Raw genomic sequence first — 72,089 nt, forward strand, 5'->3', positions numbered from 1 at the left:
CCATCAAAATATGTCTGTTTAAGCTGGAGATACTGTATCTGTTTTTTAGGTGGAAGGTGGCCAAGCTACAGCTGGGTTTGTCAGACCAGGAGACATTCAGAAAATCAGTCTTCTCACGAAAAGGTCTGTAGCATCGAGCAGTTTGGGCTACACACTAATATGACCCCACTCAGATGAGACTCTCACGAACACGATTGTCTTCTCCGTTTTGCTCTACGACCCCCCACAAGTGTCACGGGACTCGTCTGATGGTAACCCGAAAAATGAACGGAAGTGAATAGGGCATTTCCACGTGAAAGGGCAGACACTTCAAAACATACTTCCTTTTGATTACAATCTGATCTGTTTTTTCATGTATGAATCTGTTATTCTATGCGTTTCTCTGGGCTAATAGGCCAAATTCAATGTTATCAAATATTTCATTTGTATTTATATTTTATACCTACAGGGGTCCTACAATTCTAAATCAAATAGCTAAATGATCCTTGGTATGACCATCTTAAAACAATTCCATATGCTAGCTTAGTAGAAACTCATCCCCAGGCCCTTAGACTCTAGGAGAATACAATATACATTTCTTTAGTCAAAAGACGGGTGCTGCTGATAATACTGCAATTGTCATCGAGGCAGAGGATGTACTGTATGTGTAGCCCATGTATTTGATGCTGTCTGGCCAAAAATATTATGGCATGTCATACTCTTTTTGGCCAGACGGCATCAGATACATGGGCTACATATAGTAAGACAGAGGGGCGCTGTTTCGCTCACTCGGATGCTTTCTCCGGTGACATGGTTTCAGCCACTTGCGAATTGAAGGAAGGTTGGCGAGTGCACAGCGCACTGTTCAGATACTGGAATTATTTTGGATGAACATGTGAAGGTAACCTACTTTTTGAAGTGATTTGTGACTGGTTGTATTCATGGCACTTTAAAAGGTAATACATTTTTACAGTAGTGCTGAGCGACTAACCGAAATGTTGGTTATTTTTCGTTTTTTAAACAATTAATTGCCAATGTAATTCTTTATCTTTGAGCTCAATGTGCACATTGTGCTGCAGTTTCTCTAGAGATAAATCAGATCATGCCCGAACTGTGCGATGTAGTAGGGAGTTGTAGTTTCCAACAGGTCAATGTTCTACATAGTTTAGCGCAGAAAAAGTGATAAGTAACTACAATGACCATTATCCATTGCGTGTCTATGTGTCCCGTCTGTTTCGTAAGAGACAGAAGAATGCGCAATCAAGAGGCATCAGTTGCTTCGCAAGGTATTTTTACCTGAAAATACATGATCTATGTGACTGATACCTAAAACCCTCACAAACTTTTACAGATGCACAATTGAGAGCATCCTGTCGGGCTGTATCACCCTCCTGGTACGGCAACTGCACCGCCCGCAACCGCAGGGCTCTCCAGAGGGTGGTGCGGTCTGCCGAACGCATTACCGGGGTCAAACTACCCACCCTCCAAGACACCTACAGCACCCGATGTCACAGGAAGGCCAAAAATATAATCAAGGACATCAACCACCCGAGCCACTGCCTGTTCACCCCGCTATCATCCAGAAGGCGAGGTCAGTACAGGTGCATCAAAGCTGGGACCAAGAGAATGAAAAACAGCTTCTATCTCAAGGCCATCAGACTGTTAAATAGCCATCACTAGCACATTAGAGGCTGCTGCTGCCTATTGAATCAGTGGCCACTTTAAGAAATTGAACACTAGTCACTTTAATAATGTTTACATATCTTGCACTACTCATCTCATATGTACAGTGGGGGAAAAAGTATTTAGTCAGCCACCAATTGTGCAAGTTCTCCCACTTAAAAGGATGAGAGAGGCCTGTAATTTTCATCATAGGTACACGTCAACTATGACAGACAAATTGAGAAAAAAAATCCATAAAATCAGATTGTAGGATTTTTAATGAATTTATTTGCAAATTATGGTGGAAAATAAGTACTTGGTCACCTACAAACAAGCAAGATTTCTGGCTCTCACAGACCTGTAACTTCTTCTTTAAGAGGCTCCTCTGTCCTCCACTCATTACCTGTATTAATGGCACCTGTTTGAACTTGTTATCAGTATAAAAGATACCTGTCCACAACCTCAAACAGTCAAACTCTAAACTCCACTATGGCCAAGACCAAAGAGCTGTCAAAGGACACCAGAAACAAAATTGTAGACCTGCACCAGGCTGGGAAGACTGAATCTGCAATAGGTAAGCAGCTTGGTTTGAAGAAATCAACTGTGGGAGCAATTATTAGGAAATGGAAGACATACAAGACCACTGATAATCTCCCTCGATCTGGGGCTCCACGCAAGACCTCACCCCGTGGGGTCAAAATTATCACAAGAACGGTGAGCAAAAATCCCAGAACCACACGGGGGGACCTAGTGAATTACCTGCAGAGAGCTGGGACCAAAGTAACAAAGCCTACCATCAGTAACACACTACGCCGCCAGGGACTCAAATCCTGCAGTGCCAGAAGTGTCCCCCTGCTTAAGCCAGTACATGTCCAGGCCCGTCTGAAGTTTGCTAGAGTGCATTTGGATGATCCAGAAGAGGATTGGGAGAATGTCATATGGTCAAATGAAACCAAAATAGAACTTTTTGGTACAAACTCAACTCGTCGTGTTTGGAGGACAAAGAATGCTGAGTTGCATCCAAAGAACACCATACCTACTGTGAAGCATGGGGGTGGAAACATCATGCTTTGGGGCTGTTTTTCTGCAAAGGGACCAGGACGACTGATCCGTGTAAAGGAAAGAATGAATGGGGCCATGTATCGTGAGATTTTGAGTGAAAACCTCCTTCCATCAGCAAGGGCATTGAAGATGAAACGTGGCTGGGTCTTTCAGCATGACAATGATCCCAAACACACCGCCCGGGCAACGAAGGAGTGGCTTCATAAGAAGCATTTCAAGGTCCTGGAGTGGCCTAGCCAGTCTCCAGATCTCAACCCCATAGAAAATCTTTGGAGGGAGTTGAAAGTCCGTGTTGCCCAGCGACAGCCCCAAAACATCACTGCTCTAGAGGAGATCTGCATGGAGGAATGGGCCAAAATACCAGCAACAGTGTGTGAAAACCTTGTGAAGACTTACAGAAAACGTTTGACCTGTGTCATTGCCAACAAAGGGTATATAACAAAGTATTGAGAAACTTTTGTTATTGACCAAATACTTATTTTCCACCATCATTTGCAAATAAATTCATTAAAAATCCTACAATGTGATTATCTGGAATTTTTTTCCTCATTTTGTCTGGCATAGTTGACGTGTACCTATGATGAAAATTACAGGCCTCTCTCATATTTTTAAGTGGGAGAACTTTCACAATTGGTGGCTGACTAAATACTTTTTCCCCCCACTGTATATACTGTATTCTATTCTATAATATTCTACTGTATCTTAGTCCATGCCGCTCTGTCATTGCTTGTCCATATATGAATATATTCTTAAATTCCATTCCTTACTAGATTTGTGTGTATTGGGTATATGTTGTGAAATTGTTAGATAGTACATGTTAGATATTACTGCACTGTCGGAGCTAGAAGCACAAGCATTTCGCTACACCCGCAATAACATCTGCTAAACACGTGTATGTGACAAATAAAATTTGATTTGAGTGGCTACTTTGAAGAATCTTAAATATATTTTGACTTGTTTAACACTTTTTTGGTTACTACACGATTTCATATGTGTTATTTCATAGTTTTGATGTCTTCACTATTATTTTACAATGTAGAAAATAGTAAAAATAAAGAAAAACCCTTGAATGAGTAGGTGTGTCCAAACCTTTGACTGGTACTGTATATGCACACCAATAAAGAGCATAGCCATACATCTTGTTGTTATTTCTACCCCATCATGGCTTCACAGTTTGTACCAAAAGCCTACAATCTGCATTACAGCTTTAGAGATGGCTAACACAGATCGACAGGCAAATGCTTTGGCCCTGTTACTCTGCCCTCAAAAGGGTCTGCCTTTCTCCCTGAGAATGGCCAAGGAAACAGTGGAAGGGAGTTAATAGTGACAGCTGGTTGGCTGCATCCCTTCCGGCAGATTCCATCATCTTCTCCCTGGGCCCAGAGTAAATGAGTGATCCCAGAGGTCAAAGGTAGCGCTCCCTTTCCCAGGAGTCCACCCAGCCAGAACAACATTCCCTTGAAACAGGAAGGGAGGGCATTGTCCATATGTTGTCTTCACTCACAGGGATCCCAACAGTGCTTCAGCAGCTCAGTGACAAGGCGGGCCCACTGTTTGGAACAGGACTGTGAAACTATCCCAGAGGCCAGAGAAACTGTAATGAGCTGTAAAATGAAGACTGCCCGCCCACCCCCAACGCAGCAACACAGACACTCAGGGGAGAGAACAGGGTTTACATCAAAGTCTAGCTTATTACAGAAGGTCACCCCTCCCTCCCATGTTGTGGAGGAACAGGTGTTGGAAATGGGAGGTGGTCACTTACTCACTTCAGGGGTGGTATGTATGTCACAGGCAGGACAGCACATCTAGGTGTTGTGTATTGCTTATACCGACACTAAAAACAATTCCCATTTCAAATAAAAAAATTATTTGTCACACGTGTCGAATACAACAGGTGTAGACCTTACAGTGAAATGCTTACTTACAAGCCCTTTAACCAACAACACAGTTCAAGAAATAGAGTTAAGAAAATATTTACTAAATAAAATAAAACCATTTTTTAAAGTAACACAATAAAATAACAATAACGAGGCTATATACAATGGGTACCGGTAACGAGTCAATGTGTGGGGGTACAGGTTAGTCGAGGTAATTTGTACATGTAGGTAGGGGTAAAGTGACTATGCAGGGGTGTAAATAGTCAGTGTGGCCATTTGATTAATTGTTCAGCAGTCTTATGGCTTGGGGGTAGAAGCTATTAAGGAGCCTTTTGGTCCTAGACTTGGCGCTCCGGTACCGCTTGCCATGCGGTAGCAGAGAGAACAGTCTATGACTTGAGTGACTGGAGTCTTTGACCATTTTTTGGGCCTTCCTCTGACACCACCTAGAATTTAGAGTTGAAGTCGGAAGTTTACATACACTTAGGTTGGAGTCATTAAAACTCGTTTTTCAACCACTCCACAAATTTCTTGTTAACAAACTATAGTTTGGGCAAGTCGGGTAGGACATCTACTTTGTGCATGACACAAGTAATTTTTCCAACAATTGTTTACAGATCATTTCACTTATAATTCACTGTATCACAATTCCAGTGGGTCAGAAGTTTACATACACTAAGTTGACTGTGCCTTTAAACAGCTTGGAAAATTCCAGAAAATGATGTCATGGCTTTAGAAGCTTCTGATAGGCTAATTGACATCATTTGAGTCAATTGGAGGTGTACCTGTGGATGTATTTCAAGGCCTACCTTCAAACTCAGTGCCTCTTTGCTTGACATCATGGGAAAATGAAAAGAAATCAGCCAAGACCTCAGAAAAAAAATTATAGACCTCCACAAGTCTGGTTCATCCTTGGGAGCAATTTCCAAACGCCTGAAGGTACCACGTTCATCTGTACAAACAATAGTACGCAAGTATAAACACCATGCGACCACGCAGCCGTCATACCGCTCAGGAAGGAGACGCGTTCTGTCTCCCACGTACTTTGGTGCACAAAGTGCAAATCAATCCCAGAACAACAGCAAAGGACCTTGTGAAGATGCTGGAGGAAACAGGTACAATAGTATCTATATCCACAGTAAAACGAGTCCTATATCGACATAACCTGAAAGGCCGCTTAGCAAGGAAGAAGCCACTGCTCCAAAACCACCATAAAAAAGCCAGACTACGGTTTGCATCTGCACATGGGGACAAAGATTGTACTTTTTGGAGAAAAGTCCTCTGGTATGATGAAACAAAAACAACTGTTTGGCATTAATGACCATCGTTATGTTTGGAGTAAAAAGGGGGTTGCTTGCAAGCCGAAGAACACCATCCCAACCGTGAAGCACGGGGGAGGCAGCATCATACTGTGGGGGTGCTTTGCTGCAGGAGGGACTGGTGCACTTCACAAAATAGATGGCATCATGAGGAAGGAAAATTATGTGGATATATTGAAGCAACATCTCAAGACATCAGTCAGGAAGTTAAAGCTTGGTCGCAAATGGACAATGACCCCAAGCATACTTCCAAAGTTGTGGCAAAATGGCTTAAGGACAACAAAGTCAAGGTATTGGAGTGGCCATCACAAAGCCCTGACCTCAATCCTATAGAACATTTGTGGGCAGAACTGAAAAAGCATGTGCGAGCAAGGAGGCCTACAAACCTGACTCAGTTACACCAGCTCTGTCAGGAGGAATGGGCCAAAATTCACCCAACTTATTGTGGGAAGCTTGTGGAAGGCTACCCAAAACGTTTGACCCAAATTAAACAATTTAAAGGCAATGCTACCAAATACTAATTGAGTGTTTGTAAACGTCTGACCCACTGGGAATGTGATGAAATAAATAAAAGCTGAAATAAATAAATCTCTCTACTATTATTCTGACATTTCACACTCTTAAAATAAAGTGGTGATCCTAACTGACCTAAGACAGGGAATTTTTACTAGGATTAAATGTCAGGAATTGTGAAAACTGAGTTTAAATGTATTTGGCTAAGGTGTATGTAAACTTCCAACTTCAACTGTAGGTCCTGGATGGCAGGAAGCTTGGCCCCAGTGATGTACTGGGCCGTACACACTACCCTCTGTAGCGCCTTATGGTCAGATGCCGAGTAGTTGCCATTCCAGGCGGTGATGTAACTGGTCAGGATGCTCTCAATGGTGCAGCTGTATAACTTTTTGAGGATCTGGGGACTCATGCTAAATCTTTTCAGTCTCCTGGGTGGGGGAAAAGGTGTTGTCGTGCCCTCTTCACGACTGTCTTGGTGTGTTTGGACCATGATAGTTAGTTGGTGATGTGGACACCAAGGAACTTTAAACTCTCAACCCGCTCCACTACAGCCCTGTTAATGTTAATGGGGCCTGTTCGGCCCTCCTTTTCCTGTAGTCCACGATCAGCTCCTTTGTCTTGCTCACATTGAGGTTGTTGTCCTGGCACCACACTGCCAGGTCTCTGACCTCCTCCCTATAGTATGTATCATTGTTGTCGATGATCAGGTCTACCACTGTTGTGTCGTCAGCAAACTTAATGATGGTGTTGGAGTCGTGTTTGGCCAAGCAGTCGTGGGTGAACAGTGAGTACAGGAGGGGACTAAGCACGCACCCCTGAGGGGCCCCAGTGTTGACGATCAGCGTGGCAGATGTGTTGATGCCTACTCTTACCACCTGGGGGCGGCCCGTCAGGAAGTCCAGGATCCAGTTGCAGAGGGAGGGGTTTAGTCCCAGGGTTCTTAGCTTAGTGATGAGCTTTGTGGGCACTATGGTGTTGAACGCTGAGCTGTACAGCTGCCCCAAAATTAATACGCATTCATAACACCTTGAGGAATATTGTGTGTACAAAAAAAATGTTTTATCATACAGCCGAGTTCATTACAGTATACAGTACCAGTCAAACGCTTGGACACACCTACTCATTTTTCCCCTCTAGTTGCACATGTGACATGCTGGTAGAAAATAGGTCAAACGGATGTCCGTTTTTCTGCATTAAAGTCCCAGGCCAATAGGAGCGCCACCTCTGGATGAGCATTTTCTTGTTTGCTTATGGCCTTATACAGCTCGATGAGTGCGGTCTTAGTGCCAGCATTGGTTTGTGGTGGTAAATAGACAGCTACGAAGAATATACAGTACCAGTGAAAAGTTTGGACACACCTACTCATTCAAGCGTTTTTCTTTATTTGTACTATTTTCTACATTGTAGAATAATAGTGAAGACATCAAAACTATGAAATAACACATATGGAATCATGTATTAAGCAAAAAAGTGTTAAACAAATCAAAATATATTTTATATTGAGATTCTTCAAATAGCCACGCTTTGCCTTGATGACAGCTTTGCACACTCTTGACATTCTCTCAACCAGCTTCACATGGAATGCTTTTCCAACACTCTTTAAGGAATTCCCACATATGCTGAGCACTTGTTGGCTGCTTTTCCTTCACTCTGCGGTCCAACTCATCCCAAACCATCTCAATTGGGTTGAGGTCGGGGGATTGTGTAGGCCAGGTCATCTGATGCAGCACTCCATCACTCTCCTTCTTGGTAAAATAGCCCTTACACAGCCTGGAGGTCACAAAGACACGGCGGTTGGAACAAAAAATCTCAAATTTGGACTCCAGACCAAAGCACACATTTCCACCGGTCTAATGTCCATTGCTCATGTTTCTTGGCCCAAGCAAGTCTCTTATTTTTATTGGTGTCCTTTAGTAGTGGTTTCTTTGCAGCAATCTGACCATGAAGGCCTGATTCAGGCAGTCTCCTCTGAACAGTTGATGTTGAGATGTGTCTGTTACTTGAACTCTGTGAAGCATTTATTTGGGCTGCAATTTCTGAGGCTGGTAACTCTAATGAACTTATCCTCTGCAGCAGAGGTAAGACTGTGTCTTCCATTCCTGTGGCGGTCCTCATGAGAGCCAGTTTCATCATAGCGCTTGATGGTTTTAGCGACTGCACTTGAAGAAACCTTCAAAGTTCTTGGAATTTTCCGTATTGACTGACCTTCGTGTCTTAAAGTAATGATAGACTGTCGTTTCTCTTTGCTTATTTGAGCTGTTCTTGCCATAATATGGACTTGGTCTTTTACCAAATAGGGCTATCTTCTGCATACCCCCGCTACCTTGTCACAACACAACTGATTGGCTCAAATGCATTAAGAAGGAAAGAAATTCCACAAATTAACTTTTAAGAAGGCACACCTGTTAATTGAAATGCATTCCAGGTGACTATCTCATGAAGCTGGTTGAGAGAATGCCAAGAGCGTGCAAAGCTGTCATCAATGCAAAGGGTAGCTATTTGAAGAATCTCAAATATAAAATATATTTTGATTTGTTTAACACCTTTTTGATTACTACATGATTCCATATGTGTTATTTCATAGTTTTGATGTCTTCACTATTATTCTACAATGTAAATTTTTTTTACAAATAAAGAAAAACCCTTGAATGAGTAGGTGTTCAAACTTTTGACTGGTAGTGTATGTGATATTCAGTTACATGAGGTTACTGCTGAAGTCCAGCATTCAGGCCATAAGGCCTAAAACTGACACCTGAGTTAATTACACATTATCTGATACAGGCTGCAGGACTGAAGGGGTGAAGTGGCCACCAGTGCAGAACAAAACCTCTGCAGTCTTCTCTGCTGAGGGGGACCATGTGCGAAGCTTCTTTGTAAGTGTTGGCTGTGCAGCTGAAGGGTTACTGGACTCAGTCGTGCATCTGCCTGTGCAGCCGGTCACTTAACTCACTCAAGCATGTGGTGCAACTGGAGAGCAGCTGCAGCCAGCTGTTGGTCTGAAGCAGTGAGTGGTGAAAACTGGAGAACCCCTTTCTAGGTCCTATGTGGCCCTCACAATAACATACACAATCACACTAGTTAGCTGACTGCTACTCAGACTAGATTACAGAGATCAGGACGTTGTCAATACAGATTAATGTCCTAAAGGTCCTGTAAAAACTGTTCATCAACCAGAGTGCACTGTACCCGGGAAGGAGGGCTGTTCACCAGGCTTCTAGATTTGCTTTATTGTGAAAATAATATTGATAAGTGTATCTACATTCACACAACATTGAACCGGCTTGATTGATCATGATTGAACCAGACAGACTCAGGTCAGTTGTGGCACTGTCACACCAGGGCCAGTTCCAGGCACAATCGACATAAGTGATCGCTTAGGGCCCCCGACCCCAAAAAAATAAAAGATACACGTTTTTTAGGAACTCAGTCGGTATCTCAATTTACTGTTAAGAGTTAGAATAGTAGATTGTACATTCAAAATTTGGTTGTGCAGTTTTTCTCTTGTTTTGTCAGTCACTGACAGTCAGCCATGACAGTTAGCCATGTCAGCTAGCAGTTAAAAAATTGGCAAGTTAGTCTAGATAGTTAAACTTGTAGTAATCATGGCCGCATACCGACCGGGCACGCAGGGCACGTGCCCAGGGGCCCTGACCTACAGGCGGCCCCATTGATTTTGTTAGTCACTCTCACTCAGATATCATTAACATGGCATACATCATGGCAATGTGTAGAATCACAATCTCGCTTAGGGGCCCCAAAAGGCTAGTGCCGGCCCTGTAACACACAAAACCTTTAACACAGCAGAGAGAGATGGAAATTAGCAACCTACACCCACACAGACACATCCCAGTCAACACCAAAGACATCAAAGGTAGATCCACCAACGCTTCAAACACCTCAATTATTAACTCTGTGGTTTATCATCAGTTTAGGCCTTATTCTGGTGGTACGATATACCTGGCTAAAGATACCTCACTGGAACAAAACCAGTAAACGCCTTCCATTCATACACTCCCTTCTTTACCTCCCTCAAATGACACCCCTCCATTAACTGCTCCATTCCAGCCTGGTGAGACGGAACGGCGGTGAAAGGTGCCTACTGCATGACCAGTCTCCACTTAAGCAGCTTGTCCACCGGGGCGAGGGCACTCTCCTTATGGAGGGGCAACAGGTGTGAGGCAGGTGCCCCGGCTTAAAGCCTTCTCTAGTCAAATATGCATGAGGAAGGTCCCATAACCATGCTGCTGTCTGCACTCAGCCTGGTTTAACAGCCTGGCAACAAGAGAGGATCATTACACCCTGAGCCTATACCCACTGCAAGTCAAAACAGCAGAGGGGCCATTTAATTTAAAAGCCCTAATGAGTTTGTATTTTCCATGAGCTTGCCTGATTAATAATTGATATATAATAACAAGTGATCCAGTGTTTGTTTTGACTAGGGTTGCAAAATTCTATAAATTCCCTGGTTTTCCCGAAATCCCGGTTGGAGGTTACCTGGAATGAGGTGGTAATAAGCAGGAAATACAGAATCCTCCAACCAGGATTTCTGGAAAACCGGGGAAAGTTCTTGGAATTTTGCAACCCTAGTTTTGACCCAAGGGAGAGAAGCAAGCCAGCGGAGGGATGTATGTGAGCCTAGCAGTTGCGTGTATTCATGGATGCCAAGGGAAGCCAGGTTTCCCCAGAAACAATTATGTATCTTTGGTCTCTCTGTGTTTCATAATTTTCCTTCCATTCGCAAGAGGCTGAATGTATCTCACCGAAGAAAGCATCCAAACGAGCGAAACAGCGCCCGTCTGTCTCAGTATGTGTTGCCCATCTACAGTGGGGAAAAAAAGTATTTAGTCAGCCACCAATTGTGCAAGTTCTCCCACTTAAAAAGATGAGAGGCCTGTAATTTTCATCATAGGTACACGTCAACTATGACAGACAAAATGAGGAAAAAAAATCCAGAAAATCACATTGTAGGATTTTTTATGAATTTATTTGCAAATTATGGTGGAAAATAAGTATTTGGTCAATAACAAAAGTTTCTCAATACTTTGTTATATACCCTTTGTTGGCAATGACACAGGTCAAACGTTTTCTGTAAGTCTTCACAAGGTTTTCACACACTGTTGCTGGTATTTTGGCCCATTCCTCCATGCAGATCTCCTCTAGAGCAGTGATGTTTTGGGGCTGTCGCTGGGCAACACAGACTTTCAACTCCCTCCAAAGATTTTCTATGGGGTTGAGATCTGGAGACTGGCTAGGCCACTCCAGGACCTTGAAATGCTTCTTACGAAGCCACTTCTTCGTTGCCCGGGCGGTGTGTTTGGGATCATTGTCATGCTGAAAGACCCAGCCACGTTTAATCTTCAATGCCCTTGCTGATGGAAGGAGGTTTTCACTCAAAATCTCACGATACATGGCCCCATTCATTCTTTCCTTTACACGGATCAGTCGTCCTGGTCCCTTTGCAGAAAAACAGCCCCAAAGCATGATGTTTCCACCCCCATGCTTCACAGTAGGTATGGTGTTCTTTGGATGCAACTCAGCATTCTTTGTCCTCCAAACACGACGAGTTGAGTTTGTACCAAAAAGTTATATTTTGGTTTCATCTGACCATATGACATTCTCCCAATCCTCTTCTGGATCATCCAAATGCACTCTAGCAAACTTCAGACGGGCCTGGACATGTACTGGCTTAAGCAGGGGGACACGTCTGGCACTACAGGATTTGAGTCCCTGGCGGCGTAGTGTGTTACTGATGGTAGGCTTTGTTACTTTGGTCCCAGCTCTCAGCAGGTCATTCACTAGGTCCCCCCGTGTGGTTCTGGGATTTTTGCTCACTGTTCTTGTGATCAGTTTGACCCCACAGGGTGAGATCTTGCGTGGAGCCCCAGATCGAGGGAGATTATCAGTGGTCTTGTATGTCTTCCATTTCCTAATAATTGCTCCCACAGTTGATTTCTTCAAACCAAGCTGTTTACCTATTGCAGATTCAGTCTTCCCAGCCTGGTGCAGGTCTACAATTTTGTTTATGGTGTCCTTTGACATCTCTTTGGTCTTGGCCATAGTGGAGTTTGGAGTGTGACTGTTTGAGGTTGTGGACAGGTGTCTTTTATACTGATAACAAGTTCAAACAGGTGCCATTAATACAGGTAACGAGTGGAGGACAGAGGAGCCTCTTAAAGAAGAAGTTACAGGTCTGTGAGAGCCAGAAATCTTGCTTGTTTGTAGGTGACCAAATACTTATTTTCCACCATAATTTGCAAATAAATTCATTAAAAATCCTACAATGTGATTTTCTGGATTTTTTCCCCTCATTTTGTCTGTCATAGTTGACGTGTACCTATGATGAAAATTACAGGCCTCTCTCATCTTTTTAAGTGGGAGAACTTGCACAATTGGTGGCTGACTAAATACTTTTTTTCCCCACTGTATCTTATGCTGTCTGGTCAAAAATAATATGATATTGTTGACGCCTATAGCATTTAATGCAACGGAAGTCAGCGAGCATTTGGCCTCCCTTGATATTTTTAAAAATACAATAATAGCCCATTAGCGTTGAGCTAAACTGAGTGAGCTCAACTGTGAATGGTCCTGGCGCACCAATTCGTTTTTTGGAATTGTTGCCTTTCCTAAATTAGCCATGGATGGAGATAGGGATTTGGACTTGTGGTTTTACTTTAATTCTCCGTACTCGCCAATGATTATAACGGCAATTCTGATCCAACCATAAATTCATACATTGTGCCCCTGGCCTGAGAGGATGGAAGTTCAGTATGTAGCTTTGTAGTAGGCTAATGTTAACTAGCTGGCTCATCATTACCCATGAAAGGAAGTTAGGCTAGCGAGCAAGCATTTTAGTCAGGTAGCCTAGGACAACAAAAACTAAAAGCGTGTACTGTATGACAGAGTCATAGACCGTTTCGTCAACATGAAAGAGAGAATGGCATTGCCGTTTCTCTACAAGTAGGGTGAGTCAACATGTTTTTCTACTTATGGACACACACACACACACAGATAAATAAATCAATACCATGGACAGCCACATGATATTTAGCTTACATTGATTGGAATTAATAGTTTTTGAAATATTTTAGATGAAATGGTGCTGGAATAGCAGTGGCAGCTCCTGTTTTCTTTGTGACTTGCTGTAACTCTCCAGTGTTCTAAATCAATAGTTGTTTAGTAGTCCGAAAATGTCGGAAACATTAACTTGATTGACCATGCTGTAGGTCATGTAACTGTTTGTTATATGCAATATGTTTTGTGGACTCCACCGGACAGATGTTGCTCTCCGGTTTTGTGATGAAACAAATGTGTGGTTGAAAATATTCTGCCACTGTGTCTTCTTATTGTCTCTGCCTTAGGCCTATATACACAGTATATCACGGTCGCAAGGCATATGAACTAACAGGTTATAGAGCAAACAACGCAATTATCACAACACATAGGTTGTAATATGGCATTTCTTTCCTGGCTTGGCTTCCCCAGTGATTGTCCCCATGCACCGATACTGGAGCAGAGGACACAGGAACAAGCAGAGTGGACGTTCCCAGAACAAGCAGAGTGGACGTTCCCAGAACAAGCAGAGTGGACGTTCCCAGAACAAGCAGAGTGGACGTTCCCAGAACAAGCAGAGTGGACGTTCCCAGAACAAGCAGAGTGGACGTTCCCAGAACAAGCAGAGTGGACGTTCCCAGAACAAGCAGAGTGGACGTTCCCAGAACAAGCAGAGTGGACGTTCCCAGAACAAGCAGAGTGGACGTTCCCAGAACAAGCAGAGTGGACGTTCCCAGAACAAGCGAGGGTCAGACACAGCCACCGGCTGTCATCTCTCTGAGAACTGCTGCTGGCTTTATGATAGGATCTGTTAATGTTTTATTTAATGACAAATTGTCTTTTAACACATAAAAGTCTTGCAATCCATCAAAAAAAGTGTGTTCCAGAATCTGAACATAAATCCTGGTCCTCAAGACTCCTGGTGATAAAGACGTCCTTATCTCAGTGCGCCAATGGGACTCCAGGGCAAAACAGTTTGGCAGATTGCAATAAAATAAATTCTCAGAGTTTGACATGTTATGCAGCAAATCATAAACTCAAGAGACGCTTTGACATCTTCTCTACTCTACAGCATTTTCATTCCAACTAGGGATGTTGTTTATTTTACTTCTGCTCTTTTTTTCTCAACACTTTTTTGTTGTTGTTTTATTTTACTTTTTTATTAAAAATAAATGCACTGTTGGTTAAGGGCTGTAAGTAAGCATTTCACTGTAATGTCTGCACCTGTTGTATTCGGCGCATGTGGCCAATAAAATTTGATTTGATTTGATTGAAGGACAGCAAAGGTGGCTCAACAATAGCTCTTGGCTTCCATCTAGTGGTAATTTAGGATAAAGCACAGCAACCTTTTATTGCTCCCTTTAGACATTTACATTTACGTCATTTAGCAGACGCTCTTATCCAGAGCGACTTACAGTTAGTGAATACCCCGTGGAAATCGAACCCACAACCCTGGCGTTGCAAACGCCATGCTCTATCAACTGAGCTACATCCCTGCCGGCCATTCCCTCCCCTACCCTGGATGACGCTGGGCCAATTGTGCGCCGCCCATGAGTCTCCCGGTCGCGGCCGGCTGCGACAGAGCCTGGATTAGAACCAGGATCTCTAGTGGCACAGCTAGCACTGCCTTAGACCACTGCGCCACTCAGGAGACCCTAGACCAGTATGCATAAAACCGCATACTGCACATTTCCAGTATTCCTCTACTAGCCCCTATGATAAAAAGTATTTAATTTAAACTAATGACTGATATACATTGTAAATAAGAGGGCAATTTACACAAGCTCATTGTTCAACAGACCAAGCCAGGCTTCAGTTGTTGAACGCTGATATGTTGACTGACTGGGCTCCTCAAAATAAACACCGGCTGTTGAGTGGAACACTGGCCTTTCTATGCCAAGCGGCGAGCGTTCACATGCGTATTATTACAACGTGGCTCGCTGCTGTACCAAACTGCCCATTGTACTCCACACCCTCACCTATCAGATGACAGGGACATGCATGCGTCTGTCACTTAGTGTAGTCTACCTGGTCGCCACGTGGCAGCTGCTATATGACTTCACAGCATCACCTGGGCCCAAAGTGACAGTAAGAGGCAAACTGATCCCCTTTGACTCTCACCTGGACAAAGCTGGTCAGATGCTACACAGGGCCATGCCCTCCAGGTGACAAATTGGTTGCACTTAAGCGAGTCCTTGTCAAATACACATGAGAACTATTGTGGTGCCTGCTGTATGTCTGGTTCTATTGACTGTGGCCTTAGAAACTTCACATAACATGTGGTGGTTGATTTAGCATTCTAATGTAACTGTCACCTGAGAGGAATAGGCTGTAAATAAAGAATATTTGCCGTCAGCACTTTGATGAGCACTTATTGGGGGACACTGGCAGGAAGGGAATTTTAGGGACATAATCTGTGCTTTAATGAAACATCAGGGCAGTCATGGGTTATTAAAAAAAGCTTTTACTGGCAAAAATCTTTACTTCAATGGCAATTACATTTCAAATCCAATTGAGGCAAAGCAAATCCATATATACAGGATTACCAAACTTAATCTTAACAATCAAAAGTACAAAAACTATCAAAAACTATCTTTAGAATTGAGGATTAGCTTGTTGATTTGATCATTGTCTGTAATCACATTCTATTATTGTGCAGATTTTGACTTCTTGGGTGTTTTTATTCCTCCTTTTTTCTTGGGCGTTGAGAACTCCTTGTTGCAACACTCACAAACCCAGCAACCTGAGGAGAAAAAAACAATGTTGTTACATATCACAGTACATCCACATGAAACCAAAGGCTAAAAAATAGACTGCATTGTGGGATCCTTCAGACTAAAAGGCATCTAGACAAAAACCAGCTATTTATAACATTTGATTTCAACACTTATAAATCACTTTGACCACATTCCAAACATGAACTTTGATGTTTAATGTGCAGCTACACTAATTATAGCAAATTGAGGTAACAAACAACCCTCCTTGACTGCACAGTCTTGGAAAACTCTAAAAACAGATTTCCAATTTAGCATTATTCACCACAAGCCGACAAGTAGCTCAGTTGGCTAAGCAAATTAATACTGCTGTTTTCACATAAACCCAGCTAAATTCAATCACCTCAAAACTCCATATGAGACTACATTAGATAAAATGAGAGAGCGAGAGTGCAACAGCAAGACAGATATATATATTTTTTAAACACACCCACCCTTCCTTCCATGAAGTAAACACTGATCTAACACACATATTGATAGGAGTAAGCAATGATTCCATCACAAAGATTTCACCAAGGAAAGAAGGAATGATGCATCCTTAAAGTATTTACAAAAGCCCCAGAGAGAGAGCTCACCTAGAGGGATAGAGTCCAGGCCCACGCAAAAGGTGTGAAAGCCCCGGTCACACTTGTCACAGAACATCATCTCCTCCTCGTGGTGGGGCTGCTCACACACCGTGCATGTCTTACACTCCATGCACTGCCACGGGTAGGTCTTAATCAGGCCCATCAGCTCCTCACTCATATCCAGGCACGATGGGTGACCTGGGACACACACACACACACACAGAGCATCAATCGCACCACAGCACTACTCCAAATCACACCGCATAATCCCAATTTGTGATCACGACTAGGCTAATCAAACAAAGTTCTGCTGCTCATATTTTAGAAGCTTTATGTTCATTATGAACAATGCTATGTTGTAAATGCAAGCTAGTGTGATTTGTTTCAGTTTTAATTAAAAAACAAACAGAAGTTCCACTTACCACTGTTCTTGCACTGTGAGCAGTGAATGAGAGCTTCTGGCTTTCCTTTCTTGTTGGACTCCTTACCCTTCTGGCAAATGCCACATATAGCATTGGGTATGACCTTAGGCTGCAAGGGCAGAACAATGCTATAATTTTTAGCAACAAGGCCTAGTGCACCATGTGACAAAGGGCTTCTGAGCAACACACATTATACTGTACAATGTGTAAAAGCCTAAAAGGCCTGATAGGATGTATATATTCATTTATTTCACTCGCAATTGATCCAATCTTGTTAAGTGCTTCTTATTTCACACCCCCAAATAAGAATGACTAGAAATAGCCTATTGTCTAATTTTGAGAAGCTCCCACATAAAAAATGACCAGAAATTTGCTTGTAGACATCACTTATATATAGTCGTGGGGACTGGGAGACTACGATAATTGGATCTCAAGAACTCCAAAGGCAAAACCCAAGAGGTCAAGTTGATTTAAGATTAATTTGGATGTGCCACGCTGTCCCCCATTGCCGCTCATAGCAGGTTAAACACTTGAATGTCCCTCCTGAGGAGACCGAGGTGTTTCCACCCATTGTTTTCCCACATTTATAAAAGGCAGTTAGCCAAAGTCATTTCTGACAGGAGGAAAACTCCTCTTTCCCTGCAGATATTTCATTACAGGATTGCTGCTAACACAATCAAAACATCTCTGTACAGTCTATTTGTTTGAAATCTTTATTTCAATGGTTAACTGTGTCTAAATACTGACATATCAAACGTTTTCCTACATAAAAAGTATTGTATTAGATAAGAGCAGTTAAAGCCTTTCTAAGAAACAAACAACGAAACGTGGAAGGGCGAACCGGAGGTTTGAGACACACAGTTAAGTTAATAAAGGATACAGCTAATTGAATATAAGATGTCATCACAGAAAGAGGGGTGCCAGCTAAACTAGGAGAACAAAGATTTAGCCAAAGGAAGGTATGACAATCAAAGGGACAACTTTAAGCCATTGCACTCAAATCAAACACGTAAGACACATGAAATTCTAAGAGAGAGACGTATACAAGTCAGGAACAAATTGAGCTTTGAAGGATCAACATAAACTGTACCTACTTAGGTGCACAGTCTGCACAAATATTGGGAATGTGTGCAAGCAATTGGGAGAATACAGCCAATGAGTATGAAGTAGGCTGTGTGTTCATGGAAATATCTATTTTTAAAATGTCAACCTGTTTGGTGTTGCCATCCTGAAATGTTTCATTTGACTGGTGCAAAACAAGAAGAAAGAAAGGGTTACATATTTTCTGTTAGACTTCAGATGGCTACCCCTGCAGTGTAGTGCCAACACAAGCAATTTATACCATTATGATTCTGAAAATAATCAATTTCTTGTACAGTTCCTGAACTCTACCTTACATTAAAATTATAATAAAGTAAACTTTAAGGCCATGTTCTCTATGGCGACAATAATAGGTTGGGTAAATTATTCTGCAAGTATTGTATCTGTATCGGCTTCAGTCTTAAATTCAATGAGCACCGATATTGGAAAGTTATAGTTACATTCTGAACACATCTATGATGCATTACATACCTAAAATTAAATGGAGGGTAAGTAGATAAAAGTTTTACAAAGTTTGGTTTAAAAGTGTGGTGTGCACTCAAAATAAATAATTCTAATTCCCTTCGGAAACATGCTGATTGGAAACGTAACAGACAACTCCATCCCTGTGGAAAGTTATGAGCTCTCCACATCCATCAATGACCAATGATCAAATCCTGATGTATGATATGGTGTTTGTGGTGTAGTAATACTAGTCATACCATGACAAGCTATGTATATTTGTGCTTACTGCTCTTGCTGTCGTTTTTGGCAAACTAAATTGTATTAATCTGCCATGTTGCCCTTGCAGTAAAACAGATGAGAGTAAATTGCCAGATTGACAGAAAGTAAATCATGTTGATCCCGGAAATGCCACTAATCAATAATTTAAACTTAACACAACAATACATTTCAGAGGCAACCGAAAGTAAAAAAGCCAACATATAGAATGTGTATTAACAGGCCTCTGGCACACTGACATTGTGTTCTCCAGTCTCATAATAAACAAAGAACAGTCTGTAAGGTAATATCAAACAACCGTTATAGAATAACGGCACAAGAATACTGGTTTAAAAGCATACTAATATACACAGATATAACTTGAATTATAAAACTTTCAAACACTCAAGTATTAACGTAATTTTAGTGCTACTACTAAATAAAATGTATGCATCTTATAAAGTCTGTATCATAAGAAATATGTTGTTTAAAAACAATGAATCTAGCAGCCAAATATACTGTAACTGCTCTCGTCTTAATTAGCCTGTTGCTAAGTACACAGAAAAGAGGTATATTAAGACATTCAAAGAATAGGGTAAAAAATGTATAAGTCTTTAAGACCAATCAAAAGTGCAGTGAAGAACAAGTCCCAGATGTGACAGAACTACTCCAAAATGTTATTGCTCATAAAGTCTGATATGGAACCATCAGTTTTTTAACCATATGGTTGATATGGCACCATCAGTGTATTAACCATACGGTTGGTATGGAACCATCACTGTTTTAAAGAGACTTTCCGGAAGATTTGCACTTTTTAGCCAGTAGTTCTGAAAGTAACGCTCAAGAGCCAGAGCGGGTCCCCTAAAACTGCTTACATGTGCAGTACGTCATTGCTCTCTCTCTCTCTCTCTCTCTCTCTCTGCTGTGTCACTGAGCCGTTGGGCCCATCCTGCAACCTCATTGGATAACGCTGGGCTGGGCTAGGACAGCCTTCTTCTTTCACTGTGCAACTCGTCAATGTGCATCTTACTAGCTGTCACTCAAAATGGCAAGGGGCTGAAGCAGATTGGCTGGAACTCTAATTGCTAGGGGGCTGACCCACGTGGGTCAAGCCTGCAGTGCTCAAAATGGCAAAACAGCTTCCAGAAAACAGTTGCTTTCAAACTAGGGATTTTGTGGCCAATTGAGGTAAGACAGTAATTTTTCTCATAGATTATGCATGTATGAACTACACATTGACACATCCAGCCCAAAGCGGGAGGTTTAAAAAATACTTAAGTAGTCGCCAAAGATCCGGAATGTCTCTTTAACCATAGGGTCGGTTCACAACCAAACTGGACCAATTGGAAAGGGAAGGCAGAGTGCTGCCACAAGAGAGAATTATTGCCAACTGGTGGAGTGTTAATGTGTCTGTTAGGAGTGACAGGGCCAGAAATCGGGGTGGGGACAAAGGAGGGTCTCTCTACTGAAAGTGCTGAAGAAGCTGGAAGAGGTGGCAGAGTAGGGGAAAGGGAAGAGAAGTGCTGTTGGAGAAAGTCAGGGGCTTTTTTCTTCTACCTTGTACCCAGGGACAGATTTGTGTTGGTTGGGGCGTGGGGTGGCATCTTTAGCCGGGGTGGCAGTCCTGTCCTTGGCCTTGCCCTTTGACTGCACTCCACTGTGCTGACTGTCCCCATCTGAAGTGTTTCCAGATGAGCTGTCCTGTAAACACAATTCAGTTCTTACTATTCAAGCAAGCTGCCATGGAGTTTACATAGAAGTCAACTTACAAAGCATCTCTAGGCATTTCATTGTCATTGCATCTCTAGCTCTGAAATCAAGTGAAGTGTGTAAAAACATTTCCAGAATCCAGTTCCTTACTGAATTTTTCTTGCCCTCTTCACCCTTGTTTTCATCTGCGTCATCCGAATCCCCATCGCTGTCCAGGGCAGGCAGCTCCGGGTCCAGTGGGGGCTCGAACAGGGCTGTGTTCAGGGGCAAGTAGCGCAGTTCGTTGGGAGAGTACCTGTATCAAACACAGGAACATCAATTTATCAGCTATTCAAACATCTTTAGAGGTCAGGACCTCATTCATGAAGACTAGTTTTTTGGTTAGTGAACCGTACCTTTTGTAATAGTCCTGGAACTGCCCAGGGATGAGGGCCACTGGATAGGGTCCAGTCTTGGTTCTCTCTGGGGGAAGGACTTTATACCTCCCTTGGGGTACTTGGATAATCTGTTAGAAAGTTAGTTGAAACTTACTTCAATTACACGTTCATATCCACATAAATAAGTAATACAGTTTATCAATGTACTGATATACTGTATCTCCTCAAACATGAACAAGTGTGAGTTCTTATAAACACATACAAAATATGTATGACTACTAAGCCTATATGTGTATATTTAAGGTATTAACGTACATGTGTCTGAAGGTCAAAATATGCCCTTCTCTCTTCCATCCTTTCCCTGTTGAAGTTACTGTTGAACTCAGCAGCTTTCTTGGCAGCTTTCTTTATGTACTCTGGCACTTTACTGGCTTCAACCTTCTGATGGTTTTGTTGCTGCATTTTCTAGGAGATATAAAAAAATAAAAAATAAAAATGTTACCACCGCAACATATTGAATAATCATGTCAACAGTTAATGTACTGTGAGTGAAAATATAATCTGGAAACTCAAGTCAAAGACTGTTGTAACATGCATTTACACTCCCATTTATCATCCACACCAAAGCTACACTGCTCAAAAAAATAAAGGGAACACTTAAACAACACAATGTAACTCCAAGTCAATCACACTTCTGTGAAATCAAACTGTCCAATTAGGAAGCAACACTGATTGACAATACATTTCACATGCTGTTGTGCAAATGGAATAGACAACAGGTGGAAATGATAGGCAATTAGCAAGACACCCCCAATAAAGGACTGGTTTTGCAGGTGGTGACCACAGACCACTTCTCAGTTCCTATGCTTCCTGGCTGATGTTTTGGTCACTTTTGAATGCTGGCTGTGCTTTCACTCTAGTGGTAGCATGAGACGACGGAGTCTACAACCCACACAAGTGGCTCAGGTAGTGCAGCTCATCCAGGATGGCACATCAATGCGAGCTGTGGCAAGAAGGTTTGCTGTGTCTGTCAGCGTAGTGTCCAGAGCATGGAGGCGCTACCAGGAGACAGGCCAGTACATCAGGAGACGTGGAGGAGGCCGTAGGAGGGCAAAAACCCAGCAGCAGGACTGCTACCTCCGCCTTTGTGCAAGGAGGAGCAGGAGGAGCACTGCCAGAGCCCTGCAAAATGACCTCCAGCAGGCCACAAATGTGCATGTGTCTGCTCAAACGGTCAGAAACAGACTCCATGAGGGTGGTATGAGGGCCCGACGTCCACAGGTGTGGGTTGTGCTTACAGCCCAACACCGTGCAGGACGTTTGGCATTTGCCAGAGAACACCAAGATTGGCAAATTCGCCACTGGCGCCCTGTGCTCTTCACAGATGAAAGCAGGTTCACACTGAGCACATGTGACAGACGTGACAGAGTCTGGAGACGCCGTGGAGAACGTTCTGCTGCCTGCAACATCCTCCAGCATGACAGGTTTTGAGCACATCTGGGACATCATGTCTCGCTCCATCCACCAACGCCACGTTGCACCACAGACTGTCCAGGAGTTGGCGGATGCTTTAGTCCAGGTCTGGGAGGAGATCCCTCAGGAGACCATCCGCCACCTCATCAGGAGCATGCCCAGGCGTTGTAGGGAGGTCATACAGGCACGTGGAGGCCACACACACTACTGAGCCTCATTTTGACTTGTTTTAAGGACATTACATCAAAGTTGGATCAGTCTGTAGTGTGGTTTTCCACTTTAATTTTGAGGGTGACTCCAAATCCAGACCTCCATGGGTTGATACATTTGATTTCCATTGATACTTTTTGTGTGATTTTGTTGTCAGCACATTCAACTATGTAAAGAAAAAAGTATTTAATACGATTATTTCATTCATTCAGATCTAGGATGTGTTATTTTAGTGTTCCCTTTATTTTTTTGAGCAGTGTATAAAAAAATAAAAAATAAGCAAAGACGAAACTGTAACTTTGAGTCAACTAAAATGTGTCAATCTTGCGGAGCATACTAACATTAGTGATACGCTCTGAACTGAGAGTACTTACAGAGTACTCTTTTGCTATCCTCTGGCGCTCCCTCTCTTGGAGGATGACAGAATACTCAGCATGCTTGCCCGGGTACTCCTTGATCATCAAATCAATTACTTCATCACTTCGTAAAGCAGTCAAGCCTGGAAAAAGAGATTCACAATTACTTAATGTATACAGTTTCAAGGTACAGTGGGGAAAAAAAGTATTTAGTCAGCTACCAATTGTGCAAGTTCTCCCACTTAAAAAGATGAGAGAGGCCTGTAATTTTCATCATAGGTACACGTCAACTATGACAGACAAATTGAGGAAAAAAAATCCAGAAAATCACATTGTAGGATTTTTAATGAATTTATTTGCAATTATGGTGGAAAATAAGTATTTGGTCACCTACAAACAAGCAAGATTTCTGGCTCTCACAGACCTGTAACTTCTTCTTTAAGAGGCTTCTCTGTCCTCCACTCGTTACCTGTATTAATGGCACCTGTTTGAACTTGTTATCAGTATATAAGACACCTGTCCACAACCTCAAACAGTCACACTCCAAACTCCACTATGGCCAAGACCAAAGAGCTGTCAAAGGACACCAGAAACAAAATTGTAGACCTGCACCAGGCAGGGAAGACTGAATCTGCAATAGGTAAGCAGCTTGGTTTGAAGAAATCAACTGTGGGAGCAATTATTAGGAAATGGAAGACATACAAGACCACTGATAATCTCCCTCGATCTGGGGCTCCACGCAAGATCTCACCCTGTGGGGTCAAAATGATCACAAGAACGGTGAGCAAAAATCCCAGACCACACGGGGGGACCTAGTGAATGACCTGCAGAGAGCTGGGACCAAAGTAACAAAGCCTACCATCAGTAACACACTACGCCGCCAGGGACTCAAATCCTGCAGTGCAAGACGTGTCCCCCTGCTTAAGCCAGTACATGTCCAGGCCCGTCTGAAGTTTGCTAGAGTGCATTTGGATGATCCAGAAGAGGATTGGGAGAATGTCATATGGTCAAATGAAACCAAAATATAACTTTTTGGTAAAAACTCAACTCGTCGTGTTTGGAGGACAAAGAATGCTGAGTTGCATCCAAAGAACACCATACCTACTGTGAAGCATGGGGGTGGAAACATCATGCTTTGGGGCTGCTTTTCTGCAAAGGGACCAGGACGACTGATCAGTGTAAAGGAAAGAATGAATGGGGCCATGTATCGTGAGATTTTGAGTGAAAACCTCCTTCCATCAGCAAGGGCATTGAAGATGAAACGTGGCTGGGTCTTTCAGCATGACAATGATCCCAAACACACCGCCCGGACAACGAAGGAGTGGCTTCGTAAGAAGCATTTCAAGGTCCTGGAGTGGCCTAGCCAGTCTCCAGATCTCAACCCCATAGAAAATCTTTGGAGGGAGTTGAAAGTCTGTGTTGCCCAGCGACAGCCCCAAAACATCACTGCTCTAGAGGAGATCTGCATGGAGGAATGGGCCAAAATACCAGCAACAGTGTGTGAAAACCTTGTGAAGACTTACAGAAAACGTTTGACCTGTGTCATTGCCAACAAAGGGTATATAACAAAGTATTGAGAAACTTTTGTTATTGACCAAATACTTATTTTCCACCATCATTTGCAAATAAATTCATTGAAAATCCTACAATGTGATTTTCTGGATTTCTTTCCCTCATTTTGTCTGTCATAGTTGACGTGTACCTATGATGAAAATTACAGGCCTCTCTCATCTTTTTAAGTGGGAGAATTTGCACAATTGGTGGCTGACTAAATACTTTTTTCCCCACTGTAAGGAGTGGCCTAATTCCCCAAAACAACTATTGGGATGGCTTTGGCCCAAGCTCTTCCTGATTACGCAACAACTCCATGTTTCTAAGTTCTCACCCAAGGTGCACTGTGTCTCGGTGATGACATTTTGCTCCCTCAGATATAGCTTCTCCTTGTGGGAGAGGTCTCTCCTTTCCAAATCTAAAAGAATAATTTATTGAATTTATTGGATAATTAAAAGTAGTAGGCTGCTCCAACCAGAGACAACATTACATATATAAAAAAATTGACGATATAAACAAAGCCTGAAGGTTTATTTCCTTTGATGGTCCTTTGTAGCTCAGTTGGTTGAACATCGAGCTTGTAACGCCAGTGTAGTGGGTGTATAAATGTATACACGCATGACTAAGTTGCTTTGGATAAAAGCGTCTGCTAAATGGCATATATTATTAAGATAAAGCATGGTTAGCCAGAGAGTGACCAGTTTAACATCAGTATAGCATACCGATAGACTCGTTATATCCTATTAGCCTAATCATCAAATTGACACACAATGATCCTACAGCATATATGCCAAACGTTAAGCCACATTACCTGGATATTTTCGCTTGAATGAAGTCACTCCCAGATATTCACTGACTTGTTCTTGCAACATATAGTACTCCCCACTGCCATCTGAGGGCCACCTGTACTCGGTCAGATTTTCTGCTGAGAAGTATGTGACCCTGGGGAAACGCACGTATGACTGAAAGGTTAAGAGCAGGGTAAAGTCTTAAGCCTATGTTAGACACGTAGGCTGCGTTTAGACCAGTCCAATTCTGATATTTCTTTCACTAATTGGTATTTTGACCAATCAGATCAGCTCTGAAAAAGATCTATGTGAAAAGATCTGATGTGATTGGTCAAAAGACCAATTAGTGAAAATAAATATCAGAATTGGGCTGCCTGTGAAAAAACAGCCTAAGTGTTTGTATTGGGGATTGGGCATTGGGCGTGGTCTATTAGGAAGTAGTGATGCAAATATGTCTATCTACGCCTTCAGATACGACCTTACCACATACCCAAGTTCCTGACTGGAGGTGTCGCAACTTCTGGAACTGTCGCCTGAACCCATGCGCCGCCTTTTTGGAGCTTGACTGCCATCATTGGACACTTCCTCAATGTCATCCTAAAAATACAGTTAGGATATACAAAACACCTTAAGTATTACTTGTTAAAGTTAATAGTTCTCTACAGAATAAAAGTTTGTTGGATGTTTTCAGATCTCAAGGGGTGAGTTAATTTCCTACACTGAACAAAAATGTAAATGCAACATGTAAAATGGTCTCATGTTTCATGAGCTGAAATAAAAGATCCCAGAAATGTTCATTACACACAAAAAGCTTATTTTTCTCTCAAATGTTGTGCACAAATTTGTTTACATCCCTGTTAGTGAGCATTTCTCCTTTACCAGGATAATCCATCTACCTGACAGGTCTGGCATATCAAGGCACTGATTAAACATCATGATCTTTACACAGGTGCACCTTGTGCTGGGGACAAAAGCCCACTCTAAAATGTGCAGTTTTGTCACAACACAATGCCACATACAGTATGTCTCAAGTTGAGGGAATGTGCAATTGGCATGCTGACTGCAGGAATGTCCACCAGAGCTATTGCCAAATAATTTAATGTTAATTTCTCTACCATAAGTAGTTTTAGAACATTTGGCAGTACATCCAACCGGCCTCACAACCTACTGTAAGTCGCTCTGGATAAGAGCGTCTGCTAAATTACTAAAATGTTTTTTTTTTTAATGTAAATAGCAAGCCTAGAGGTAACACATTCATAGATGCCAACTATAGTGCCTTCAGAAGGTATTCAAACCCCTTGAATTTCTCCACATTTTGTTGTGTTACAGCCTGAATTTTAAATGGATTAAATGAGTTTTTTTTTTTTTCACCTTTATTTAACCAGGTAAGCCAGTTGAGAACAAGTTCTCATTTACAACTGCGACCTGGCCAAGATAAAGCAAAGCAGTGCGATAAAAACAACACAGAGTTCCATATGGAATAAACAAAAACAAAACGTACAGTCAATAACACAATAGAAAATCTATATACAGTGTGTGCAAATGTAGTAAGTTATGGAGGTAAGGCAATAAATAGGATTACAGATGGGCTGTGTACAGGTGCAGTGATCGGTAAGCTGCTCTGACAACTGATGCTTAAAGTTAGTGAGGGAGATAAGTGTCTCCAGCTTCAGAGATTTTTGCAGTTCGTTCTAGTCATTGGCAGCAGAGAACTGGAAGGAATGGCGGCCAAAGGAGGTGTTGGCTTTGGGGATGACCAGTGAGATATACCTGCTGGAACACATACTACGGGTGGGTGTTGCTATGGTGACCAATGAGCTAAGATAAGGCGGGGATTTGCCTAGAAGTGATTTATAGATGACCTGGAGCCAGTGGGTTTGGCAACGAATATGTAGTGAGGGCCAGCCAACGAGAGTGTACAGGTCACAATGGTGGGTAGTATATGGGGCTTTGGTGACAAAACGGATGGCACTGTGATAGACTACATCCAATTTGCTGAGTAGTGTATTTTGTAAATGACATCGCCGAAGTCAAGGATCGGTAGGATAGTCAGTTTTACGAGGGCATGTTTGGCAGCATGAGTGAAGGAGGCTTTGTTGCGAAATAGGAAGCCGATTCTAGATTTAACTTTGGATTGGAGATGCTTAATGTGAGTCTGGAAGGAGAGTTTACGGTCTAACCAGACACCTAGGTATTTGTAGTTGTCCACATATTCTAAGTCAGACCCGCCGAGAGTGGTGATTCTAGTCGGGCGGGCGGGTGCAAGCAGCGTTCGATTGAAGAGCATGCATTTAGTTTTACTAGCGTTTAAGAGCAGTTGGAGGCCACGGAAGGAGTGTTGTATGGCATTGAAGCTTGTTTGTAGGTTTGTTAACACAGTGTCCAATGAAGGGCCAGATGTATACAAAATGGTGTCGTCTGCGTAGAGGTGGATCTGAGAGTCACCAGCAGCAAGAGCGACGTCATTGATATACACAGAGAATAGAGTCGGCCCGAGAATTGAACCCTGTGGCACCCCCATAGAGACTGCCAGAGGTCCAGACAACAGGCCCTCCGATTTGACACATTGAACTCAATCTGAGAAGTAGTTGGTGAACCAGGCGAGGCAGTCATTTGAGAAACCAAGGCTATTTAGTCTGCCAATAAGAATGCGGAGATTGACAGAGTCAAAAGCCAGGTCGATGAAGACGGCTGCACAGGACTGTCTTTTATCGATCGCGGTTATTATATTGTTTAGGACCTTGAGCGTGGCTGAGGTGCACCCATGACCAGCACGGGGGGGGGGGGGGGGGCATGGGCAAGTTGCAGCGGAGGGTGCAGAGCTGGTGGCCGGGGAAGGGGTAGCCAGGTGGATGTTGTGTTATTGGCCTACACACATAATTCCCCATAATATCGAAGTGGAATTGTTTTAAGAAATGTGTACAAATGAATTAAAAATGAAACGCTGAAAAATCTTGAGTCAATAAGTATTCAACGCCTTTGTTATACCAAGCCTTAATACGTTCAGGAGTAAAAAATATCCTTAACAAGTCACATAAGTTGCATGGACTCACTCTGTGTGCAATAATAGTGTTTAACATAATTTTTTTAATGACTACGTCATCTTTGTACTCCACACATACAATTATCTGCAAGGTCCCTCAGTCGAGCAGTGAATTTCAAACACAGATTCAACCACAAAGACCAGGGAGGTTTTCCAATGCCTCGCAAAGAAGGGCACCTATTGGTAGATGGGTACATTTAAATAAAGCAGACATTGAATATCCCTTTGAGCATGGTGAAGTTATGAATTACACTTTGGATGGTGTATCAATACACCTAGACACTACAAAGATACAGGCGTCCAAACTCAGTTGCCAGAGAGGAAGGAAACCGCACAGGGATTTCAACATGAGGCCAATGGTGACTTTAAAACAGAGTTTAATGGTTATGATAGGAGAAAACTGAGGATGGATCAATAACATTGTAGTTTCTCCACAATACTAACCTAAATGACAGAGTGAAAAGAAGGAAGCCTGTACAGAATAGCAATATTCCAAAACATGCATCCTGCTTGCAATAAGGCACTAAAGTAAAACTGCGAAAAAATATGGCAAAGAAATTAACTTCATGTACTGAATACAAAATGTTATATTTTCAAGCATGGTGGTGGCTGCATCATGTTATCGGTATGCTTGTCATCAGCAAGGGCTAAGCAGTTTTTTAGGATAAAAATAAACGTAATAGAACTAAGCACAGGCAATATCCTAGAGGAAAACCTGGTTCAGTCTGTTTTCCAACATACACTTGGAGCCAAATTAACCTTTCAGCAGGACAATAACCTAAAACATAAGGCTAAATATACACTGGAGTTGCTTACCAAGACGACATTGAATGTTCCTGAGTGGCCTAGCTACAGTTTTGACTTAAAAATCGGCTTGAAAATCTATGGCAAGACTTGAAAATGGCTGTCTAGCAATGATCAACAACCAATTGACAGAGCTTGAAGAATTTTAAAAGGAATAATGTGCAAATGTTGTACAATCCAGATGTGCAAACTGCAAAGCTCTTAGACTTACCCAGAAAGACTCACAGCTGTAATCGCTGCCAAAGGTGATTTTAACATGTATTGACTCAGACGTGAATACTTACAGTTGAAGTCGGAAGTTTACATACACCTTAGCCAAATACATTTAAACTCTGTTTTTCACCATTTCTGACATTTAATCCTAGTAAAAATGTACACTCAATTAGTATTTGGTAACATTGCCTTTAAATTGTTTAACTTGGGTCAAACGTTTCGGGTAGCCTTCCATAAGCTTCACACAATAAGTTGGGTGAATTTTGGCCCATTCCTCCTGACAGAGCTTGTGTAACTGAGTCAGGTTTGTAGGCCTCCTTGCTCGCACACACTTTTTCAGTTCTGCCCACAAATATTCTATAGGATTGAGGTCAGGGCTTTGGATGGCCACTCCAATACCTTGACTTTGTTGTCCTTAAGCCATTTTGCCACAACTTCGGAAGTATGCTTGGGGTCATTGTCCATTTGGAAGACCCATTTGCGACCAAGCTTTAACATCCTGACTGATGTCTTGAGATGTTGCTTCAATATATACACATCATTTTCCTTCCTCATGATGCCATCTATTTTGTGAAGTGCACCAGTCCCTCCTGCAGCAAAGCACCCCCACAGCATGATGCTGCCACCCCCGTGCTTCACGGTTGGGATGGTGTTCTTCGGCTTGCAAGCTACTCCCCTTTTCCTCCAAACATAACAATGGTCATTATGGACAAACAGTTATATTTTTGTTTAATCAGACCAGAGGACATTTCTCCAAAAAGTACGATCTTTGTCCCCATGTGCAGTTGCAAACCGTAGTCTGGTTTTTTTATGGCGGTTTTGGAGCAGTGGCTTCTTCCTTGTTGAGCGGCCTTTCAGGTTATGTCGATATAGGACTCGTTTTACTGTGGATATAGATACTTTTGTACCCGTTTTCTCCAGCATCTTCACAAGGTCCTCTGCTGTTGTTCTGGGATTGATTTGCACTTTTCACACCAAAGTACGTTAATCTCTAGGAGACAGAACGCGTCTCCTTCCTGAGCGGTATTGACGGCTGTGTGGTCCCATGGTGTTTATACTTGCGTACTATTGTTTGTACAGATGAACGTGGTACCTTCAGGCGTTTGGAAATTGCTCCCAAGGATGAACCAGACTTGTGGAGGTCCACAATTTCTTTTCTGAGGTCTTGGCTGATTTATTTTGATTTTCCCATGATGTTAAGCAAAGAGGCACTGAGTTTGAAGGTAGGCCTTGAAATACATCCACAGGTACACCTCCAATTGACTCAAATGATGAAATCAGAAGCTTCTAAAGCCATGACATAATTTTCCTGAATTTTCCAAGCTGTTTAAAGGCACAGTCAACATAGTGTATGTAAACTTCTGGCCCACTGGAATTGTGATACAGTGAATTATAAGTGAAATAATCTGTCTGTAAACAATTGTTGTGTCATGCACAAAGTAGATGTCCTAACCGACTTGCCAAACTTATAGTTTGTTAACAAGAAATTTGTGGAGTAGTTGAAAAACGACTTTTAATGACTCCAACCTAAGTGTATGTAAACTTCCAACTTCAACTGTATGTAAAATATCACAAAACATGTTTTCTCTTTGTCATTATGGGGTATTCTGTGTAGATAGGTGAGAGAAAAAAATAGATTTAATCCATTTTGAATTCAGGCTGTAACACAACAAAATGTGGAATAAGTCAAGGGGTATGAATACTTTCTGAAGGCACTGTCCCTTTAGCATCTATTGATGATAGTATCTTCTGGCCAGGGGAGTTTTGTCAAGAGCCCCGACGCTTGTTCTAAACATTAACACGCATCTCTTGCGGTATGGTTTTGGAAACAGAAGGAACAGATCTTTCTTATCAGCGATAAATATATATATTTTTTTTAAGGATAAATTACCACACACTAGGGGTGTGAACGTTTAAACGTCAAAACTTGTGGTCCTTAACGTTAAGAAAAATCCTAAACGTTTCCCCACGAAATGTTTATGGCAGTGCAGTTACCACAAAACATATTATTTTCCGTGTTAAAGCCTAACTAGACAATAGGCTATAAAGGCCGGGGAAAGTTGTGTAATTTAAATAGAATTTTAGGCTACTTTGGTGAATTTGCAAGGCATGCAAGATAGATTACCAAGACATATGCGCACCACGCTTTTTTCTGCCTGCCCCCTCCTCGCTCTCCCTCGCGCTGGCTTGCCTGGGGCATATTCATTACACAGATTCTGTTGCAAAATGTATCTTAAGCGAAAGCAAACCGAATGAAACGGGGAGGGAGAGACCTACCTGCTATTGTCCAATAGAAACTCTCCTTTTAGTTGCAAAAAGTTTTGCAACTGTTTCGACTAATGATTACACCCGTGCTCTTTCTCTTTGTGTGTGTTCAGTCTTGGCAACTAAATCAGTCTCCTCCGTTCCAAAAATACTGCATCTTAAGAGTCGATTCCTTACGAATCTAATCTTGACACTCAGAAATGGGAGTCGACGTGCAAGGAGGAATCAATTATTTTGGAGTCGACGCTCCATGACTACGTCGTTAACAGTTGGAAAAATGGCAGAGAAAGGCAAGCGATAGCAGCAAAGTCCTGTATGGCAATACTTTGAGAAGGTACATGAGAAGGAAATGCTAACTTTGCGAGGTGGAATTGAGGTACAGTAATGGTAGTACAGGTGCAATGCTTAACCATCTGAAAAGGACGCACCGTGAGACCCAACCCGTTGCTGGCAGTAGCGCAGCTGCATTGTGAATGCGCATGGAATTTTATGAAACGTTCTATCGTTTTAACGAAAACCCGATATAGAAAAGGGCCGTTTTAAAAGTTAAGAAAATTTGTAAATTTGTCACATCCCTACTACACATCTTTATAGGGTTAGGGTTCCCACATTGCCATATTTCCATGTTGCAGCGCTTGTTTACATTAAACCGATGGAAGACTGATACCACTAGCTGTTCTAATTAGCCATCTGCGTCTCCAAACACCTGTGTGTAAACGGAAGACTGATACCATAAACCTGGTCACTGAAAAATACTGTTGGCTGCAACTGTGTTGAAACTACTTAACAGTAAGTGTATATTTTGCATTTGTGAAATTATTTTGATGTGATATGAAAGTAAAGGGCTTTATGTTTATAGGACTGTACCGCAATTGAGAATACATTCACATTTAGATGGAGTTTTATCAATTGTGCCTGACAAAGCCAATTCGCCTCGAAGCAGAACACGTAAGGTCCTTGGACTATAAGAAGTAACATTAGTCTCATTAAGTCCATTATTGGGCTAGCCAGTGGAGGCTGCTGAGGGGAGGACGGCTCATAATAATGTCTGGAACGGAGCAAATGGAATGGCATGAACATGTTCTGTGTATTTGATACCATTCCACTTATTCCTCTCCAGCCATTTCCACAAGCCCGTCCTCCCCAATTAAGGTGCCACCAACCTCCTGTGGCTAGCCTTGAGGTAGGCCTAGTCCCAATTGTAGTGATGCCCTCCATTGTCTGTACCGCATAGCCGCGCACATTTACATAGAACGTCCCTTGTCTGTCACGAATGTTGAATCAAATTTTAACTTAATCTGACGATTGTCCATGGGGTTGGTCCTTCAACTGGTTGTAATTTAAGACAAAATATCCACAGTAAATAATTATTAAACTGACTTCCAAACGCAGGTCTCTGTGTGGCAATCAAGAATTTGTTTGGTCATGACCCAAGGCACGTGCACAAGACGGAAGAATATGCTTGCGATGCATTCATACTATCCCAAGTCTTGCAGGTGTTTACATGGTTTTGCGCATGTGCCAGGTGATAGACTTTAATAGCAGTACCAGCGCTCTAAAAAGTCAAGTAAATAATACTTTCCTGTGGATGTTTTTTTATTTTATTTATTTACTTTTACCCCCTTTCTCCCCAATTGTCATGATATCCAATTGGTAGTCAGTCTTGTCCCATCGCTGCAACTCTCCTACAGACTCGGGAGAGGTGAAGGTCGAGAGTCATGCATCCTCCGAAACACAACCCTGCCAAGCCGCACTGCTTCTTGACACACTGCTCGCTTAACCCGGAAGCAAGCCGCACCAATGTGTCGGAGGAAACGCCGTCCAACTGGCTACCGATTTCAGCTTGCAGGCGCCCGGCCTGCCACAAGGAGTCGCTAGAGCGCGATGGGACAAGGAAATCCCGGCCGGTCAAACCCTCCCCTAACCCGGATGACGCTGGGCCAATTGTGCTCCGCCTCATGGGTCTCCCAGTCATGGTCGGCTGTGACAGGCTGCAGCCTGGAATCGAACTCAGGGCTATAGTGACGCCTCAAGCACTGCAGTGCCTTAGACCGCTCGGGAGGCCCTCCTGTGGATATTTTGTCTCCAATTTCGACCGTCTGCACAGACAACTGGTCGAGTAAATGTATTTAACATTCTACCTTGTAAGGAAACTTTCCAAGTTTTTGCAGTGCTTTGTTTCAGACGGTATACCAAGAATTGGTATCACAGTCTGATTTATTAGGCAAGCCTAGAGGCAAAACAAGGAGCATTGGACTTGGACAGAAGTCTAATGAGACACGATGTAAACAAAAACTATGATATACTGGCACACTAAACAGCTAGTTAAGTATCTAGCTAGATAGCGAGACACTATGCTAGCTAAGCAAGTTAGTTAGCTAACGGTATGGATAACTAGCTAGTAACGCTAGGTATTCCTAGTCGTTAACGTTAGTTAACAACGACACAATTTACAACACATCGATCTCCCCCATATAGTAACATAGCTAACAATAATCTACATAACAAGTGTCATGCGTTCAACAACGCTGAATAAAACTAGTAACTAACGTGGCCTACTACTGTATTAAATTGTAATTTGTAAATATTTATAAAGTTAGCTAACTAGCGAAACGGCGGTAGGTTTGATGACAACAAAGGAGTTTGAGGTTGATGTGTTTTCGTTAGCGCGCACCTTAGCATGTTGTCTTCAACACATTATTAGCATGTATATGGCCAGCAATGTGTATATTGTGTTAAGATATATTTGCCAAGTTTACCTTTATAGACTGCGCTCCCGGGGTCGCAGGGTTGCTATCGCAAGGTCTGGGTGGGAGAACTGTAGCCATGTTTAGCGGCTACTAGCTAGCTAGTTTCAGAGATGCACACTAGGATAATAATGTTACCGACTGGAAACAGACACGGAACAAATGTTCCACAAACAAATGTTCCTCAAATTATGTCCAACTCTAAATTGGGCAAAGCGGACGTGGTTGGCTTAGATTGTTGACATGTTAACTACATTTCGTCTCCAATGTTTACTGGAAACATAAATACATTTGCACAATGAGCACTTTCTCTCAAATATATCGTTATAGTGGTTAGCTAGCAAGCGAATTTTAGCATTCACACGAAATCAGTCAAAACACCTCAACAAGACATGGTGCAAGCCAAGAACAAGATTAAACTAGCTGAAACGAGTCACTTAAGATTCCCGACATGGCAGTTTCTTGTCATTGTTGGTAGCTGTCTGGCCATCCAGAATTACAACAACTCACGGACTTCTGCCCCATTGAAGCTTGCGCATCGTTTTCGTGACGTTGTCAGCTAACCCATCTATAAGGGTGGGGATAATTTTGTACATACATTTTTGCCACAACCAATCAAATCCAAATCAAATGTATTGATCTCGTACACAGATACGTTGATGTTAAAGCAGGTGCAGCGAAATGCTTGTTTCTAGCATCTGTAATCATCAAGTGCTTTGAAAGGCTGGTTATGGCTCACACCTCCCATCATCCCAGACACCCTAGACCAGGGGTCTCCAACAGGCAGTGGTGGAAACAGTACAACATTTTCATACTTGAGTAAAAGTAAAGATACATTAATAGAAACCGACTCAAGTAAAAGTGAAAGTCACCCAGTAAAATACTACTTGAGTAAAAGTATTTGGTTTTTAATATACTTAAATGTAATTGCAAAAATATTCTTAAGTATCAAAAGTAAAAGTAGAAATCATTTCAAATTACTTCTATTAGGCAATCCAAACAGCACAAGTTTCTTGTTTTTTTAATTTACGGATAGTCAAGGGCACACTCCAACACTCAGACATAATTTACAAATGAATTTGTGTTTAGTGAGTCCACAACATCAGAGGCAGTAGGGATGACCTGACCAGGGATATCCTCTTGATAAGTGTGTGAATTGAACCATTTTCTTGTCCTGTTAAGCATTTAAACTGTAAGAGTACTTTTGGGTGTCAGGGAAAATGTATGGAGTAAAAAGTACATGATTTTCAAAGACATCATTATTATTGTTGTTTATCCAGTCAGATAAACACTCCAAACAGTCAATCCTGGGCTCCCGAGTGGCGCAGTGGTCTAAGGCACTGCATCTCAGTGCTTGAGGCGTTACTACAGACTCCCTGGTTCGATTCCAGGCTGTATCACAACCGGCTGTCATTGGGAGTCCCATAGGGCGGCGCACAATTGGCTCAGCATTGTCCGGTGTAGGCTGTCATTGTAAATAAGAATTTGTTCTTAACTGTCTTACCCGAAAAACGGTGGGACACAGACCAACTACCAAAAAACAACTACCATGCTTTCACTTCATGCTGCTAGTACAAATAACATGTTTTTTTTTTTTTTTTTACACTGCATGGTTCATTTTTGTACCATGGTAGCTAGTACAATGAAAACAATTTTTTTTTGGACACTACCATGGCAGAAAAATACCATGGTATTTGCACTAGTACCATGGTATTTTTGTGCCATGGTAGTGACCAAAAAAACATGATAGTACCATGGTATTTTTTTTCATTGTACTACCATAGTACATTTTTGTAAGGGATTGACATTATCCCACCCCTGCATATCTCCCTCCTCTCTCTCTCTCTCTCTCTCCCGCCCTCTCAATTCAATTCAAAGGGCTTTGTTGGCATGGGAAACAAATGTTTACATTGCCAAAGCAAGTGAAATAGATAATAAACAAAAGTGAAAGACAAAAAATGAACAGTAAGCATTACTCACAAAAGTTCCAAAGGAACATTTCAAATGTCATATTATGGCTATACACAGTGTTGTAACGATGTGCAAATAGTTAAAGTACACAAGGGAAAATAAATAAACATAAATATGGGTTGTATTTACAATGGTGTTGGTTCTTCACTGGTTGCCCTTTTCTAGTGGCAACAGGTCACACATCTTGCTGCTGTGATGGCATACTGGTATTTCACACAATAGATATGGGAGTTTATCAAAATTGGATTTGTTTCTTTGTGGGTCTGTGTAATCTGAGGGAAACATGGGTCTCTAATATGGTCATACATTTGGCAGGAGGTTAGGAAGTGCAGCTCAGTTTCCACCTCATTTTGTAGGCAGTGTGCACATAGCCTGTCTTCCCGAGAGCCAGGTCTGCCTACGGCGGCCTCTCTCAATAGCAAGGCTATGCTCACTGAGTCTGTACATAGTCAGAGCTTTCCTTAATTTTGGGTCAGTCACAGTAGTCAGGTATTCTGCCACTGTGTAGTCTCTGTTTTTTTTTGTTAATTCTTTCCAATGTTTCAAGTAATTATCTTTTTGTTTAATCATGATTAGGTTGGGTCTAATTGTGTTGCTGTCCTGGGGCTCTGTTTGTGTTTGTGAACAGAGCCCAAGGACCAGCTTGCTTAGGGGACTTGGCAGCCTGGCGGGTAGGAGTGTTGGGCCAGTAACCGAAAGGTAAAAATCCTTAGTTCTGCCCCTGAGCAAGGCAGTTAACCCACTGTTCCCCGGGCGTCGAAGACGTGGATGTCGATTAAGGCAGCCCTCCGCACCTCTCTGATTCAGAGGGGCTGGGTTAAATGCGGAAGACACATTTCAGTTGAATGCATTCAGTTGTACAACTGACTAGGTATCCCCCTTTCCCTTTGTCCAGGTTCATCTCTCTGTAGGTGATTACTTTGTTATGGAAGGTTTGGGAATCACTTCCTTTTAGGTGGCTCTTTTCTGGATTTTGATAATTAGTGGGTATCGGCCTAATTATGCTCTGCATGCATTATTTTGTGTTTTACATTGTACAGGAAGGATATTTTTTCAGAATTCTGCATGCAGTCTCAATTTGGTGTTTGTCCCATTTTGTGAATTCTTGGTTGGTGAGTGGACCCCAGATCTCACAACCATAAAGGGCAATGGGTTCTATAACTGTTTCAAGTATTTTTAGCCAGATCCTATCTTTCTTTTTCTCCCTCTCTCCCTTCCTCTCTCTCTCCTCCCCCATGTATTCTCTCTTGCTCCTTCTACAATCTTGTCTCATTGCTGCAACTCCACAACGGGCTCGGGAGAGGCGAAGGTCGAGTCATACGTCCTCTAAAAAATGACCTGCAAAGCCTCGCTTCTTAACACCCGCTCGCTTAACCCAGAAGCCATCTGCACCAATGTGTCGGAGGAAACAACATTCAACTGACGACTTGAGTCAGCCTGCAGTCACCCGGCCCGCCACAAGGAGTCGCTAGAGCGCGATGAGCCAAGTAAAACCCCCCTGGCCAAACCCTCCCCTAACCCGGACGAAGCTGGGTCAATTGTGCGCCGCCCTATGGGACTCCCGGTCACGGCCGGTTGTGGGATCGAACCCCAGGCTGTAGTGACGCCGCAACACTGTGATGCAGTGCCTTAGATCCTGTCTTGGAGATCCAAGGACAATTCCTTCGACCTCATGGCTTGGTTTTCAACTCTGGGACCTTATACAGACAGGTGTGTGCCTTTCCAAATCATGTCCAATCAATTGAATTTACCACAGGTGGACTCGAATCAAGTTGTAGAAATAGCTAAATGATGATCAATGGAAACAGGATGCACCTGAGCTCAATTTCGAGTCTCATAGCAAAGGGTCTGAATACGTATGTAAATAAGGTATCTTTTTATTTTTAATGCATTTGCAACATTTTCTAAAAACCTGTTTTCGCTTTGTCATTATGGGGTATTGGGTGTAGATTGATGAGGAAAACAATTCATTTAATCCATTGTAGAATATGGCTGTAACATAACAAAATGTGGAAAAAGTGAAGGGGTCTGAATACTTTCTGAATGCACTGTATACCAATATATGGTCTGAGAAAAACAACATTGGCAGGGCAATTCAAACGTAGCCAATATGCAGTGATAATGTTTTGGGACTATAGCCTACTGCACAAACATCATTGCTACAAAACTGTTTTTAATTGGTTGCTGCATAGGCTTACGTTTTTTAAATCATGATTTTGACTCAGTGCTCTTGAAGGTTGGTGACCACCGGTATAGACAGTAAGGACACTATTTAAGTAGGAAAAGGTACGTAGAGCAATATTTACAGTGCCATCAGAAAGTATTCAGATCCCTTGACTTTTTCCACATTTTTGTTGTGTTTCAGCCTGAAATTTAAATAGATTAAATTGAGGTTTTTAGTCACTGGCCTACACACAATACCCCATAATGTCAAAGTGGAATTATGTTTCTTGAAATTTTTTACAAATTAATAAGAAATTAAAAGCTGAAATGTCTTGAGTCAATAAGTACAGTCAGTGCCTTGCAAAAGTATTCATCCCCCTTGGTGTTTTTCCTATTTTGTTGCATTACAACCTGTAATTGAAATGGATTTTTATTTGGATTTCATGTAATGGACATACACAATATAGTCAAAATTGGTGAAGTGAAATGAAAAAAATAACTTGTTTCAAAAGATAAATATCGGAAAAGTGGTGCGTGCGTATGTATTCACCCCCTTTGCTATGAAGCCCCTAAATAAGATCTGGTGCAACCAATTACCTTCAGAAGTCACATAATTAGTTAAATAAAATCCACCTGTGTGCAATCTAAGTGTCACATGATCTCAGTATATATACACCTGTTCTGAAAGGCCCCAGAGTCTGCAACACCACTAAGAAAGGGGCACCACCAAGCAAGCGGCACCATGAAGACCAAAGAGCTCTCCAAACAGGTCAGGGACAAAGTTGTGGAGAAGTACAGATCAGGGTTGGGTTATAAAAAAATATCTGAAACTTTGAACATCCCACGGAGCACCATTAAATCCATTATTTAAAAGATGGAAAGAATATGGCACCACAACATACCTGCCAAGAGAGGGCAGTCCACCAAAACTCACAGACTAGGCAAGGAGGGCATTAATCAGAGAGGCAACAACGAGACCAAAGATAACCCTAAAGGAGCTGCAAAGCTCCAAGCGGAGATTGGAGTATCTGTCCATAGGACCAATTTTTTTGGCCATCAAGGAAAACGCTATGTCTGGCGCAAACCCATCACCACTCATCACCCCGAGAACACCATCCCCACAGTGAAGCATGGTGGTGGCAGCATCATGCGGTGGGGATGTTTTTCATCGACAGGGACTGGGAAACTGGAATAGTTACGCTCAAATTCAGTTTTTTTGTCTTATTTGTTGTTTGTTTCACAATAAAAAATATTTAGCATCTTCAAAGTGGTAGGAATGTTGTGTAAATCAAATGATACAAACCCCGCAAAAATCCATTTTAATTCCAGGTTGTTGTCACGGTTTCGGCCGAGGCTGCCTCTCTTCCTTGTTCGGGCAGGCTTCGGCGTTCGTTGTCTCCGGAATACTAGCTGCCACCGTTGTATGTTTCATGTTCGTTTGCTTTTGTCTGTTTGTTGTGACACCTGTTTCTCGTTGAGCGTAATTAGTGTCCTATAAGTTTCTCGTTGTGTTTGTCTAGTGTTGTGTGTTATTGTATTATTTGCTGTCGTAGTGTTGCTTGTTTGTTGCATTCTCGCTCGGTTGAGCTTCTCTCCACTACGTTGGAGCATTTTTCGCACATGTTTAGTGCGCCGTTATTTTGTCGCCTTCGTGCGTAATTTCGCCTTCGGGCAAGTGTGTTCATATTTTTTCCTTGTTGGAAATATTATTAAAGTCTTTTGGACTATACTTCGGTGTCCTGCGCTTGATTCCACCACTACACCCACCTACAGCACTCTTGACAGAATAACACACCTTTAGAATGGAATCAGCAGGAGCCGCAGCAGCCCAGGCGACGCTGGAGGACAAGGTCCGGGAACAAAGTGACCAGATCCTGCAGATGGGGACCGCACTGCAGGAGGTGATCACCACCATCCGAGGCTGGGGGACGCCTCCACCGCCATCCTCCCTGCCAGCACCATCGGCCAGTCAGCCCATTCCCGCACCGGAACCCCGAGGAGTCCGACTCTTGCTCCCGAGGGCCTACGATGGGACCGCGGCCGGGTGTCAGGGATTCCTTCTCCAGGTGGAGCTGTACCTGGCCACCGTGCACCCGGCGCCCTCGGGACATGAGAGCGTGTCCGCCCTGATCTCCTGCCTTTCCGGGAAGGCGTTGGAATGGGCCAACGCGGAGTGGAGGAGGATCGACGCGGACACCATCACATACGACGAGTTCTCCCGCCGCTTCAGGGCGGTGTTTGACCATCCCCCGGAGGGGAAAGCGGCGGGGGAGCGTCTGGTCTTCCTCCGGCAGGGGAGGAGGAGTGCCCAGGAGTTCGCCCTAGAATTCCGTACTCTAGTGGCAGATGCAGGGTGGAATGAGCGGGCTCTCGTCGATCACTACAGATGTAGTCTACGAGAGGACGTCCGTCGGGAGCTGGCCTGTAGGGACACCAGCCTCTCGTTCGACCAGTTGGTCGACATGTCCATCAGGCTGGATAACCTGCTAGCTACCCGCGGACGTCCCGAGGGGGGTCCGTCCATTTCACCCTCCAGCGCCTCCGAGCCGTGCCCCATGGAGCTCGGGGGCGCTGGTGCTAGAGAGAGGAGGGGTCGGCTTTCTAGGGGGTCTATCTCCTGCACCAACTGTGGTCGGGGAGGACACACCGCGGCTAGGTGCTGGGGATGGCCTCCTAGGGGAGAGGACGACAGGTCCCGCACTGGGGATTCCTTCCAGGTGAGTAGGCGCCCCACTCACCCAGAGCTCTCTGTTGCACATTTCTGTACACCTGTGAGTTTTCCACAGGTAGCACCTCATTCCCAGCATAAGGCGCTGGTAGATTCAGGCGCGGCTGGGAATTTTGTTGATAAGAAGTTTTGTTTAGCGTTAGGGATTCCCCTTCTTCCTGTTGATGTCCCTTTCCCCGTTCATGCCCTAGATAGCCGTCCGTTGGGTGCGGGCTTGATCAGGGAAGTCACTGCGCCACTTAGGATGTGTGCGCAGGGGGGTCATCAGGAGATGATTCAGCAATTTCTGATTGACTCGCCTGCGTATCCGGTGGTGCTGGGCATGCCCTGGTTGAGTACCCATAACCCATTTATTTCGTGGCAGGAGAGGGCTCTGATGGAGTGGTCTGCCCAGTGTGTGGGTCGATGTTTGGGCGTTTCTGTAGGGGCTACCTCGGTGGAGAGTCCAAACCAGGTGCCCGCATTGCACGTTCCCCCTGAGTATGGGGATTTGGCTATTGCGTTTAGTAAGTCGAGGGCGACGCAGTTGCCGCCCCATAGGCAGGGAGATTGTGCGATAGACCTCCAGGCAGGAGCTGCGCTCCCACGGAGCCATGTGTATCCTCTGTCTCAGGAGGAGAAGAAAGCTATGGAGACTTACATAGACGAATCTCTGAGACAAGGATACATACGGCCTTCCACTTCCCCTGCGTCCTCGAGTTTCTTTTTTGTGAAGAAAAAGGATGGTGGTTTACGCCCGTGCATCGATTATCGTGGTCTCAATCAGATCACGGTGAAGTACAGTTATCCACTCCCGCTGATTGCGACCATGACTGAGTCATTGCATGGGGCGCGTTTCTTCACTAAATTAGATCTCAGGAGCGCATACAACTTGGTGCGCATCAGGGAGGGCGATGAATGGAAGACAGCCTTTAGTACCACCTCGGGCCATTACGAGTATCTTGTCATGCCATACGGGTTGATGAACGCTCCGTCAGTTTTCCAATCATTCGTGGATGAGATCTTCAGGGACATGCAGGGGCAGGGGGTGGTTGTGTACATAGATGACATTCTCGTGTACTCGCCTACCCGTGTCGAGCATGTGACCCTGGTGCGCAGAGTGTTGCGGAGGCTGGTGGAGCACGACCTGTATGTTAAGGCAGAGAAGTGTCTGTTTTTCCAGGAGTCGGTCTCCTTTTTGGGGTATCAGTTGTCTGCGTCAGGGGTGAAGATGGAGGTAGACCGGGTGTCAGCCGTGCGTAATTGGCAAACACCAACCACTGTGAAGGAGGTGCAGCAGTTTTTGGGGTTTGCGAATTACTACCGGAGGTTTATCCGGGGTTTTGGACAGGTGGCAGCTCCCATCACGTCTCTTTTGAAGGGGGGTCCGGTGCGTCTGCAGTGGTCTGCCGAGGCGGACAGGGCGTTTGGGAGGCTGAAGGACCTGTTTACCTCGGCCCCGGTGCTGGCGCATCCGGATCCCTCTTTGCCATTTCAGGTAGAGGTGGACGCGTCTGAGGCCGGTATAGGAGCCGTGCTTTCACAACGGTCAGGCGCGCCACCTAAACTCCGCCCCTGTGCTTTTTATTCCAAGAAGCTCAGTCCGGCGGAGCGAAACTATGACGTAGGGGACAGGGAGCTGTTAGCCGTGGTACAGGCCCTAAAGGTGTGGAGGCACTGGCTTGAGGGGGCTCAACACCCTTTCCTCATTTTGACGGACCACCGTAACCTGGAGTACATCCGGGCAGCGAGGAGGCTGAACCCTCGCCAGGCGAGATGGAATATGTTTTTGACCCGGTTTACATTTAAGATCACGTACATCCCTGGGTCACAGAACGGTAAGGCAGATGCACTGTCTCGGCGGTATGACACGGAGGAGAGGTCCGTGGAGCCCACTCCCATACTGCCGGAGTCGTGTCTGGTGGCACCGGTAGTGTGGGAGGTCGATGCTGAGCTCGGGCGGGCGTTACGCACCGACGCTAGTCCACCGCAATGCCCGGAGGGTCGGAAGTACGTGCCGCTCGAGGTTCGGGATCGATTGATCTATTGGGCTCACACGTCACCCTCCTCTGGACACCCTGGTATCGGCCGGACAGTGCACTGTCTTAGTGCCAAGTACTGGTGGCCCACGTTGGCAAGGGATGTGAGGGTTTATGTTTCCTCCTGCTCGGTGTGCGCCCAGTGTAAGGCGCCTAGACATCTGCCTAGGGGTAAGTTACTACCCCTGCCCGTTCCACAACGACCATGGTCTCACCTCTCGGTGGATTTCCTTACTGACCTTCCTCCTTCTCAGGGGAATACCACTATACTGGTCGTTGTGGACCGGTTTTCTAAGGCCTGTCGTTTGCTCCCCATGCCGGGCCTTCCTACCGCCCTGCAAACTGCCGAGGCACTATTCACCCATGTGTTCCGGCACTACGGGGTACCCGAGGATATTGTGTCTGATCGAGGTCCCCAATTTACCTCCAGGATCTGGAGAGCCTTTATGGAGCGGTTGGGGGTCTCAGTGAGTCTCACCTCGGGTTACCACCCGGAGAGTAATGGGCAGGTGGAACGCGTGAACCAGGATGTGGGTAGGTTTCTTAGAACATACTGCCAGGACCGGCCGGAGGAGTGGGCAAGGAACGTTCCCTGGGCCGAGATGGCCCAGAATTCCCTACGCCATTCCTCCACTAACCTAACCCCTTTCCAATGTGTGTTAGGTTACCAGCCGGTTCTGGCACCTTGGCAGCAGAGCCAGATCGAGGCTCCTGCGGTGGATGAGTGGGCACGGCGCTCGGAGGAGACATGGAACGCTGCACACGTCCACCTGCAGCGGGCCCTCCGACGTCATAAGGCGAGCGCCGATCTCCACCGCAGTGAGGGACCGGTGTACGCACCTGGTGATCGAGTCTGGCTCTCTACCAGAAACCTGCCCCTCCGCCTGCCCTGTCGGAAACTGGGTCGGCGGTTTGTAGGGCCATTTAAAGTCCTGAGAAGGTTGAACGAGGTGTGTTACAAATTACAACTACCTGTTGAATATAAAAGTATTAACCCCTCGTTCCATGTGTCTCTTCTCAGGCCGGTGGTAGCTGGCCCACTCCAAGAAAGTGAGATCAGGGAGACTCCTCCGCCCCCATTGGACATCGAGGGGGCACCGGCGTACTCCGTGAAGTCCATCTTGGATTCGAGACGTCGGATGGGGGGTCTCCAATATCTAGTGGAGTGGGAGGGGTACGGTCCGGTGGAACGGTGCTGGGTGCCGAGGAGAGACATTTTGGACCCGTCTCTCCTGATGGAATTCCATCGTGGGCACCCGACGCACCCTGCTCCGCGTCCTCCTGGTCGTCCCCGAGGCCGGAGTCGGCGCACGTCTGGAGCCGCGCGTCAAGGGGGGGGTACTGTCACGGTTTCGGCCGAGGCTGCCTCTCTTCCTTGTTCGGGCAGGCTTCGGCGTTCGTTGTCTCCGGAATACTAGCTGCCACCGTTGTATGTTTCATGTTCGTTTGCTTTTGTCTGTTTGTTGTGACACCTGTTTCTCGTTGAGCGTAATTAGTGTCCTATAAGTTTCTCGTTGTGTTTGTCTAGTGTTGTGTGTTATTGTATTATTTGCTGTCGTAGTGTTGCTTGTTTGTTGCATTCTCGCTCGGTTGAGCTTCTCTCCACTACGTTGGAGCATTTTTCGCACATGTTTAGTGCGCCGTTATTTTGTCGCCTTCGTGCGTAATTTCGCCTTCGGGCAAGTGTGTTCATATTTTTTCCTTGTTGGAAATATTACTAAAGTCTTTTGGACTATACTTCGGTGTCCTGCGCTTGATTCCACCACTACACCCACCTACAGCACTCTTGACAGTTGTAAGGCAACAAAATAGCAAAAATGCCAAAGGGGGTGAAAACTTTCGCAAGCCACTGTATTCAACCCTTTTGTTATGGCAAGCACAAATAAGTTCAGGAGTAAAAATCTGCTAATCAAGTCACAATTTTCATGGACTCAACTTTGTGTACGACACGTATTTACCACAATTTTTTAATGACTACCTTATCTCTGTACCCCACACATACAATGATCTGCACTGTCCCTCAGTTGAGCAGTGAATTTCAACCACAAAGACCAGGGAGGTTTTCCAATGCCTCGCAAAGAAGGGCACATATTGGTATATGAAAAATAAAAAGAACCAGACATTGAATATCCCTTTGAGCATGGTGAAGTTATTAATTACACTTTGGATGTTGTAGCAATACAGCCATACAGCCAGTATGGCTGTATTGCTACAACAATACAGCCAGTCATTACAAAGATACAGGTGTCTTTCCCAACTCAGTTGCAGGAGAGGAAAAAACCGCTCAGGGATTTCACCATGAGGACAATGGTGACTTTAACACAGTTACAGAGATTAATGGCTGAGATAGGAATAAACTGAGGATGGATCAACAATACTAACCTAACTGACAGAGTAAAAAGAAGGAAGCTTGTAAATGTATCCTGTTTGCAACAAGGCACTTAAGTAATACTGCTAAAAATGTGGCAAATCAATTCACTTGTCCTGAATACAAAGTGTTATGTTTTTTGCAAATCCAATACAACACATTACTGAGTACCACTCTCTATATTTTCAAGCATAGTGGTGGCTGCATCATGTTATGGTTATGCTTGTAATTGTTAAGGACTGGAGAGTTTCAGGATAAAAAAGAAACGGAATGAAGCTAAGCACAGGCAAAATCCTAGAGGAAAACCTGGTTCAGTCTGCTTTCCAGCAGACACTGGGAGATGAATTCACCTTTCAGCAGGACAATAACCTAAAAAAGAACACCAAATCTACACTGGAGTTGATAACCAAGAAGACAGTGAATGTTCCTGAATGGCCGAGTTACAGTTTGACTTAAATCTACTTGAAAATCTATGGCAAGACCTGAAAATGGTTGTCCAGAAATGATCAACAACCAATTTGACAGGGCTTGATGAATTCTGAAAAGAATAAATGGGCATATTTTGCACAATCCAGGTGTGGAAAGCTCTTTAGTGACTTACCCAGAAAGACTCACAGCTAGTCCCCTGTAGCTCAGTTGGTAGAGCATGGCGCTTGCAACGCCAGGTTGTGGGTTCGTTTCCCACGGGGGCCAGTATGAAAATGTATGCACTCACTAACTGTAAATCGCTCTGGATAAGAGCGTCTGCTAAATGATTAAAATGTCAATGTAATCGCTTATGAGCCCTTCCCAATGACGCAGAGAAAAATATATACATAATACAAATAAATGAGTAACATGAGGAATAAAATACAGTACAAGATCAATGTGCAGGGGTACGAGGTATTTGAGGTAGACGTACATGAAGGCAGGGTAAAATGGCTTGGCATCAGGATAAATAATATTGAGTAAAATAAAGAACAGAGTAGCAGCAGCATATGATGTGTCTATGTGTTGTGTTGGTATGCGTTGTGTGTGTGGGTTTTGTGTGAGTGTCAGTGTAGTGTGTTTATAGTGTATATACTGTAGTATTGTGAGTCAATGCAGGATAGAGTCAATGCAGATAGTTAATTAAATGGTTACCCAGACTATTTAGCAGTCTTAGGGAAAGGAAAGGGAAAGGGGATACCTAGTCAGCTGCACAACAATGCATTAAACCGAAACGTGTCTTCCGCATTTAACCCAACCACTCTGAATTAGAGTTGCAGGGGTTTGCTTAATCGACGTCCACGTCATTGGCGCCCGGAGAGCAGTTTTTGTTGGGGGTTAACTACCTTGCTCAAGGGCAGAACGGCAGATTTTTCCACCTTGCCGACTTGGGCATTCGAACCATTGACCTTTCGGTTACTGGTACAACGCTCTTAAATGTTAGGCAAACTGTCGCGCCCTCTAGGCTTACGGCTATTTAGCAGTCTTATGGCTTGGGGGTAGAAGCTGTCTCTGAGCATGTTGGTCCAAGAGCTGATGCTCCGGTACCGTTTACCGGACAGTATTAGAGTGAACAGTCTATGGCTTGGGTGGCAGTAGTCTTTGGCAATTTTTCAGGCCTTCCTCTGACACTACCTGATGTAGAGGTCCTGGATGGCGGGGAGCTCGGCCCCAGTGATGTACTGGGCTGTCCGCACCACCCTCTGTAGCGCTTTGCTGTCGAGGGCGGTGCATTTGCCATACCAAGCGTTGATGCAACCAGTCAAGATGCTTTCGATGGTGCAGCTGTAGAACTTTGAGGATCCGAGGGCCCATGCTAAATCCTTTCAGCATCCTGAGGGGGAAGCGGCGCTGTCGTGCCCTATTCACGACTGTGTGGGTGTGTGTGGACCATGTTAAGTCCTTAATGATGTGGACGCCAAGGAACTTGAAGCTCTCGACCCGCTCCACTACAGCCCTGTCGGTGTGGATGGGGGCGTGCTCTCCCCTCTTTCTCCTGTAGTCCACGATCAGCTCCTTGGTCTTACTGACGTTGAGGTAGAGGTTGTTATCCTGGCACCACACTGCTAATTTTCTGACCTCCTCCCTGTAGGCTGTCTCGTCACCGTCTGTGATCAGCACACCCCTGAGGGGCCCCGAGTTGAGTGTCAGCGTGGCGGAGGTGTTGTTGCCTACCCTCACCACCTGGGGCTGGCCCGTCAGGAAGACCAGGATCCAGTTGCAGAGGGAGGTGTCTGATTGTCCAGAAGTGCTTGGTGGTCATTTGTGATAATAGTATGAACTTTCTGTACAAAGAAAGTAAAGATAAACTTGACAAAATAGCAAAGTCTGGTTGGAACTCATAAGATGTCGCCTTTCTCCGTCGGTGCCATCTTCTTCACATACATGTACATATAAAGTGACTAATCAATTAGTTACATTTCTCTATCAAGATTGGGTAACTGAACGCAGCCCAGCGCTCTGCGATTGGTTAAATGGTTTTGATTGAACAGTGTTGTTTTTCGTTTCTTAACAAGTTTTCATTGGTCAGTTCCAGATAGTGTGAAACAATACCAGAGAAGGAACTGACATCCCACTCACTATTTTTTTCTGGTTCACATACAGTCAAGGAACTAAGTAGATCAGACCCAGTTGCTGTGCACCCCTTAAAGTAACTGTCCAGTGAAAATCTCATTTTTAAAAGCTCCTATTCTGTTTGCTCAGACCCAAATAATGTTGTTGACTCATCCTTAAAAGGATAGTTCACCCAAATGACACATTGGTTTTGCTTAGGGATTAATATAAATTTACAGCATGGGTACCTGGAGGAAAATAGGGGCGGTTCATGCTATTTAAATTTCAGTCAAGGGGAGGGTTTAGTATTTAGTTTATCTAGTCCAGGGGAGGGTCATGTAATTTATAATTGATGAAATGTCTATATATCTTTCGGATTCTCCGCTGGGCGCACAATATCAAGTGGGCCAATAGGCTATTTAGTGTGCTTTCAATCAAATGATCCATAGCCTATAGGCCAGGGTTATTCAACTCTTACCCTACGATTAGAGGGGAACAATGAAAAAATGCAGTGGAACTGGCTTCGAGGTCCAAAGTTGAGTTTCAAGACTATAGGCTACGAAGTTAATTTTTGGAGTAGCACAGAGCAAAGTTATATTTCTAAGATAGCTGCTAGGATGGTGTAAATAAAGATAGGCTGTATTACACACTGCAATGGATATCCAATCCTGAGCCCCGTCCTGCTCTGCTCTTGCTGATCAAAAACTTAGTGTGCAGCCTAACCAATGGCTGTGCTGTGTAGGCCTAAGGTGGAAGTTCAGGAGGAGAGTCAAAGGCTTCTTCCGATTGTTTTTTATTTTATTAGACCTAGTCCATACAATGCAATGTCTTGCGCGTGGACTAGTTTATAGCCAGTGATGTCATACTTGAGTAAAAGTAAAGATACCTTAATAGAAAATGACTAAAATAAAAGTGAACATCATCCAGTAAAATACTACTTCAGTAAAAATCTAAAGGTATTTGGTTTGAAATATATTTAAGTATCAAAAGTAAAAGTATAAATCATTTCACATTCCTTATATTAAGCAAACCAGACCGCACAATTTTATTTTATTATTATTTTACAGATAGCCAGGGGCACACTCCAACACTCAGACATAATTTACAAAAGAAGCATTTGTGTTTAATGAGTCCGCCAGCTCAGAGGCAGTAGGGATGACCAGAGATGTTCTCTTGATAAGTGTGTGAATTGGACCATTTTTCTGTCCTGCTAAGCATTCGAAATGTAACTAGTACTTTTGTGTGTCAGGGGAAAAGGTATGGAGTAAAAAGTACATTATTTTCTTTAGAAATGTAGTGGAGTAAAAGTAAAAGTTGTCAAAAATATAAATAGTAAAGTACAGATACCAAAAAAATATATACTTAAGTAGTACTTTAACATATTTTTACTTAAGTACTTTACACCACTGCTTATAACCTACGTTTTGTTCAGTTTGAGAAGGAGAGCGTGAAGATGTGGAGGAAGACCTGAGGTCAACTTTGATAGCTTGCTACTACCATAATTGATTTTATTTAAAACAATTATTCTTGCCCATGATGTAGTTATCAGAGTTATTGACCTCACAAGAAGCAAGATTCGAGTAACTTACATTGAGTGCTGAAACTTGAAGAAGCGGCACAATCAATCGGAAATGGACAGCTCATGGTGCTGAAAGTAGGCAAATTCAAGAAGGCATAATTCATTTCAACAGTCTTCAATTTAATTAGACTAACAACAAGATGGTTTTGTGTTGCAGACTATTTCTCCGATTTAAAAAATAGGCCGTAGGCCTATCTGTTTTACAGACGGAATTAGGCTATAGGCTGCTATATCCAAAGATTTGTTGGTCAATTCCTCCACCCACCATGTACTCTTTAAATAGCCTACCTCCGTGTCAGTGAAGGGCTGTTAAGTTAAAACCAAGACTCAAATTGAGGGGGTATGCCAAAGGCCTAACTTATTAAAGAAAATGCCAAAGGTGCTTCTACAAAGTATTGACTCAGGGGTGTGAATAGTTATATAAATGAGATATTTATGTATTTATTTTTCAAGAAATTAGCTAAAGTTTAAAAAAGTAATAAATAATTGTGTGTAGATGGGTGAGACATCTATTTAATCTATTTTGAGTTCAGAATAACAACAAAATGTGGAATAAATCAAGGGGTATGAATACTTTCTGAAGGCACTGTATACAGTGAGGGAAAAAAGTATTTGATCCCCTGCTGATTTTGTACGTTTGCCCACTGACAAAGACATGATCAGTCTATAATTTTAATGGTAGGTTTATTTGAACAGTGAGAGACAGAATAACAACAACAAAATCCAGAAAAACGCATGTCAAAAATGTTATAAATTGATTTGCATTTTAATGAGGGAAATAAGTATTTGACCCCCTCTCAATCAGAAAGATTTCTGGCTCCCAGGTGTCTTTTATACAGGTAATGAGCTGAGATTAGGAGAACATTCTTAAAGGGAGTGCTCCTAATCTCAGTTTGTTACCTCTATAAAAGACACCTGTCCACAGAAGCAATCAATCAATCAGATTCCAAGCTCTCCACCATGGCCAAGACCAAAGAGCTCTCCAAGGATGTCAGGGACAAGATTGTAGACCTACACAAGGCTGGAATGGGCTACAAGACCATCGCCAAGCAGCTTGGTGAGAAGGTGACAACAGCTGGTGCGATTATTCGCAAATGGAAGAAACACAAAAGAACTGTCAATCTCCCTCGGCCTGGGGCTCCATGCAAGATCTCACCTCGTGGAGTTGCAATGATCATGAGAACGGTGAGGAATCAGCCTAGAACTACACGGGAGGATCTTGTCAATGATCTCAAGGCAGCTGGGACCTTAGTCACCAAGAAAACAATTGGTAACACACTACGCCGTGAAGGACTGAAATCCTGCAGCGCCCGCAAGGTCCCCCTGCTCAAGAAAGCACATATACAGGCCAGTCTGAAGTTTGCCAATGTCACACCCTGGCTCTGGGACTCTATATGTTGAGCCAGGGTGTGTATATTCTATGTGTTGTATTTCTGTGTTGGCCAGAGTGGTTCCCAATCAGAGGCAACGAGTGTCAGCTGTTGCTGGTTGTCTCTGATTGGGAGCCATACTTATAGAGGCTGTTTTCCCACATTAGTTGTGGGATCTTGTTCCGTTTGGTTGTGTTTCCCGTAGGACGTCACGTTATCGTTTTGTTGTTTTGTTCGTGCATTCATTATATAAATAAAGTATGTTTGCTCATCACGCTGCGCCTTGGTCTACTCCGTCGAACGATCGTGACAGCCAATGAACATCTGAATGATTCAGAGGAGAACTGGGTGAAAGTGTTGTGGTCAGATGAGACCAAAATCGAGCTCTTTGGCATCAACTCAACTCGCCGTGTTTGGAGGAGGAGGAATGCTGCCTATGACCCCAAGAACACCATCCCCACCATCAAACATGGAGGTGGAAACATTATGCTTTGGGGGTGTTTTTCTGCTAATGGTACAGGACAACTTCACCGCATCAAAGGGACGATGGACGGGGCCATGTACCGTCAAATCTTGGGTGAGAACCTCCTTCCCTCAGCCAGGGCATTGAAAATGGGTTGTGGATGGGTATTCCAGCATGACAATGACCCAAAACACACGGCCAAGGCAACACAGACCTTAATCCCATGGAAAATCTGTGGAGGGAGCTGAAGGTTCGAGTTGCCAAACGTCAGGCTCGAAACCTTAATGACTTGGAGAAGATCTGCAAAGAGGAGTGGGACAAAATCCCTCCTGAGATGTGTGCAAACCTGGTGGCCAACTACAAGAAACGTCTGACCTCTGTGATTGCCAGCAAGGGTTTTGCCACCAAGTACTAAGTCATGTTTTGCAGAGGGGTCAAATACTTATTTCCCTCATTAAAATGCAAATCAATTTATAACATTTTTGACATGCGTTTTTCTGGATTTTTTTGTTGTTATTCTGTCTCTCACTGTTCAAATAAACCTACCATTAAAATTATAGACTGATCATGTCTTTGTCAGTGGACAAACGTACAAAATCAGCAGGGGATCAAATACTTTTTTCCCTCACTGTATTCTGTGGTTTGTAGCTAAAAGTTGGATGTCAAGAGGAAAAAATATATGCACTCACTAACTGTAAGTCACTCAGGATAAGAGCGTCTGCTAAATGACTAAAATGTAAATGTAAAAATGAAACAGTTAGTCGTTAACTGTAGCAGCATTTAGCTAGCTACTAGTTAGCATAGCTCCTAGCAATCATGACTAGCTAGCTAGCTAACAACAAAAATATCAGGAATGGAGCTCCCCAGCTTGTGGTCCTAAGAACAGGAAATTAGTTAGCATTTTCTACCTCTGGTTCGTTGAGAAGTATAAAAGATTATGGATTTACTGACTAGATACTTGTCTCTCCGCCCTAACAATGGGAGTCGTTGTCCACAAAGCGGCACGGCGGGCTGTCAAGCTCCCGCTTATTCCTCTCTTTGAATTGGTGGATACATCTCATTTTTTAATATTCGATGAGGGTTGTTAATCTTTCAATGGAGAAAGATTATATACTACTAAACTCATGTCATGAATATGCATAGCCATCTCGAGACAACTCCGATAGTGTTTTTACACAAAGTTGCTGGCATGTCACGTGTCCTACTTATAGCCGTACAATCTAAGCATTATGAAACTTCTATTAGATCAAATAAAAGTCACATAGCAAATAAGCCATAAAAAAAGAAACGAAACAAGCCACGTGCTGGAGAAGACAGATTTTTGGCCAAGTTGGGCTTCTCGCTTCGCCTCTTACTCTCTGGCAGTATCCAGCTGCAGATTATGCTCGCTGACGCCACCTGGCCTGCAAATCGCAAAGCGCATGCACCTCAAATTGTATTTTTTGTGTCTCAGTTGGTATGTGTGCGCATGTTAAGAGAATTTATTAACTAACTATTTCAGTGTCTCTGTGCGTCTCCCAAAAGGTTGTAAGGCTTTTGGATCAAGAAACGGACAGAGCCTCAGTGCAATAGCCAGGTCTTTATTCAGAGAATTATGCCCAGAGAATTCTGTTATCACAATTTCAGAGTCCATCTTTTATACACACACGTCATACAAAAATCCCACCCCGCTTTAGGCGGGCTGTATTTTTCCACTGTACATGGGTTTAGCTCATGTTTTCCTCTGCTCTCCTGACCATCAGGTCACACACACACACACACACACACACACACACACACACACATACACACACACACACACGTTCTTATCATAGTCTACTCCCTGCTCGGGCAGGCTGCATTCCTCAGTTATCGCCATTCTCACAATATTCTGCAACATGTTTCATACTCTCTTCCAAGCATAACGGTTTCTCTTCTTCTTCGCCGTCCGGCCCAACTCCCACTCACATTGCCAAACAGCAACACAATGTAATCTCAACTTGCCCTACACTCACACATTACCAGGTAGTAGATTCTAACACATCTCACACAGTTTTGGAGTGTAATAATTAGTCATTAATAATTAGTCATTACCAAATTCTTCTATCAATCCACCCTTTGACTAAATATTACACACATACTCACAAAATATATGTTGTTATAGAAATGAATTACACACATTGAAGCATATAAGTTGATTTGCATATAAAATGAATCACTAGTACAAAACAGACTATAAAAATACAATTTGTCTTGCATTGCTACCCAATTTTACTTCCAACCATAACTCACTCTTCTTGTTAGGATTTTCACTATAATTTTCATTGAAAAGATAGTATACTTAAACATCAAAAAATTGTCTCATTTAATACAGGTTCATCAGGATTGAAATGTTCTGCATCGTCCACTAGAGCGGGAGGATATAGGGCGTCATTCCATCGGTCTGAGTAGGGAATGGGCCCATAGGTCACTGCTTTCTCCAACGCCTTGCTCACCAACCCTCTGACACAGGGAATAAGACAACATCCACAAAGAACAAGCATACCCATACAAGCTATAGCTGCATCCAGTCATTGATCTATTCACCCCCGAGTTCTCAGCCCATTCTTCACTTAATGCCGTGAGACCGCCCAGTGCTCTAGTTACTGTACCATCTGGGGCTGTATTGTTGGGGATAAACGTACAACAATGACCTCCCACCATCTTGCAAATTCCGCCCTTCTCTGCTAAAAGCATATAGAGAGCCAACCTATTCTGCCAGGTCATGAGTGAGGTGGCGGATAGTTGGTCTGAGATTCCCTTTACTGCATCCCTTGTCTAATTAACAAACCTTTGTAGATGTAATTAATCCAGTCAACATTTTTATTAATTGTAACCCACCAGAAAAACGTTGTTGTAAACCCTTCTCCAATTTGATCTGCGATTCGCATTACTTTGGTGTCTATAACATTGATAATCTCCGGGGGTCATGGTGAATTGGGGTTCCTTAGTATTATCCTTTTTAAGAGTGGTTATTTTAATATCAGAACAATTAGGTGAGGTTTGGTTTGATCCCAAATCTATCACACAACAGAACATGGTCTGAGGCATAGGTGCAGTTAGAAGGGTTGGCCTACCTGTTGAACAGGCATAACAATTAGTTTGACCCAACGCTCTAGCTGTGTAGTTCATCCACCTTACCCAGAAGTTCTCATTTGAAATTCCTTCTACTTCTCCTTGGTTCATTTCCTGCAAGAGGAAATCTTCTACCCTTGGTGGTTTAGTGCTATTTAGGATTCCTTCTGAGGGCCTTTGAAGGGGTGTTAGACTAGTTTTTGATACCTCTGGTGATAACATTAGATCTACCTGCTGTTCTGTCTCGGGGGTGGAAGATTAATTTCTCTCCTGAAAAATGAGCCTCACACATGTTTTTGCCCCGACATCATCAACACAGACCCAATAGTTCCTTGCTATGTCATCTTGCATAATTGACTTTACCGTTATCACCAGTTCCGTTTTACCTTTATCATGGGTTTGTTTAATTCCCCATCGGTGTGCTGCGTCCATCCCATTCTCATAGTATGTTCCCCAGGTATGTTTAAACACCCTTGCCCAAGGAAATGAGCGTTCCCCAGTGCAAATGTATTTACCATACCTTTTAGGACCTAACTTTCTTGTACATACCCCCTTCTTACCAAAGCCCCCAAAACCTCCTATCTCTTCATGGGAGAAGTCGAATAGTATCTTGAATCCCCCATCTTGTCCTAAACGGACTTTAACTATAAAATAATAATTCCCCCAATAGTCTTTCTTGGTTTCAGTATTTCTACGAGATCGAATCAGTGCCTTGGTATTATTTTGTTCATCATTTCCCTGTTTAGGTTGACCTGGATTAATCCATATTATGGTTAACACGATGATGCAGCTCAGAGTCCCCCAAAATCCCCAAAACCGCCATCCCAATCCTGTCCCTGACCCACCTGCCTGGTACTTCCCCATACCCACACCTCTATAAACACCCCACAGTGATGAAAGGTCGGGGTAGGGTTTCATCGTTAACAGAGTTTACCCCCGAACCCTGCACAACTCACTGTTGTATAAACAAACTATTCAGACATCCGCTTCACATTACATTTACATTTACGTCATTTAGCAGACGCTCTTATCCAGAGTGACTTACAGTTAGTGAGTGCATACATTCTTTTTTATACTGGCCCCCTGTGGGAATCGAACCCACAACCCTGGCGTTGCAAACGCCATGCTCTACTGAGCTACATCCCATTCCGTCCCCTACCCTGGACAACGCTGGGCCAATTGTGCGCCGCCCCATGGGTCTACCGGTCGCGGCCGGCTATGACAGAGCCTGGATTCGAACCAGGATCTTTAGTGGCACAGCTAGCACTGCGATGCAGTACCTTAGACCACTGCGCCACTCGGGAGACTAAACTAGATTACCCTCTGCTCCGTTTACTAAATCCTGGCATTAGTCAATTCTATCCACACACCACCAAAAACAAATAACATATTTGCATACACATAACTAGAAAGCATGAATTTAATACCATTCCTGCTTAAACAATGCAATTCAACATTTCTCCTCACCCAATTTCTATTACCTTTTCTTTTTTTTTTTACTAAAATTATAGCCACCTCTTATGAAACCCCCAATCTGTCATTGTTTAGAATAAAGCAGATCTAGGCAACTGTCCTTTCTAAGTAGGCTACAAGTAACACCGAACACTTGCTGTATTTTACCATCATATATTGAATTCATGTCCATATTATCAATATCCAATTTATTTATAGACATTACTCTAGCAAACCCTTAGGCAATGAAAGAAACAAATAAATAAATGACTACCACGCAAACGTTTCAAACCGTCGCTTATACATCCCCAAACCAGATACTCTGTAGTTTCCGTTCCAGCAACACATACCAGCAGATAATTTACACTCATAAAGACAGATTTAATCACTCTATGTGATTAAAATGACAAATATATCCCACTACTATCACAATGGTCTGTCGTCTTACCATCTGATACAAAATGACATTCCTTAATTGAAATCCTACATTGGCTTTGTACAATATTGTACAAACTTGTCTTTAACCACATTACTTCTGGTCAGTTTATTCAGAAAACCCATATTAATTATGTCTCACCCATGACGTATGTCTACGTTTGGGTGAGCAAGTTAATATATAATTATTATTCCAATTATTATTTTATGAAATCTCTAGCCTCCCATTCAACACAAATCCTCTTCATCAAATATACTCCCAGCAGAACTGACAAAAAACACAGACTGTGATTTCCAGGACACTGTCCCTTTGTTCTGGCCTCCTATCTCCCCGAGAGTTGGCATGACTCAACTCCCTTTAGGTCTCTCTTACTCCTCTTTTCTCTCCGTTCTGCTCATGGTGAACAGCATACCTTTTAACCTCAATGAGAGTTGCTGTGCCCCAGCCATCAGGGTCTTTTTTATTGTTTGAGAAATGTCAGACCTCATTCCGCTTAAAAAGGCTATTTTTAATTGTTGATGATACGGACCCTCTTGTGCCGCCCCTGGTCCTGGATCTATTAGCCCACTGTTTGCATTGAACACATCTCTCAGTCTCTCTAGGTATTGACTAATAGTCTCACTGTCTCCCTGCTTACACTCGTGGACTTTGGAGAAGTCGGCATGTCTGTGATAATATTCTCTCTGATTATCACAGAGTTGTGCCAACTTATGTCCATAAGCCCCTCCCTCTTCCCACTCTAACACCTGCGCGTTCCCATCTCCGGGAACCCAGTTTCCCCTTACTGCCGCCCAGTCCTTCAACACTATCTGTCTGATTGCCCTCTCTAGTTCCCCTGTATTCAGCTTAAAGCTGGCGGTCAGCCCTTCCATATCTCTTCTGAACTGGTGTACCCCCGTCTTAGGGTGGGGTATCCCTTCCACTGCTCTCACTACATCTCTCTGAATCCATGCTCTGTATACTTGTAAGGTATCAGGCTGGTTCAATTCTCCTGCTCTGGGGTTTGGCAGGTCTATTAAGGGATAGGATTGCTCCGTTTTACCCTTACCGCTGCCAGCCCCATCTGACTCTTCCCCTTCTGTCTCCTCTTCTCCCTTTCTCTTGGCCTCAGCCATGTACCTCTCTAGCTTTCTCCTTGTCTCGTCTTTCTTTCTTTTCAACTCCTGTCTGACTTTCTCTGCCCTTGTCCTGTACTCCTCTACCTTTTGCTCTTCCTTACCTTCATCTTCCCTTCCTCCTCCAGTCCCTCCTTCCTCATTGGGAGGTGGGGCCGGTGGGGGGGCGACGTTGTTCCCCTGCACTCTCCTTCTCCTTACTACGTACTGACTCCCTCCTGAGCTCAGCTCCTAACTGGACTTTTGTTGTGGGGTTCAAGTCTCCTCAGGGACGTGGGTCTTCCACCCTTCGGTCCCTTGACCCCCCTATTGTACCCTTGTCTCATCTCCCATTTAAGATAACACACCTGCTCTCCTGTCCTGATGTGCTATCGCATTACTCAAAGTAATACGATCCTTCCCTGTAGTATGCGCCTCGCACTTACATATTGCGAGCTTTTTTGGTAATAGTACTGCATCTAGGAGGTCAAGAATCAACTCTGCATGTGTAATTGGTTTACCCGAAGTCGTAACCATTCCTCTATTCTTCCACTGGGCAGCAAAGACATGTACAGTATTAAAGGCGTATGCACTATCGGTATAGATAGTTATAACCTTCCCTTTACCCAGTTGGCATGCTTTTGTTAATGCCACTATCTCTGCCTGCTGGGAAGAGTAGTTTCTTGGCAAGGGTTCAGCAGCTAGAACCTCGTTCTCTGTCACCACAGCATAACCAGTTGCATCGGTGCCATCAGGATTCTTCCTTGAAGATCCATCAACAAACATTGTTACTTCACAACATGGTATAGCTAAGTCTGTTAAGTCAGGCCTGGGTAGTACTATTTTTTCAGTTTCTTCAATACAGTTATGGGGACTACCATCATTTACAACAGGAACTAATGTTGCAGGATTCAATGTTGTACATCGTTCAATAGTTAGATTTGGCATGTTCAGCAATACTATCATACAAGATAGGTGTTGGGCTGGTGACATGTACGCCATCTTGTGTTCCAATAGCAGAATTGATACTGCATGTGGAACTTTTAAGGTTAGATCATGGTATAGTACAATTGAAGCTGAATCCTGCACTGCATTTGCAGCTGCAACAACTGATTGCAAACAGACAGGCATTGCCTGAGCCACCTCATCAAGTCTTGAAGAAAAATATGCAACCGGTTTATTTTTGTCCCCATGTTTTTGTGTCAGTACTGATGTCATATATCCCTCTCTACAATCCACAGTTTGAGTAAATGGTCTATCATATCTAGGAAACGCCAGCACTGTTGAAGAGGTCAATAATTGCTTAATTTCCTCAAATTGCAAATCAGCCTCGTTATTCCAAATTATTTTATCATGTGCTGCCATAGCTTTTCCATAGATCACTCAATTTTCCAGTGTGTAACGCACAATGGGGAATCCATGCTCAACAGTAATTAATAATTCCCAAAAAGCTCATCATTTGTTTCTTATTCAGAGGTTTAGGAGCTTTTAATATTGCCATTTTTCTTGACGAGTTTAGGGTTCTCCCATCCTGCGTTATCGTGTGACCTAAATAAATTACCTCTTTCTGCCAGAGTTGTAGTTTCTTTTTACTGACCTTGTGTCCTTGTCCTGCCATAAAGGTTAACAACTGGAGAGTATCCTTTTTACACCCCTCCTCTGAGCGGTTTGCTACCAGTATATCATCGACGTATATCAATATTTGGCTCCCCTCTTGGGGTTCGAACATTCCCATATTCATACGACTTTCATATCACATTAACACAACACCTTGAATCACCCTTTTCTGTTTATGTAGTATTGACTAGTCCCCCAGAATTATCTCATACCGTTACAGAGGAATTTATCCCCTCAAATGGAATCTTAACAATTCCTGACAGTCTCATACAACAGAAATGGGTTCTCCCTCCTCTAGCCACCTTTTCTATATAACAAGTAATTCAAAACAGTTTCACACAACACCTGGAATCACCCCTTCCTGTATAGGTAGTCTTGACTAGTCCCTCAGAATTATCTCATAGTGTTACAGAGGAATTTATCCCCTCAAATGTAATGTTGACAATTCCTGACAGTCTCATACAACATTAATGGGTTCTCCCTCTTCTCTATACATCCACCTGGAATCACCCCTTTCTGTTTATGTAGTAGTGGTCTATTGACTGTCTCACCTTTAGTGGTCTATTGACTGTCTCACCTTTAGTGGTCTATTGACTGTCTCACCTTTAGTGGTCTATTGACTGTCTCACCTTTAGTGGTCTATTGACTGTCTCACCTTTAGTTTATTTTGGTAATGGCCTATTACCGTGAATCGTTACGGACCCACCAACATTTCACTAATGAATAAAGACCACTGACCTTATCCTTGCAGCTGAGATTCAATGTAGGTTTGATTCCGTCACCGTCTCTGTCATTATCAGGTGTTCTCTGGCCTGTGTTATTGAACCCTTAATGCCAAAGGGCAGGTCTTTCTATTTACGAATGTATCATTCGCCCATCGACGGTGTCACGGTTTCGGCCGAGGCTGCCTCTCTTCCTTGTTCGGGCAGGCTTCGGCGTTCGTTGTCTCCGGAATACTAGCTGCCACCGTTGCATGTTTCTATGTTCGTTTGCTTTTGTCTGTTTGTTGTGACACCTGTTCTCGTTTAGTGTAATTAGTGTCCTATAAGTTTCTCGTTGTGTTTGTCTAGTGTTGTGTGTGATTGATTTATTTCTGTCGTGTGTTGTGCTTGTAGAATTACTTATTCGCTCGGTTGAGCTTTACTCCACTGTGTTGGAGCGTTTTACCCACCTGTTGTAGTGCGCCTTTTGTTTTGTCGCCTTCGTGCGTAGTTTCGCCTTCGGGCAAGTTTGTTCGATTTTTCCTTGTTGGAAATTGCACTAAAGTCTTTTGGACTATACTTCGGTGTCCTGCGCTTGATTTCACCACTACACCCACCTACAGCATTACTGACAGACGGTTTTCAGACTTACCTGGAATGACAGAGGCAGGCATTGGAATCCGGCTCGAAAGGACCAAGCTGTTAAGATAATTTATTAACTAACTATTTCAGTGTCTCTGTGCGTCTCCCAAAAGGTTGTAAGGCTTTTGGATCAAGAAACGGACAGAGCCTCAGTGCAATAGCCAGGTCTTTATTCAGAGAATTCTGCCCAGAGAATTATCACAATTTCAGAGTCCATCTTTTATACACACACTTCATACAAAAATCCCACCCCGCTTTAGGCGCGCTGTATTTTTCCACTGTACATGGGTTTAGCTCATGTTTCCTCTGCTCTCCTGACCAGCAGGTCACACACACACACACACACACACACACACATACACACACACACACACGTTCTTATCATAGTCTACTCCCTGCTCGGGCAGGCTGCATTCCTCAGTTATCGCCGTTCTCACAATATTCTGCAACATGTTTCATACTCTCTTCCAAGCATAACGGTTTCTCTTCTTCTTCGCCGTCCGGCCCAACTCCCACTCACATTGCCAAACAGCAACACAATGTAATCTCAACTTGCCCTACACTCACACATTACCAGGTAGTAGATTCTAACACATCTCACACAGTTTCGGAGTGTAAAAATTAGTCATTAATAATTAGTAATTACCAAATTCTTCTATCAGCGCACAACCTAAACTCTTGAAGTGTTCATCAATGTACGACGCACATACCAATTGGCACACTAGCTTTGGTCCAGCACGTTGTTAGTGCATAAGTAAGAGAGTTAGCTATGTGTTCAGGATTAATTTAGTTTTGATCATTTTAGGATACAATGTTCATGCCAAAAATCACTACAACCAAGCAACCACTGTTGCTTGTGCTTTCACCTGCTAGCTAGCTAGTAACATTAGCCAGCGAGCAGCTAGCTAGTAGCGCTGGCTAACTAGTAGCTCTAGCTAGGTAGCGGCTAGCTACTAAGTAGCACTAGCTAGCGGCTATATAGTAGTGCTAGCTAGCTAGTACTACTAGCAAAGATACTGATAACTAACCCCTTTTTGTCTAACAGCTAGCTTTTAGCTTCTAATTAAGCAGTAATGCCTGAGGAGATGTGGTACATCGCCAGTATACTATGGCTAAGGGTGTTCTTATGCACGACGCAACGCGGAGTGCCTGGATACAGCCCTTAGCTGTGGCATATTGGCCATATACCACAAACACCCGAGATGCCTTATTGCGATAATAAACTGGTTACCAACATAATTAGAAGAGTAAAAATAAATGTTTTGTCATACCTGTGGTATACGGTCTGATATACCACGTCTTTCAGCCAATCAGCATTCAGGGCTCGAACCACCTGGTTTATGTCTGATATACCATGGCTTTTCAGCTTTTTACCACAGCCACAAAGTCAAAATTGGCCATATTGTAAAAATTCATGAAAACAAAAATGGGCTTTTTGGTCTTTAAATGTTAAGGTTAGATTTAAAATAATATTTTAATAAGATACATCTTAGAAATAGGGTGGGGCAAAAAGGTGTTCTATTGCCTGAGGGCAACGATGTGCAGTAAAGGGTTAACACAGGCTTAGGAGATCTTAGGTTTTGTTCTATGAGATAAAGCCCCACAGTGGAGGTGTTATGATACCCATAAAACTCTAGTGGTTAAACAGGGAAATGATTCCCCTTCATTTTCCAACCATTCATTTTTTCCCATAGGATATTTTAGAAACACAAAAAACAAGGGTTGTGTTTCGTGTAGTCTTACCCTGGTGTGACGTTTTGATAACCATGTAAATCTCTCTCGGACAAGGTGACTTATCAATATATTCAGCTCTATTTACTCTGATTCGAAAATGCTAATTAGCGTCAAAGTAGACATCATGCAAAAGTACAAATCCCTGCAAGCTCCTGCACGTCATCTCTAGCTGACACCTTTGCTAACAGCTATTGTCAATTTAAAACTTGCACAAGACAGTTCACAGAATTGTCCATTTAAATAAATGTTGCCAATTACTACATTTAGCTAACATTCGCCTTGATTCGGCAGCCTCGTCCATAGCATCTGTAGTTCTTTATGATAGCCACATTATCATTTCATTTTTTTTTTTTTGGGGGGGGGTAGATACAGATGATTATATTGATAAGTCACCTTGTCCTAGAGAGATTTACAGTTATCAAAACGTCACGAAACACAGCCCTTATTTTAAGTGTTACTAAAATCCCCTATGAGAAAAATGAATGGTAGAAAAACGATTGGAAACCATTTCCCTGTTTGACTGTTAGGTTGGATGGGTATTATGACTCATACTGTAGTACTCTATATCAGTCAGTTAACATGACCTTTATAAATTATGAAGCCTTTGTGCTTGTTTTGATTGCATAAATGCTTCAAAATTCACAAAATGTTACGTTAGCTGATGAAGATTCTCAGAACATACACATTTTGCCATGGGGCAGAGAGCAAATGTTGCAATTTTATAACAAATGTCATGCAATTCTACTCATTTCACCATGGGGCAGAGAATATTTTTATGTGTGCAGTTTTACAGCTCATTTCCTACAATTCTACAGTTTGCCATGACTTATGCCATGTTAATTATATCTGAGTGAGAATGACTAACATAATTAATGGGGGCCCCCTGAAGTTCAGGGCTCCTGGGCACGTAAGTGGCGTGAGTTCACATCTAGACATTATTTCCCCTTTCAGCCTAGCATTTGTTTTTCAACAGCAGAGATTTGTATAAACCTTGACTTCTGCCTCTGACCTTTGCAACATTGTTTCAATTTTGAATTGCGATCTCCACCGTGTCTGAACGAGACAGACAGCAAGTTGGTCTGGTTTTCATTGTAACATAAAAAAACTAACTAGCTAGCTATGCTGCGGGGATAACAAAGTTAATTTATTGTTTCATTGTTTAAAATCAGTTCAAATGAAAGTTGTCTCTCTCGTCTTTCTTTTGTCTAGTATAGCCATTTAGCTTAGATAGCTAAGCTAGCCACGCATAGAACTAACGATCAGTCGGCTTGGCTGTCAACAATCCCAATTGAATGAACGACAAGCCGGCATGAATAGCAAGAGACCCTAGATTTGTGTTTGGGTCTATATCTCGAGGAAGGATGGAAATGGTATGAATAAATTAATCAAAATAACATTTAATTAAAATATGTCAATCCTTATTTTAATAGGTTGGTAACCGTTGTTTTAAAGTGATAATGCCCTCAAAGCCATGATATATTGGCACGGTGTGCTGGCCCGAGACGAATGCCAATATGTCCTCCAAACCACAGCTTTTTGGGCATTATCACTTAAATACACCAATCTCCCCAAGTCCATCATGGCACAGGTGCCACCACACTCATGTCTCCTCTCCTTCTCCCTCCTATCCGATATGCTGCCAGCTGCAACCACTTTTTCATGACCGACACCACATCGCTCTCGGATGCTTTAGATGTTAACGGATTCTTCCGGACAACAGCTAATGAACAAGAGCACAAGTGGTCGCAAAGATGTGCAAATGCAGTTGCAACAGGGTGAATTGAATATTTTAAAATGTCATGGTAATTGCATTGCAGGAAGCCATGTGCCATGAGACATTTGTAAATATGAAAAATCCTTACCAATCAAAACATCCCTCAGTCGAAGAGATGCAAGAGAGATTTTCCTATTCACTCTTCTCCAATTCATGTTTTTTGCCAGTGCGTTGGAAATTGTGCGCCTCATTAAACGCCACACGGCATCCTTCACGTCGCATCCCCCAACGAGGCTCAAGTGGTTAATCTAAAGGAAAATAACATTTAAATAATGTATCAATTGACATCAATAAACTTTAAGCCGCAAGTGACATCATGCTTTTATCCTACATAAAGTTGAAACGTTTTTACTGGGGAGTGAGAGACACGCATTTTCCTTTTCATAAAAGAGTTTGTGGACATAAATCCTACTTTTTTTGTCTTGCATAACTGAAAAATGATTTGAATCCCATAAACTCCCATTGAATCTCTCTAAAAGAGCATTAGCTACAAAGTGGAATGAAACTCACCAGTTTAAGTTTGAAGCCAGCTCCCTGAAGATCGGTTTCCAGGCTCTGGAGACCTTGCTGATCTTTCAATGGCAGAAGGCCTTCTTCAATCGCATATTCTGCTCCATTCTCCTGTGCTGTTTGTAAGAGTCATAGGATGAGTGTCTGTTGTTCCAGTATCATCTCTTGCTTGATAAGCATTTCCCAAATTAGCACTGAAAGACATTTTAAGGGGCATTTCACTATAACACAAAGAGGTGGACAAGAGTGCCCTTTTGCCCTCAGAACAGGCTCAATTTGTTGTGGCATGGACTCTACAAGGTGACGAAAGCGTTCCACAGGGATGCTGGCCCATGTTGCCTCCAATGCTTCCCACAGTTGTGTCAAGATGGCTGGATGTCCATTGGGTGGTGGACCATTCTTGATATACACGGAAAACAGTTGAGCGTGAAAAACCCAGCAGCGTTGCAGTTCCTGACACAAGCCGGTGCGCCTGGCAGCTACCATCATACCCCGTTCAAAGGCACTATTTACATTTTATGTCTTGCCCATTCACTCTTTGAATGGCACACATACACAATACATGTCTCAATTGTCTCAAGGCTTAAAAATATATTGTTAACCCATCTCCTCCCCTTCATCTACACTGATTGAAGTGGATTTAACAAGTTACATCAGTAAGGGATCATAGCTTTCACCTGGTCAGTCTGTCATGGAAAGAGCATGTTTTTAATGTTTTGTATACTCAGTGTATATTATCATATATATATATATATATATATATATATATATATATATATATATATATATATATATATATTATTGCTACTCACCAGAAGGAGGAGAGACAGGGAAGATGTGTTTATCCTCTGCAAACACCCATTTGTCCTGGTCAAGGCACTGACTCTTGAGATTGGAGTGAGCTGTAATGCCCTTCTCAGCAGATGTACAGTGGGGGAAAAAAGTATTTAGTCAGCCACCAATTGTGCAAGTTCTCCCACTTAAAAAGATGAGAGAGGCCTGTAATTTTCATCATAGGTACACGTCAACTATGACAGACAAAATGAGAAAAAAAAATCCAGAAAATCACATTGTAGGATTTTTTATGAATTTATTTAAAATTATGGTGGAAAATAAGTATTTGGTCAATAACAAAAGTTTCTCAATACTTTGTTATATATATACCCTTTGTTGGCAATGACACAGGTCAAACGTTTTCTGTAAGTCTTCACAAGGTTTTCACACACTGTTGCTGGTATTTTGGCCCATTCCTCCATGCAGATCTCCTGATGTTTTGGGGCTGTCGCTGGGCAACACGGACTTTCAACTCCCTCCAAAGATTTTCTATGGGGTTGAGATCTGGGGACTAGCTAGGCCACTCCAGGACCTTGAAATGCTTCTTACGAAGCCACTCCTTCGTTGCCCGGGAGGTGTGTTTGGGATCATTGTCATGCTGAAAGACCCAGCCACGTTTCATCTTCAATGCCCTTGCTGATGGAAGGAGGTTTTCACTCAAAATCTCACGATACATGGCCCCATTCATTCTTTCCTTTACACGGATCAGTCGTCCTGGTCCCTTTGCAGAAAAACAGCCCCAAAGCATGATGTTTCCACCCCCATGCTTCACAGTAGGTCTGGTGTTCTTTGGATGCAACTCAGCATTCTTTGTCCTCCAAACACGACGAGTTGAGTTTTTACCAAAAAGTTCTATTTTGGTTTCATCTGACCATATGACATTCTCCCAATCCTCTTCTGGATCAACCAAATGCACTCTAGCAAACTTCAGACGGGCCTGGACATGTACTGGCTTAAGCAGGGGGACACGTCTGGCACTGCAGGATTTGAGTCCCTGGCGGCGTAGTGTGTTACTGATGGTAGGCTTTGTTACTTTGGTCCCAGCTCTCTGCAGGTCATTCACTAGGTCCCCCCGTGTCGTTCTTGTGATCATTTTGACCCCACGGGGTGAGATCTTGCGTGGAGCCCCAGATCGAGGGAGATTATCAGTGGTCTTGTATGTCTTCCATTTCCTAATAATTGCTCCCACAGTTGATTTCTTCAAACCAAGCTGCTTACCTATTGCAGATTCAGTCTTCCCAGCCTGGTGCAGGACTACAATTTTGTTTCTGGTGTCCTTTGACAGCTCTTTGGTCTTGGCCATAGTGGAGTTTGGAGTGTAACTGTTTGAGGTTGTGGACAGGTGTCTTTTATACTGATAACAAGTTCAAACAGGTGCCATTAATACAGGTAACGAGTGGAGGACAGAGGAGCCTCTTAAAGAAGAAGTTACAGGTCTGTGAGAGCCAGAAATCTTGCTTGTTTGTAGGTGACCAAATACTTATTTTCCACCATAATTTGCAAATAAATTCATAAAAAATCCTACAATGTGATTTTCTGGAGAAAAAAATTCTCAATTTGTCTGTCATAGTTGACGTGTACCTATGATGAAAATTACAGGCCTCTCTCATCTTTTTAAGTGGGAGAACTTGCACAATTGGTGGCTGACTAAATACTTTTTTCCCCACTGTATGCTTTCTAAGTTTATGTTTCCTCAGGTTTTTTTTGTTAAGCCACAAACTGCAGTTGCAACATTTGATTTACCGCTTGACTGCAGGTCTCACAGCTGGACACACTGAACCTGGAACTCTCTCAGTTGCACCGGATACATCTGGGACCTCCATTGCTGCTCCTTGTTTTCCTATAATTATGTACTGAGACATTATAGGTACTGATTTCCCATTTGCATTTAACAACTACAGTTGCTCTAAAAGATCATCACGATAGGGATCATATTGCATGGTGCAGTGATATTCTGACTTTCCTCTTTCAGCTTCTGGTATCTGAGCCTAAATAAACCTACCCCATTTCTTGACTACCCTATCTACTTCTGTCTCAATATCCCCTAACCAATAGACATTTGCTGTATCCTGTTTCATTACCATTTGTAAGTTTAAACCTGCCCTGTCTATGATTACCCCTTCGAAGGAACATTGAATTTGTATACCCATTTTGCATAGGGCATCTCTTCCCAATAGATTGACAGGGGTGTGTTCTGATACAAGTATCGGGAGGGTTGCGGATTTGTCATCCGCTGTCAGGCGAACTGGAGCTGTCATTGGAATTAACTGCGTTTGTCCCGAGAATCCTATAGTTTTGGCGTATTTGCCAGACATGGGGAGGTGAGAGGCATAATTTGGACTTACACAGGTGTAAGTGGCTCCAGTATCAACCATCATGGGTGTGCCTCTGTTCTCTATTTGAACCTGCAACATAGGTTCTTGATCAGCTCATGTAGTTAGTACTGGAATCTGACCCTCCCCGGTAGGATTCTCTGGGCACCCCTAGTTCCCCTGATTGGGCCCTGCCCATGGATTCACAGGACCTTGGATTTGTTGCTGATTTTGTTGCCAGCCGTCAGGTTGCTTTGGTTGCCAGCCGTCTGCTTGCTTCCAATTATTTTGGTTTTTGTTCCCCTGTTGTTGCCAGGGGTTTGTGGGGCAGTTTCGTCTGGTATGCCCTGGCCGCTGGCATCCCCAGCAAATTCCAGGTGGCCCTTGTGGGCCCCGATTTCCTCCTTTCTGATTATTTTGCTGAAATGTTTGCTGTTTATTGATATTATTCCATTGCCGGGGTTGTTGTGCATACACATTCACTACTGGTGCTGTGGGTTGTACTTGGGCCTGTGGCGCAGGAGGCAGATATGGCCCTCCTGGAGTGACTGCAGCCATCATTCCTGTTTCATTCGCAGGTGCTGTTACTGGGGCCTGGATTTTCTTCTTTCTTCTGTTTGTCAGTTCTTCCAATTGGAGTTGAGTCAGTTTCCTCTGAATGTCTCTCCCCTGCTCCATAAGTCTCTGTTCATCCTTTCTGTGTTTTTCTACTGCATGTATCACATGGTCACAGAATTCTTTGTGTGTCTTTGAGGTTAGTCCCACCACATCCTCCAGCCTGCTTCTCACTGATTGGGGCATGGCCTCTATTATTGAGTTTCGGAATAGAGTTGTCATCAGTGGGTCCCCTTCTGGATCTCGTTCTGTTTCCAGTCTCCATCGTTTCATCTGTTCATGTAGATAGGCAGCTGGATTCTCAGTTTCTCCCAGTGTCCCCCCTTTCAGTGACTTGGGGTCAATTCTCGCCGGTAATTCCAGTCTTAGTGCTTGCCAGACTTCAGGGTGGTGTGAATCAAAGTCCATCCCATCTCCTTGTGGGTCACTCACTTCTCTACTCAGGTCACTGTTCCCCAGTATATCCTCCATTGTTGCCTTTCCAACCACCCTTGCCAACAGTGCCTTCAGATCCCCCACAGCCAGCAGTTTCCCCATGGTTTGTTCCTCAAAAATCCTAATCCATTTTCCTGCCCCATCATGCAAATCTGGCAGACGGGCAACCAGTCCTTCCAGGTCCTGTGATCCCCACGGAACATAGTGAGCCTGGGTACCTTTTATTAGAATTGGATATTGTCCCTTGTATTTTTCAGGTCTTCTCAATGTTCTCCTATTCCGCAATCTTTCTTCCTTTACGCCTTGATTGCAATCTCCCCATATTTCAGCTGCTGCTCCTTCTTCCTCCTCTAGCTCTCTGCCTGTCTGCTGTCTTATCTCACTCTGCTCCCTCTCTATTTCTTCCTTTTCTCTCAACATTCTCCTCATCCTGTCCATTTCTTTCTCTATTAGTTCGTTTGTTGCTTCAATATCGGCCATTTCTTCATGTGAGAGTTCTCCATCATCTCTCTTTGTCATTTTCATTCTTCCCAATGCTTCCCTCAGCTCTCCATTGCAGTCCAATCTGTTTGGCTTGATTTCTGCCCTTCGCTTGATTCCTTCTGTTTTCTTTGAGTCTTTTTCCATCCTTTGGGAGGATGTAAACAAGGGTCTTTCTTCTTCCATTTCTATTTCTCCTTTTATTGATATTACTCCGAACACCTGGGGATATTGTCCACAAACATATGGTGGAGGTCCCACAGACCAGTCTGCTTTCTTTTTGTTTGTTTTCTCATCATCTTTTCTCAACATGTTTCTGGCTTCTCGCATGTTCTTTAGCAATCCTTCTCCTTCCATTTTGAACATGATGAGTACTTATTTTTCTCTTTCTTTTTTGGCGCTTCTCTTCTTTCCTGTGTTTTTTGCTTCATGGTTCTTTATCAGTGTTTCCATTTCCTCACACACTGTGACATCAAATGTTCCTCCTTCTGGCCATTTGGTGCCCATTTTCCTGGTGCGTTTCTCCCATTTTTCAGATGTTTTTGCTATTTCTCCCTTGCCTAAGGGATACCTAGCACTCAGTATTTCTACTGCCGTTTTATTCATATTTATGACCTATATATATATATATATATATATATATATATATATATTATTATTTTTTTTTTAATTCCTTTTTAATCTTTTTTAGTATTCGTCCTATTTATTTATTTATTTCTCCTTCTTAATTATTTTTATATTAGTATTCGCTTTTATTGTTAAACTATTTGTGCTTCTTTGATTATTGTTTGGTCAGAACTTATTTATTATTAATGGGCATTCGACAGTCTCTTTATATAATAATAATATCTCCTGATGTCCACTTTTCTTTTGTGTGGAACAACTCATTAATCTTTCCTTTGCTAGTGTTTTATCTTTAAATCACTCAGCTATTGTCACGTTCGTTCAATGACGGGACAGACCAAGGCGCAGCGTGATATACGTACATGTTTATTAAACTTAATAAACACACGACAAAACAATAAACGAAACGAAACGTGAAGTCCTAAGGTAGTACAGACAACAAACCTTACACGGAACAAGATCCCACAACTAGACAGTGCCAATAGGCTGCCTAAATATGGCTCCAATCAGAGACAAATGCCTCTGATTGGGAACCACACCGGCCAACATAGAACTATACATTCTAGATCCCACACATAGAAAAAGCACAACAAGGAATATACACACCCTGACTCAACATATAAGCGTCCCCTGAGTCAGGGCGTGACAGTAGCCCCCCCCCCCAAAGGTGCGGACTCCGACTGCACAACATAAACTTAACAGGGTAGGGGCCGGGTGGGCATTCCGCCTCGGAGGCGGATCCGGCTCGGGGTGTGACAACCTCTCACTCTCCGCCTCCCTGTTGCGCCCCTGGTCTGGTCTGGACCTCGGCGCGCTGCTTCCCCTCTCCTTCCTCCCACGATACGCCAGGCCCTGTCTGGACCCTGGTGTGGGAGACCCCGAACCTGGAGAGGGGCTGACGTCATGGTCTGGACTGGAGCCGCTGACCGGAACTGGACTGGGCACCGGTGGAGCGGACTGCTCTGGCTCCGGAGTGGAGCCGCTGACCGGAGCTGGATCAGGCACCGGTGGAGCGGACTGCTCTGGCTCCGGAGTGGAGCCGCTGACCGGAGCTGGATCAGGCACCGGTGGAGCGGACTGCTCCGGCTCTGGAGTGGAGCAGCTGACCGGAGCTGGATCAGGCACCGGTGAAGCGGACTGCTCTGGCTCCGGAGTGGAACAGCTGACCGGAACTGGATCAGGCACCGGTGGAGCGGACTGCTCTAGCTCCGGAGTGGAGCAGCTGACCGGTGCCGGACCAGGCACCGGTGGAACGGGCACGGGCCGTGCCGGACTGGACAAACGCACCACTGGTCTGGTGCGAGGAGCAGGCACGGGCCGGACCGGACTAGGAACACGCACCACTGGCTTGGTGCGAGGGGCAGGAACGGGCCGGGCCGGACTGGTGACGCGCACCACTGGCTAGGTGCGAGGATCAGGAACAGGCCGGGCCGGGCTGGCGACGCGCACCACTGGCTTGGTGCGAGGAGCAGGAACAGGCCGGGCCGGGCTGGCGACGCGCACCACTGGCTTGGTGCGAGGAGCAGGAACAGGCCGGGCCGGGCTGGCGACTCGCACCACTGGCTTGGTGCGAGGAGCAGGAACAGGCCGGGCCGGGCTGGCGACGCGCACCACTGGCTTGGTGCGAGGAGCAGGAACAGGCCGGGCCGGGCTGGCGACTCGCACCACTGGCTTGGTGCGAGGAGCAGGAACAGGCCGGGCCGGGCTGGCGACTCGCACCACTGGCTTGGTGCGAGGAGCAGGAACAGGCCGGGCCGGGCTGGCGACTCGCACCACTGGCTTGGTGCGAGGAGCAGGAACAGGCCGGGCTGGACTGTGGTGGCGGACTGGAGGTGTGGAGCGGAGAGCTGGCACAACCCGTCCTGGCTGAATGCCTACTTCCGCACAGTATGTGTGAGGCATCAGCACAGGACGCACTGGGCTGTGCACGCGCACTGGCGATACAGTTCGTAGAACTGGCGCATGATATGCGGGACCGAGGAGGCGTACTGGAGA

At 43.6% G+C, this 72,089-nt stretch overlaps 1 protein-coding gene across 2 annotated transcripts; it reads right to left on the reverse strand.

Annotated features, from left to right (window-relative positions):
• Positions 1–15,908: 15,908 nt before the first annotated feature.
• Positions 15,909–34,710, reverse strand: phf10 (PHD finger protein 10). Of its 2 annotated transcripts, XM_084142329.1 has the most exons (12): positions 34,574–34,710; positions 25,980–26,086; positions 25,513–25,643; positions 25,036–25,119; positions 23,169–23,293; positions 21,427–21,576; positions 21,130–21,239; positions 20,885–21,029; positions 20,582–20,725; positions 17,225–17,333; positions 16,812–17,000; positions 15,909–16,205 (listed from the first exon to the last, which is right to left on the reverse strand). In XM_084142329.1, the coding sequence occupies exons 1-12, from the start codon at positions 34,640–34,642 to the stop codon at positions 16,111–16,113; spliced, it is 1,458 nt and encodes a 485-aa protein (XP_083998455.1). In that variant the 5' UTR covers positions 34,643–34,710; the 3' UTR covers positions 15,909–16,110. The 2 variants fall into 2 exon arrangements, with proteins under 2 accessions (XP_083998455.1, XP_083998456.1); XM_084142330.1 differs by lacking the exon at positions 34,574–34,710 and having other exon boundaries at positions 25,973–26,043.
• Positions 34,711–72,089: the final 37,379 nt, after the last annotated feature.

The sequence above is a fragment of the Coregonus lavaretus genome (assembly GCF_964263955.1).
Source record: "Coregonus lavaretus genome assembly, chromosome: 25".
Classification (NCBI taxonomy): domain Eukaryota; kingdom Metazoa; phylum Chordata; class Actinopteri; order Salmoniformes; family Salmonidae; genus Coregonus; species Coregonus lavaretus.

Excerpts from the sequence above, each read along its gene's own strand:
- phf10 (XM_084142329.1), bottom strand. The coding sequence starts at position 34,642 with ATGGCTACAGTTCTCCCACCCAGACCTTGCGATAGCAACCCTGCGACC. Across the intron at positions 20,726-20,884 it reads AAGAGGGCAAGAAAAATTCA|GACAGCTCATCTGGAAACAC; the intron begins GTAAGGAACTGG and ends TTGTGTTTACAG. Across the intron at positions 17,334-20,581 it reads AATCTGTCCCTGGGTACAAG|CCTAAGGTCATACCCAATGC; the intron begins GTAGAAGAAAAA and ends CTGCCCTTGCAG.